This window comes from Diabrotica undecimpunctata, chromosome 2, assembly GCF_040954645.1.
Source record: "Diabrotica undecimpunctata isolate CICGRU chromosome 2, icDiaUnde3, whole genome shotgun sequence".
Lineage (NCBI taxonomy): Eukaryota > Metazoa > Arthropoda > Insecta > Coleoptera > Chrysomelidae > Diabrotica > Diabrotica undecimpunctata.
Genome location: NC_092804.1, coordinates 66038501 through 66105083, shown reverse-complemented (window position 1 = coordinate 66105083; position 66583 = coordinate 66038501). Strand labels below are relative to the sequence as shown.

Sequence of the window (66583 nt, the reverse complement as noted above, 5' to 3'; positions counted from 1 at the left end):
GATATATGCCTAATTGCAGAAACACATCTAACTAGATAATCACTTATTAGGCTGTAAGGTTATCAAATCTATCATGCCATAAATCCACAAAATTCATCCAGAGGTGGAGCTGCTGTGGCTGTTAAAAATATTGTTCTCCACTGGGTACCAAAAAAAAATTGAAACTGAAGAAATACAATGTGCTTCTATATAAGTGTTAAAACTAAGAAATACACATTTAACTAAGGAGGGAAATATGCAGCTGCATAACCTCAAAAGAGAAGACTATGCTTCTTTCGTCCTTTCGAAGACTTCTTATCAACATTGGGTGAAACATACATAGTTAGTGCAGACTTTAATGCAAAAAATAGGGCCTCCAGGCTCTTAACACCTTAAGGTAAAGAATTGCAGCATGTTGTGACTGGACACAAATGTAGATGGCACTCTACTGGCAAACCCACGTACTGGACAAGTGATGCAAACAGAATCCCAGACCTCCTAGATTTTTTCATATCCAGAGGTGTAGCAACAAGTTTTATAAAAATAAAGGATGTAGAGTAGCTTATATCTGACGACTCTCCAATTCTACTCTTCAATCATTAGTGATCAATTGTCATCAATTCGAAACCCGCGTTGACCAATAAGTTTACGGACTGGGTAAACTTCCAACCATAAATGAATGTGAAAATTGAGTTCAATGGATTTATTCAAACGATAGAACAATTGGAACGTGAAACTGAACAACACTCCCATACTGCAAAGAAAAACTGTGGGAAACAATTACCAAAGAAATTAGAGAGTTGATTAAGGATAAAAGAAAGGCTCGAAAGGTATGACAGAGGACTCGAATAAATGAAAATAAAAATAAGCTAGACAGGCTTACATAACAGCTGCAAAGAGAAATCGCTAAAATTAAAAACGAATCAATCAGTAAGTACCTAAGAGAACTAATGGATGATGAATGCATCGATTACTCCATCTGGAAGGCGACCAGAAAAATAAATAAGCCAGTTCAACATATAGCTCTTTTACGAAAAGAAAACAGCACATGGGCAAGAAATCCCAAAGAAAAAGTGGATGCGTTCGCTGATTATTTAGAAAATGTATTTCAACCAAACCCTGGGGAAACTCATGTAGACGATGGACGAGTCGATACTGATTCTGTTAACATAAATTGACTACTACAAAGGAAGTGCAAAAATGAATCAAGAACATCAATACAAAAAAAGACCTGGGTTTGACCTGATAAATGGTGTGATACTAAAAAAATTCCTAGAAAAGCCTGTAGTTAAGCTTACTAATCTAATAAATGCATCTTTTAGACTTAGATATGTTTCCATCCTTTGAAAAACTACAGAAGTCATAATGATACCCAAAGTAGAACAAGATAACCATGAATTAACATCATACAGGCCAATCTCCTTATTTTTCATAATCTTAAAGGTGTTTGAAAATTTGCTACTACGAAGAATGAACCATATAATTGAACAAAAAATATTCTGCTACACCAATTTCGATTTCGTGATAAACACTCTACAGTTGACTGTATAGTGACCTGAAATAGAGAAAGCATTGGAAGGTGACAAAATCTGTTCAGCAGTATTCCTGAATATCTCAAAAGCATTTCACAAATTATTACACTAAGGCCTGTTAATGAAGCTAAAGAAAATATTTCCTATGCAACTCGTTGAAGTATTGCAGTCATACCTAGTTAGCGTTCTTGGAACAGTACTATACCTTTTGTATACATCTGACATTCCGGAGAGAGAAAAACTAGCCACATTTGCTGATGATACAGCAGTCCTGACAATAGGAGTAACTATAGAAGAATCTACGGGTAATCTACAAAATGCAATTAGTGGCATAGAACGCTGGTCCAAAAAATGGCGTATAAAGTTTAATGAGCAGAAATCAGTTTATATTAACTTCACTAACAAGAAAATCAATTATATTCCAAAGATTTTATCTTCTTCAAAGATCAATTATCTTCTTTTTATTAGGAACAACAGCATTGTTTCTAATAAAAAACAGCGAAATACCTGGGTTTAAATCTGGACTTCAAATTTAAAAGGAAGGAAATGTGAAAAGGAAAATTGAACAGTTGAAGATAAAGTACAAAAATATGTATTGGCTGATAGGTAGGTACATTCAACTTTCCATACAGAACAAAGTACTTATTTACAAACAGATATTGAAATCGGCGTGGACCTATGGCCTACAATTATGGGGCTGTATCAAAGAAAGCAATTATAGAAATTTAGAAACGCTCCAGAACCGAATACTAAGAAATATTGTAGGTGCTCCTTGGTATATTCGGAATGACGATTTACGTAGAGACCATAAAGTCGAATCGATTCCAAATGAAATTAAGAAAGTCGCCAGAAGACATGAAGAGAGGCTCCATAAGCATCCCAACTATATAGTACTTCAGCTTCTTGTCAGCCAACCCCAGAAGCGAAGGCTCAAGAGGACTAAACCGTTCGAGCTTGTGTAATGTGTAAAGTTGTGTAAGGCTTAGTTAGTGTTGTGCATTGTAGCCACAACAAGGACGTGACCAGTTAGTGAAAAGCAGAGTCAGTGCTGTGCTGTGTAACCACAAGAAAGAAGAGGGCATTTCATATCAAAAAGTATGGACCAGGTGACATCTAGCTTACAAAAAATCTTAAGAAAATTAGGTTAAAGAAAAAATGCTGATTAATCTTGTAGATTGTTTAAAATAAAAAAAACTATCTCCAATATATTTTCTTCAAATAGATATAAAAGATTCTAACTTAGCCATGTTTTTAGTTTTCGAAGACAGCATACTTGTTTTTTCTAGAAGATATAAACGTCCCTTCATTTATAATTATTCGACCACTATCGTAATTGTAAAAAAACTTGAGAAGAAAGTTAGCCATCCAGAAGTTATAAACTCCTCTCAAAGAGAACAAATCCTGAACTGTCACTCTCTTGAGAGTAACCAACAGCAGAGGAAAGAAAATAATTATTTTATTATACCAAATCCAACAAAGAAAAAGCTTAAACTTAGCTACAATAGAAGCATTATTGTAATCTGCAAAAAAAGTCATAGAAGAAGCTGCACCGCGAAGATGTTAAGCTTTTTATGGGATGTCATTTGCTCTTCCAACCCTGTAGACATCTCAAGAAACTTTGACTTCCAAATTACTATTGTTACTTTAATCCAATAGAATTGATTTGTGTTCAAGTTTACGGAGAAATTGTCCAGAAAACTTTCAAAATAGGCGATGTTAAGTGCCGTTAGTCACGTGAATAAAGAGAATTGATGGAAATTTAAATTGACTACGTTGTCAAAAAAGTTAATATGTAGAAAATTCATAACTCTCATTCGCTTCACTGTCGAATGGTTCAGTAGATGTGGGTTCAAGCCCCGGCTAGGTGTACAGAAAAATAAAAAAGGCTAACGCAGCAGTTTAAAATTCTAAAACGAATCTGCGGCTTAGACTAGATTGATTAACCTAAAAACGATTATTCTGTTAGTGTGATTTAGACGGAAATGTGAAAACGACAATAGTCAACCGAAACAGATTAGTTTAATTTATTCGAATTAGATTTATTTGATTAATATGATTTTTCTTTTTGGTAAATATTTCTTTTGAATATTATGATACTCAAGTATACTTAGATGTATCTTTTTAAGTAAAGAATTCACTGGCGTTGAAATTCACTCATTCACGGATACAAGTTTAAAGATTGATGAAGGTTGTATCTACTTACGTATGACTTATAAATCAGAATCGGTATCTAATTCCTTCTATCATATAAGAATAAGAACTCCTGGATGCGTTATTTTGTAGTAAACTCATTGCAAAGATTGCTGACAATATTAAAGAAAAATTATCTCGATTATATATCCAATAGCACTAAAGGCCTTAGAGGCCCATGGCTTAAAAAGTTTGTTCTTTCTTCATTTTCGCTTTTCTTTATGTACTGAGATCTTCTCTGGCTCGATATGTGATTTTTCTCCATTCCTTCTTGTTATTCATTTTTCTTTTCTGGCCTTGTAGTCCAATTTCTTCCATATCTTTTTCTACCTCCTGATTCCATCTATTTTTTGGCCTTCCTTTTCTCTTTTTTAAAGTTATAGTGTAGTTCATTACCCTTTTTGAAGTCCTCGTGTTCGGCATCCTTTCTAGGTGACCTCGCCATCTTAGTCTCTGTGCCTTTATGACTCCTATTATGTTAGGTTGATTATATAATTTCTTTAACTCATCATTTGATCTTCTTATCCATAAACCGTCCCTTATTATTCCTCCATATATCTTCCTCAGGATTTTCCTTTCCCATATCTCCAGTAAATTTTGTTCATTTTTTGTCATTGTCCATGTCTCACTGCAGTACGTTACTATTGGTTGTATAGTTGTTTTGTATAACTGTATTTTTGCCTTTCTTGATAAAAACTTGCTTTTCAACATTCCACTAAGAGCATGTACACTTCTATTGCCTGCCATTATTCTAGCTTGTATTTCTTCTTTAATGTTAGGTTTGCGTGATATTATTGTACCTAGGTACGTAAATCTTTCTACCATTTCGAATTCGTATGATAATCTTTCTTCTACTTCTACTTTAAACTTTTGTCCATCCCTGAACTGATCATCTGTCCACTGCATACATTTTGTTTTAGTTTCATTTATGTAAAGTCCCATTTTCTTTGCTGCTTTTACTATTCTCTGTACTATCTCCTGTAGCTCTTTTTTTCCTCTTGCCAGCAACACTATATCATCCGCAAATGCCAAAACTTGGTGTCTTTTATGATATAGGAGTCCTTCTCTATTGATTTTCGCTTCTCGCATTATTTTTTCTAGGCATAAATTGAAGAGTAATGATGACAAAGGATCGCCCTGCCTTAATCCTTCGTTTACTATAAATTTGTCCGATACATGATTGTTTACTTTGACTCTGTTTTCTGTATTCTCTAAAGTAAGATGTATCATGTTACGCAACTTTCTGCTAACTCCCAGTTCCTCAAGGGTCTCTTTTAATTCCTTCCTTTTTATTCTATCGTATGCTTGCTGGAAGTCGATGAATAGCGCTATCGTTGGTAAGTTGTGTTCATAGCTTTCTGCTTGTAATTCTCTGATTATGAATACTTGGTCCGTTGTGCTTCTCCCTCGTCTAAATCCGCATTGGTATTCGCCTATTATATTTTCAACTTCTTTTTCTAGCTTATCTTTTATGGATTTTGATAGGATTTTATATACGGTATTTAGTAACGCTACTCCTCTGTAATTACTGCATTCTGTTTTGTCTCCTTTTTTGTGTAATGGGCAAATAATGGCTTCCTTCCAATCTTCGGGTATTCGTTCTTTTATCCATATCTCCTTTATGATCTTGTATATCCAATTATTTAGCAGTTTTCCACCATATTTCATCATCTCTGCTGTTATGTTATCGCTTCCAGGGGATTTGTTGTTTTTCAGATTTTTTATGATTTCCTCGATTTGTTCTTTGCTGGGTGAATTATCTTCTATGTCTTCTAAGTGTTCGATTCTTGCTTCTGTTTCCACGTATTCTCTTTGGTTTGACTTATTATTGCCATTTAGTAATTCATCAAAATACTCTTTCCATCTTTCGGCAATTTCTGTTTCCCCGCTTATATTATTTCCTGCTTTGTTTTTGACGAATATGGGTTTTTGTTGGAAACCTTTTTTTTCATTTCTAGCACCTTGATATAGGTTTTTTATTTTTTTATTTCTGTAATTCTCTTCTATTTCTTTTAGCTTATTTTCTATGTGTTTTCTCTTCTTTTCTCTCAGCACTCTCTTTACTTTTTGTCTTTGCTCCCTATATCTATTCTTTGTCTCTGTTGTTTCTTTCGTGATCATTTCAATCCTTAATGATTTTCTTATTTCTATTTCTTTTTGGCACTCTATGTCGAACCAGTCTTTCCTCTTTTTATTCTCTTGTTTGTTACATTCTTTTGCTGCTTTGTTCATTATTTGCTTTATGTTTTCCCATTTGTTCTCAGTTTGCTCTTCTATTTGTATCTTTTTTAGTTCTCTTTCCATTGTTTCCTCGTATATGTCTTGCTCTTTCTTTGTTGCTAATCGAATTGGGTTATGTATACATTTCTTTTTTTTTTATTTTGTTTTTGTTTTCTGGTATCAGTTGCTTAATTTTGATGCCCACCATGTAATGATCTGAGTCGGCGTCTGGTCCTCTGTATGTTCTTATCTTCTTTATACATTGCTGTTCTTCTTTTTCGATGAGCACGTGGTCTATTTGGTTTTTAGTCTTTCTATCTGGCGATATCCAAGTTTCCTTGTGTATTTCTTTTCGTTCGAAATATGTGCTCATTATGATCATATTTTTTTCTCTTGCGAAATCTATCAGGAATTGTCCGTTCTCATTAGTTTCATTGTGTTTACTATATTTTCCTATTGTCGGTCTAAATACTTCTTCCTTCCCTATTTTGGCATTTGCGTCGCCTAGAATAATTTTCATATCATATCTGGGTATATTTTCGATTGTTCTGTTTAATTCATTGTAGAAACATTCTTTGACATCATTATCTTTTTCTTCTGAAGGCGCGTGAATATTTATGAGGGTGATTTTTTGGTATTTTCCCTTGAACCTGATACTACATATGCGGTCTGATACTGGTTTAAACTCTACTAGTGCTTCTTTTAGCTCTTTTCTTATCATAAAACCTGTGCCTAACGTTCCATTCTTTCCACCGCTGTTAAAAAACATTGTATCTTCTATTTCTAATATATCATTTCCCAGTTGTTTCGTCTCCTGTAAAGCTACTATGTCAAAATGGAACTTTTCGATTTCTCTCGCTAAGTGTTTAAGTTTGCCTTCTCCATATGTGCCTCTTACATTCCATGTTCCCAAAAGTAAGTGTTCTTTTCGTAATGTTTTCTTGTGTTTTGGTCCCGTTATCATTTTTTTCCTCTTTTTTCCTTTTTTCGTATTATCGCTAACCTTGTTCTGTGCTTGTTTCGTCAACTTTATTCCAGTAGTACATTTAGTTGCTAGTTTTTTGATGTTTTTTTACATATTGCGCCTTCTTTGTCATTCCACTTCCATTCGCTGTTATTCACCCATATTTTTTTTACTCCAATCTTGACTTCATTTCCTTTATTTCTTTCTTCTTGAGCAATGTTTCTAATTGTTTTCTGTATTTCTCGTTCTTTTGTGGTTGCATCTTCGTTGATATATATTTTGTACTCTTTAATTTCTTTTAACTTGTGCTTTTTTTTCCATTATTTTTCTTTTTTCTTCCTGGTTTTCCAATTCAATTAGGCATGTTTTTTCGCCTAACTTGTGAGCATTCCTTATTTTAACCTCTACTCCTATATGTTGTTTGATGAAATTATTGATTGTTCCTTTTAACCTTGCTTGCTCATATGTGTCTATCTTTAGGCCGTACATAACTATGTTATTTATTCGTCGGTGTTTTTCCATAACTTCCATGTTTTTTGTTATTTCTCTGAGTTCCTCCTTGATCTCTATATTTTCTTGTTTTAGTTCTGAATTTTCTTTTCTCAGCTCTCTGTTTTCCATTATGAGCTTTTCTATCGTTTCCTTGCATTCTTGTTGATTTCTTTTTATTTCCTTAATATCATCGGTGAGGTGGCTCACCATTATTAGTAATTGATCAATTTTTGTTGCCTCATTTTTTTTCTCTGGAGTTTTTGTTGGTGTTCTCGAAAACTTCTTGCTCTTTCTGAAAATGTTATCTTCTTCCTCGCTGTCTTTATATCTGTCCTTCCTTTTTGCCCCTCCTTCTGAAAGTGTATCATCACTGTCTAAATTTTTCATATATTTTTCCATTTTCCGGCGCCAAACACTGTCTTCCACCTCAACAGTTCAGAGAAGACAGCGTTTACCGTATTTATTTTATGTTTATTAACCGTTGTTATTTTTCTGTGTCTACCCCGAAAGTCTACTCACAACGGCAACGTCGCAATTTCAAAGGTCAGAGTTTCGTTTCTATGCTTTGATGTTAATTAGGCTTATCAATTACAGCGATCTTACTTTTTATAGGGCCTTGGTGTTTTCGGATGTAATTTCACCGATTTTAAAGTTTTTTCTTAGCACTCTTCTTCACTTAATGTCTTATATTGTTCACTGGATATTTTCAATAATTTATTTCCCGTTACAACTCTCAGAAATTGAGTTTATTGCAGACGACAAATAAAATATTTGTTTACGTTTTGGTTACCGTGTTGCCAATCCGAAATTATCTCGATTAGACTCTTTAAATATATGGTCGTATTCCAAAATTGTTCTTGATTGGGTTCGTTCACATTCTTCTCGTTTGACCCAATTTGTAGAAAATATGGTTGTACAAATTTTAGATAATTCATCTAACGCTCACTGGAGGCACGTACGATCCAAAGAGAATCCTGCCTCCATACTCTCCCGAGGAATGCTATACTCTCAAATATTACAATCACCCTTATGATTTCATGGTCCTCCATTTATAAAACAATTTCGGTTGGGTTTATCGAAATACAACACAAAAGGTTATATCTCTAAACTGTCTGAAGATAGGAAAGTCATTCTTCACGTTCGAAATAATCAAATAGATTTTTTCACCTCACTTTCTGTAGGTTCTCTAGGTTCTCCAATTTTTCAAAGTTTGTAAGAACTTTAGCCTTTATGATTAGAATTTTTAATAATTATAGACCACTTTCTCGTAAGTTAACCGATACCCTTGAAGTCAGCGAACTTCAAAACGCTAAACTTAAGACTAGTAAGATGCTCCAGTATTCTCATTTGTCGATTGAGATTGCTGAGCTTAAGAAGGGTAAAACTATGTCTAATAAGTGTCTTTTACCCCTAAATCTCTTTTTAGATATGAAATACCCAGGGTGGGATGCCTCCTTAGAAACTCAGACATTACATTTAATCAAAGATACCCTCTTGTCCTTCCACCAAAAATCGTCTGGTCCGTCTCATTCTCCACAGAGAACATGTCAGACACTGTCATTCAGGTCCTCAAAATACTCCCAAATTCGTCTCAAATATCGGCCTTTGAATGGACTACATGAAGTCAAAAATATTATTCACCAATGTATGGTTTGTTGTAAGTTTCGTGCCAAACCCGCTACCCAGATTATGACAGATTTACCTAAAGAATGTTTAAACTCCTCTCGACGCTCTTCACTCATGTCGGATTAGATTTTGGCGGTCCCTTTTCGATAAAGGCTTCCAGCCTTCGCTTGGCTCCTTTGATAAAACCCTATACTGCTGTATTCGTTTCCCTATCGACTTAAGCTGCTCATATTGAAGTCGTTTCCGGCCTCTTTGCAGAGACGTTTCTTTTCGTTCTAAAACGCTTTATTAGCTGTAGAGGCCTCCCCCAGACAATATTCAGTGACAACGCGACGAATTTTCTTTGTGCTTGTAACTAGTTGTTTGAACTCAAGAACTAAAGAATTTTAGGCCTCATCACATATTCGCTGGAAAACTATAGTTCCTCGAGCTTCTCATCATGGTTATATCTGGAAAAGTGCTAAAGAGCACAAAGCATCATATGCGTAGGCACCTGGGCAATCTTAAGCTTACGTTTGAAGAATTCACCACAGTTCCCATTAAAATTGAAGCTGTGCTCAATTGCGGGCATCGTTTCTTCCTTTCAAATTATCCTATGATTCTACTTACCTTACTCCTAGACACTTTTTAATTAGAAATACTTTCACCTAATTCCCTAAAAAAGATGATCAAAATTCCCGAAAATAGCCTCAATTTATGGTAACCTCTGTCCTAACTCCACCAATGGTTTTGGAAAAAATGGTCAATCGACTACTTAAACAGACTTTAAAATCGTCCTAAATGGTTTCGTCCGCATAAGAACGTAGAACCCAACGATCTCGTCTTGTTGATTAAGGACAACACTCCTCCTCTTTATTGGGTACTAGCAGGAGTGATTGAGGTTTTTCGCGGAAAAGATGGTCGAGTGAGAATTGCCTCGATCAAAACTAAAGAAGGAGTCTTGAAACGTTCTATTACTAAATTTTGTCATCTACCCAATGACGATTTATATTAAGTTTGTATAAGATAATAGATATAGCGTATTTTCTCTTGCGCATGTTAAGTTCGCTGTCAGTAATATAAACTATTTATATTTGTCAACGGAGGCGAGTATGTTGTAAAAAAATAATGTAAATTAATTTTAGTTGATTTTTAGTTTTCTTAAATATTGGTTTGAATCTTATGGAACAGATTATTCCTCTTGTCTACAAAAATATTCGTCAAAGTACCTTACAAGTGTGTTGTTTTATAAACCCATTGACGCCATCATGCTGGACCCCTACGTAAAATCGTGCGTAAATTGTGTCAAGCCAAAAAATTAATCGCAGTTGGTATTAAGTCGCTAAGCCACGTAATGTCTGTAACGCCGTCTCTAAAATGAAGTGAACAGTGTTATTTTTGCTATTTCGCGCGATATTCAAAACCCAGTATAAATGAACAATTTTGTAAAACAACTCATTTATTTAGTAATAGTTGTTATGTAAAATGTTCTCTTGTTATTAAATGTGCTATATCAATTGATTACTGTTTATTCTCCTCTTAAGTACAACCTGATAAAACCAAACACATGCTGAATCATCGACTTCAGGTTTGCTAAGTTATATCAAAGGAATATCTTTCAACAGTTCCATGGTCCTCAAATATTTGGTACTGTACCCTCTGAGGAAAGGAATTCAATAAATGTTCCCCGAACAATTATTGGAGATTACAGGAAAGTATCCATCACCCATCAGTATTGTGCAGTAAGAGCTTGTACCTTATTTTATAAAAATAAAATTACTTTAAATACATAGGTTATGCACTACTTTCGAACTACCTGCACAGTGGAGAAACAAAATAGATATAATGAAAGATTTACTTCAAATTTCGTGGTACAGCTTAGACATATTTTGGATACTTATATTCTATTATTCTGCGTAATTTTTCTACAGACTATAGTGTGTGTTTCGGTCGTCGTATTATATTTTATTTTTTTATTATTTAAAATTAACGTGTTTATGATCATTGACATGGGTACAGTTTATAACATTAAACATTATTTTATATACAAGCATTTGATATGAACAATTTTTGTGGGGAAGTTGAACAAATCACTGTGAACTGTTTATATCAGCTGAATTAAACATGTTTCTTTTAACAATTTAAGAACATTGTCAAAACTGTTTGGAGCACTAAGAATGTCTTCCAGATTTCCTTTTACGTTGTGCTTGTTTCCAGAAGAATCATACTGACAGCAGTCCATTATTACGTGTTTGATGGAAAGGGGGGTATTACATACTAGAGGGTTTCTGATGAGGTAATCAGTAATAGTCATGAGGTAATCATGTGTGAGATGTGTTCGTAGATCTATTCGTAGTCGCCGAATATTTGTTTTTTCTTTCCTGTTCATAGAGGACATATTGACGCGAGATAAGGCTGGTTGAACGTCACGAGCTTTTGTTTTATCAATATCTTAAGATCCGTATGAGTTTGGACCTCTTTGAAGGCTGAGTCAGAAGAATATGCTGCTTTGGCGGCCTGGTCTGCTTTTTCGTTGTCCAATATACCAACATGAGATGGAGTCCAGATCATTATGACTGTTATATTAGCAGAATATAGTTGGTTACATATGGTGTGTATTTCCTGGACTAGTGGATTTTTGGAGAAGATGCATCTTATGGAGTGAACCGAGCAATGGCAATTGTTTTGCTTTCATTTGAAGTAAGATGGATTGAAGTCTTTAATGCTTGGAGTATTCCATATAATTCTCGGTGTAAATACTACAACTTCTAGGTAGTTGCACAAAGCTTATTGTCATCGTCATTGTGGACACAGCATAGCTACAACTGTCTTCATTCTTGGACGAATCGGTGTACAAAATTTCATCAAATTGTATTAAGTTGAGGATGTTTGGAAGGATTATCTGAGGATTGAGTTTGTGGTTTCTGTTTTATTGAATATGCATATACCAGTATTTAATATTGGAAGATTGTATATCCATGGAGCTATCTTGGGGGTATAAATAGGAATAGTATTGGAAATGTTTATGGAATCTAATAAAATAATATTTGTGGTAATGTGAGTGATTAGATGCGTTTGCTGGGGGAATTTCTATGAGATTGATTAGATTTATTACCGGGTTACTTGGATTTGCTTATATTCTTACAAAGTATGTAGTTTTTATTTAAAAGATCGTAAATATGTATCGTACAATAATAAATAATTTTGTTACAATATTTAGTAATAGCCTAGTGTATTAAACATTTTACTATTTGTAAATATAACCTTCCTAGAAGGTATTTAATATAGGATCCTAAGGTCTCTGGACTTTACAGTTAGTTACACTTCCATAATACTCAGAATAATAAAAATCGCAAACAGCAGCATTATTTTCGAAAGTCATCTCTGCTACTTTAAACTCTGGATTAACAGCAACCTTCATTTTGTATAATCCTGGTTTCAAGTCAGAAATGTCTACCCACTGACAGTCCACTGTGTACTTGTAAATATCAGAACAATTCACTGATATGCCCTGATCTCCATAGTTAGCACACGCATATTTCTGTTTTATTCCTGGTAAGCATTGATTATCTTCCAAACAAAATGATGCTTTGTGGCCTTCTGCTACTCTTTTTCCTTTACTGTCGTAGATATCGAATGTGGCGAAAACTTCCATACTGTGATAATGCCTAAAACATAGAAAGTTTTAAAAAGAATTTAAATGAAATTAAATACTCTATTGTGTAGATTTAATTGAGTATAAATGTGTCAGTATGGGTAGGTTTATGGAATACGGAGAATTCATGTTTGTTTTTAAATCTGATAATTTTTAAATCTAAAAAATTTTTGGACTGATTTTGTTCTGTTTCTATTATAAATTCAATATGACTATGGAGTGAATTAATATATATATATATATATATATATATATATATATATATATATATATATATATATATATATATCTATATATATATACAAACAACATATATATATATATATATATATATATATATATATATATATATCGGTTTTTGGGTGAATACGGTGATATACTCCATTCGCTTAGCTCGGGCATATTTTGACAGATCCATTGTCGGAAACCTACAACACAACAATTCCTACTTCTCAGTATTAATTGCTCAAATATCCTACTATTGCAGACTTCTTTCTTAAAAAAATGAAGAATTATTCTAAATAGTGGAAGTGTATACTAAACCCATCAAATTTTGTGTAGTATATATTTAAAAAATATATTTTAGTTGTTATAATTTAACATAACTATTTATTATATGGTGCAGATAAATAAATATTGATTGTCGGTATTAGTTATAGTTATAAGTTATATTTTATTTACTATTTAGTTTGTTTACTATTAATATTGGCTATGAGTACGTGTGCTTGGTTGTATAGTAATTTCCAGCCACTTTTAGTCTGTCAAAAATTAACTAATTTCGCAAAAAAATAATTACTAAATTCACTCGACAGTTCGGACTGGGAATAGCGAACCGAGTATATACGGTGAATTAATGTACGATAAAAATTGAGATAGAATTAAATATCTTTAAGTTAAGCAAATAGCAGTAAACAATGGGTACAACAAACAAACAAATAATAAAATTTTAAATCAAAAACTACATAAGAAAGCCCTTAAATTAGTATGTCCACCACCAAAGAAAAAACCCAGTACCTTCTGCTCGATTACATATTCAGGCAAGATATCAACAAAAATAGCCAAACACATAAAAAAGAAAGGAATACCACCAGCTTTAGAACAAACAACAACTTTTTATATATACAATATATTAAAAACAACAAGAGCCAATATAAAAAGCACTTACACAGTGGTGTATACAAACTTAAAGTGTAAACACATACCAAAAATAGATCACTTGAGAAAGGACTCTGCCGAGACAGCTATAGTGATAAGATATTATAATAAATTTTGTGGAAGTTTTAAAAACAAAGTTTTCTGCTCTTTATTTGTTTTTAAAAGTGTAAAAATTTGTCTATGGGTTAACATTTTACCTTGTGGTGAAAAAAAAATCCAATGGAAACTTGTAGTTTTTACGTCATGTTTAATATGTTGATTTATTGTATTCTAACCCAAAAATTGTAAGTAACGCAGAGAGTTTTACTTATATTCCGATATGGCCATCTCTCCCGGAGAAATAAGTAGAGATGGCCATACGCATTTAGGTAAAGTTTAAAAATGGAGAAATGACCATCTGCTCTGTATCTAAAATATATGGTATTCCACGTCAAACATTAGAACGAAGATAAAAAAATAACAATATTGTTGCGGCCATCTTCTATGCTTGGAAAACAAAATGAACAAAAACCTGCTACTTATATAAAAACTATGCAAAGTAAGGTTTCCTATTAACTATTGATAAGATCAGAACAATAATATTTCATTTTGCAGAGCCACTAAACATACCTCACAGATTCAACAAAACAATTTTGAAAAAGCTTTTTATAATTGGACGTAAATGTTTTTGAGAAGAAACTCTGATATTTCATTACGAAAGTCTGAAGGAGTTTTATTAGCTGGATCTCAAGCTTTGAAGAGAATAGAAGCTGACACTTATTTCATCTTATTGGAACAGTTTTTGATAGAGAATAATCTTATGAGAAAAGCCAACTCTAGTTTCAATATGGATGAATTAGGTCTGCAATTAAATAATCGCCCAGGGCACGTTTAAGCCGAAAAAGGATCATAAGATATATCTACGATAACTTCTACCGAGAAAGGAGAAATTATTTCTGTTATTAGATGTTGTAATGCCGAAGGAACTTTTTGTCACCTGCTTGCATTTTTAAAGGTAAAAATAAAAAAGCTGAATTAATACATGGAATGCCTCCAGGTTCCCAAATTTTCATGTCTGAAAAATCAGCTTACATTAGATCTGCACTATTTTTAGAACTGCTTAAAATCCACTTCGTACCAAGTTCTACTGCTATTAGGTGACCATTATAACCATTGTAATTCAGTAGAAATGTTAGAATAGACAGTTGATAACGATGTCATATTGTTATCTATTCCAAGTCACACGTCTTATATTATAAAGGTTTCATTATTTGCAACCTTTAAATAGATATATGTTCAAATCTTTGAAAAGTCAGTTTTACGAACAATGCAGACTTTGAATGTAACAAAATACTAATAGGCGAATATCACAAGACTATGTTTTGGAATGTTGCTAAGTAACGCTTGGATAAAAGCTGTCAATGTTGAAAAGGCTTTAAAGTTAGCATTCCTTTTTAACTTAACTGCAATACCGGAGTACGTTTTTCTTAGCAGCTTGGTAGACATAACGCCTAATCCAACTATATGTGAAAGCTTATTGACAGTCTCAAGTTCACCCATAAAATCACCTGTTTTGAATCCAATACCCTGTGACAACTATGAAACCTCTATATTCAAAGCAATACCGAGTACATCTAAAGTGCCATGTGCTGCACAGAAAATGATCTTCACTAACTAATTAATACTACCTGTTTCTTCCAAAGAATATACTCCTATCTGCCAAAGACTTGTGACAAGCTACAAATCAAATGAAACAACTTTTAGTGTTTCTAATAACAATGTTGTGGAAAAACTTGAAAAAGGATTTTCACCCTCTCGAATTCTGAAAGAAATTTCACCAATATCACATAAAACTGTTGAAGCTAGAAAACGGACAAAGCACGTGGGCATTCTTTATGTGCAAAGATTATGGTAAGCTATAAAGCGAAAGGCTGTTCTAAAGATTTTTGAAAGTAGTGAGGACAAACAAGAACCAATACTCTGCGATTCAGATATTGATACCAAAAAGACAAATATGCTGGATGTGGAGAACATTATTACGCTATCCAGGTTATTGAAGACTGGTTACAATGTGTCATTTGTTCAGTTTGGGGTTATGAAAACTGTACCGAATTTGACAACATGTGGCCTAAACCGAGCCAGAAAAAGAGAAGAGAAGAAAAGCAGAAAACTAAAAGTGGAGTAACTATTGGCCACAATCCCCTAACTACCGTGGCTATTTCTCTCGGACATCCTCGGATAGATTTGATGTCTGACAAAAACTACAGCCATCTGTCCCGGACTTACCTTATCGAGTTACTTATGCATTGTTTGCCAAAAAATCTATCAAGAAAAAACTATAAACAGCAAAATATATGCTCAGTTAAACATAGAAAATGCAGGTTTTGATCATGTGATGAGAAAGTTGATATGGAATTTGGGGATATCTGACTGCTTGCTTTAATATAAACGCCGGACTTAACGAACGTATTAGGTTTAAATATAATTACATATAATATACTTACATATGACACATATGCCATTCCCATAAGTGTTTTGGAATAGCAGGCCTAAAATCTGCATTACCGGCATTAAAAATCTTTGCGGTGAATTTTAATAATCTTCTACTATCCAGATGCCATGCAGGATTTTCTTTCTGAATTTCGTAAGCTGTGGATGCTACACAGTTCTCCTCCATCGCACATTGTAAGTAAAACATTTGTCGATCTTCTAGGTGAGCTGTTCTCATAAGCTCGTAGTGGTCAATTGAAAGATCAGCTGTATTGAACAAAAATTAAAAAAAATTAAAATTATTTAATATCAACATAAGTTTACAAAATTACACATGCATCGCTGAGGAACAAATAAAAATCATAATATAAATTTTAGTGGAAAATAAGAAATTACTTTTATAGGCACCTAAAATTGGAAAATTTCTGTAGTTGGTAGTTCTGTAGTCAGAGAAACTTCGTCTAAAGGCTAGCAACTCCAGTGGAGTCCTACGTTACCATGTAGCTAACTCCATTTATAACTTAAACATCCTAGTTTTTTAGCATCAAAAATGTAATTTAAAATTAATTCAACTATATTTAAAGGGTTTTTACCCACAAAGTGTTTGTATTTTGAGAACGATTTCCGAAGTGGAAATTGAAACCTCAATAAACTTACTTTAACCTTTAATTGTGGCTTATTCCCGTTTAAATAGTAATTACTTTAAAATGCCACAAGAAAATAGCTTCAGAATAATATTGGTTTTAAAAGATTTTTTATTACAAAAACGTTGTATTTTATTACGTTTTATTTTGTGGATAAATATTTTAATAATTAATAAGTTCTATGAGTATAATTTAACAGTTTATATTTGTGTTTGTGTTCTACTTATGTAATCTTAGGTTTAGCGTACTTTTACATTTACACTTATTTACTTTTCTTTTCTGTACTGACTAATTCTATACAAATTCTGTTTGTCAAAAAGGAAATAAAGTATTAAAGTATTATGTTAAGAGCCATATATGTACTCAAGCATATATCAATCCACTTATTGAATTCGATCAGTAATTCCAATATAAAAATTGTAATCGTGCTTGTGACAAACTACAAGTTTACAATTGGAAAAGAATTAGCGTTTCCGCCAATATTGAGAAGCATATCAGATTTGCATCGGCGACTCCACCAAACTTTAAAAAATTTAACACATTTTATGCTTTAATTTTTCATATAGGATGATTCTTAATTATTATTTGTAATATATTAAAGCGAAGAAAACAATAACTTAGGTTGGTGTAATTTGAGACTATTATTAATATACTGGATTGGTCACTCAATCCACCTGGATATTTGGCAATATTCTTTAGATTTTGTGAAAATGCTAAAACAGGGCGGTTTTTATTACAAATAAAATATCTTTTAACGATGTAGATATCTGTCATTTGTCAATCTTTTCCCGTCCAGTACCACAAACTTAATTTTAAATAGAGTATACCATGTGTGGTACATCATTAAAGAGGCATTTCTCTCGAGAATTTAGACATCCATATTTTTTTCGATATTAACTATATTCTTGTGAAAACGTATTAGTTTATTGAAAGTGTTATACCTCTTAAAAACTAAAAGTAAAGCCTATGTTTTGCTAGTGTCAAATTCCAAATTTTTCCCATTACATCAAAAACTATATTAAAACGAAATTTGCTCTAAAAGAAACTTTATTAAATGTACCGTAAATAAAATGAGGTGAAATGCTTTTGTCATTTCTACTAGAGAATAATCTTTATCAAATGAATAGCTTTTTCTACAAGAAGCTACACAAATTGGACATGGAGGAGCCCAGACGGAAATACCCGCAACGAAAGAGATTACTTTATTATAGATAAAAATACATATTTAAAGATGTGACCGTTTTTAATAGATTCTCGATAAACTCTGACCATAGGATGGTTAGAGCTACCATTAAGATATCTACTCACTTAGATAGAAGTCATATAAATTAGAAATACTCTCACTGGACACGCCCACAAGACGAAACAATATTTGGAGACTACATTAACAACACTCTTGATCACAGCATAATACCAAACGATGTCGGTGAGTTGAACAAACAAATAGTTGATACACTTAAACTGGCCCAAGCACGTTTTTGCCCAAAGACTAAACGAGATCAAAAGATCACTTTAAAAACACAACTCAAAATAACAGAAAAAGACAGTTACAAAGTGAAAGGGACATTGACCCACAAATCATTCGGGCACTCAATAAAGACATATCGAAAGCTGTGAGAAGAGATATTAGGAAATTTAAACATGAAAAAATCGTACAGACTATAGACCAAAACAGGAGTATGAAGGTAATGAGACGAAAAATGGCGACAAGTAGAAAAGAAATTTTCCAGCTTAGGAATAAAGAGTGTGAAGTACAACAGACAGACAAAAAATACTTGAAATAGTCGAAGAATTCTATACTATATTATACACAAACCAAATTAACAATAACGTAAATGAAGACGGTAGACAAAAGGTTCAAAACCAGGGATCTGAGGACATTCCAGAAATTAATCAAGATGAGATACAATATGCACTCAAAAAAATGAAAAACAACAAGGCGCCAGGAGATGATGGAATAGTTACAGAAGCTATAAAACTTGGCGGAACTTCTCTTCTGAAAAAAATACGAGACCTCTTCAATCTCGGCTTGTATAGTCAAAAAATTCCTATAGCTTGGAATAACTCCATTACAATTCTTCAGCATAAAAAGGGTGACAACATGAACCTAGAGAATTATAGGCCAATTTCTCTACTCAACCATTTATACAAACTGTACACCAAAATAATAACCAATCGATTGGAAACAAAATTTGAGCTATATCAGCCAAGAGAACAGGCTGGTTTTCGCCCCAACTACGGTACAAATGACCACCTACAGTGCACAAAAAGTCTTGATTGAAAAATCAATTGAATACAATAGACCTCTAGTTCTAACATTTATAGACTTCCATAAAGCGTTTGATACTATCGAACTACCCGCACTTCTAAAGGCATTGAAAGAGTGTCGAATTGATCATAGGTACACCAATATTATAGAAAATATATACAGAAATGCTACAACAACTATAAATCTGCACGGTCCTACCAATAATATACATATCAGGAGAGGTATTCGACAGGGAGATACTATGTCGCCTAAGTTGTTCATTACTGTACTTGAACATGCTTTGAAGTCATTGGAATGGGAAAGTAAAGGAATAAATATTGATGGCGAGATGCTTAGTCATCTACGATTCGCAAATGATATTGTTCTGATTTCAGATGACCTAAAGGCTGCCAGTGATATGTTGAATGAACTCAGCGATGCAGCACGTAAAGTAGGTCTAAATATTAACTACTAAAAGACAAAAATGATGACTAATTTAGTTCCGAGCCATCTTTTAATGGTAGAAGACGTCGAAATTGAAATTGTTGACAGCTACATATACCTTGGACATACGGTAAAAATTAGCAGAGATAATCAAACTGCTGATCTGCTAAGAAGAATAACACTGAGATGGGCAGTATATGGAAGACTGCGTGATATTTTTAAAGGTGATATACCTATCAGCTTAAAAAGAAGAGCCTTTAATCAGTGTGTCCTGCCTGTCCTTACATATGGCGCAGAGACACTTACCCTAACAAGGACATCTACACGAAAACTACAAGTGACGCAACGTAGAATGGAAAGATCATTGTTAGGCATAACGTTGCGAGATAGGGTAAGAAACGAAGAAATTCGTAGAAAAAGTGGTGTACAAGACATTATAAAACACATAGCCAAAATTAAATGGAGGTGGGCAGGACACGTCGCTAGAATGAAGGATAATAGGTGGACCAAAAAAATCTTGTAGTGGAGACCGAGAGCGGATAGACGAAACCCGGGAAGACCACCCACAAGATGGACTGACGACATAAAGAGGATTTGTACCAACTGGATTGCAGCAGCGCAAGATAGATCTGAATGGAGGTTTTTCGAGGAGGCCTATGTTCAGCAGTGGACGACTATGGGCTGATGATGATGATGAAATAAAATGAACTAAACTTTAAATTAATACATTTAGAATTAAAAAAAGTTTACTCATGAGCTATAATTATTTAATTAAATATTCAAAATTATATCCACCAACGACCATACAATTATAAAGCCGTTGTTCAAAATTACGAGGAATATTTTGAAGCATTTCAGATGTTACTAGACTGCATTTATGCACTATTCGAATGGTATTATAAATCTTGCATTTTAAGTAACCCCATGGGAAAAAGTCCAGGAGAGTTAAATCTGGGGAGCTTGCTGGTCATTCCATTAAAATTCCCCGTCATATTGGAAAAATAAATTATCTTCTGAGTACCTGTTTTCATTTTCGATTATATCTGTCAAAATGTGATCAACTTTATTATTCAATAATTATAGATATGCTTCTCCGTTAAAATTGTGTTGAAACAAGAATGGACCAACAATACGATCATCATAACTTCCTGTTCATACGTTTAGTTTCAATGGCTGTTGCTGTTGGATATGTGTTTCGTAGATTACTCTAAGATTTTCATCTGTCCAATTACGAAAATTGTTTAGATATATAGTACCATTTAGAAAAAAAAACACTCGTCATATTTTCTCATTCATAATCTCACAAAACTTTGGTAACTTGTCTTGATAATTTTCATTTATTTCCTGTAGTACCTGTAAGTTTATTTTGTAGGAATAATATTTGAAATATTTCGGTACTCTGCGAATAGTAGTGCCGCTTCAGTTCTAACACATTCACATTCCCTTTTTTTATAAACTACTCATTCGGTTTCATAAATTTTTAATAACTAGTTTTAATACGTATGAATAACGAAGTTGCTTATCTTAAAGATGTTGATTTAATAATTTCGCAGTTCTTCTTGCAAACTTTTTATTTTCAAAAAATATGGAAATAATTTCAATGCGTCCGATTCGAACATTTCGAACGAATTTAAAAAATATTTATATAATATCGCTGTTAAACCCATGGTACTGGAAGGAAGGAGATTGACAAAGAACCGACATCTATATCTATATAAAAAAAGGTTATAAATGTGACCCCTTTGGAATAAAAATCCGATGATTATTGCCAAATGTCAGGGTGTAGGTACTTTTATGAATGGCCAGCCCTGCATATAGAATAGAATAGAATAAACTACAAGGATAGAATAAATACAATAAATAACTTAAAGTACGTATTTCTATAGAGTAATTAGATAAATAAATATTTAAATTCAAAACAACAAACTTACAGACGGCTTAATAGTATATTACTTTATGAGGCGGAGAAGCATGACTTTTCTTGACGCGCTCGATATTACGCGCCGAACGAAGTGAGGCGCGTAATAGAGGCAAGTCAAGAAAAGTCGCTTCTTTGCCGAATATAGTATACTATTTTTTCTTCAAACGTAGCAATTTTCAACCATAAATAGTACAATTCATACGCTATTTTTACTCGAAATTAACTGTGACAACTATCAAAGTCGTCTAGATGTTAGAAATTAAAATAATTAAGTCGTCGGTGGGATTTGCGTCTCCCTAGTTACAGTTGTTTGACAGTTGTTTGCAATTATTAAAGACAGCTTATTGTTGTTGCAACTGCAAGCGCAAATTTAGTGCGAAAATAGAAAACCTAAACGAAATTGAGTCCGCGGCTAATGATGCAGTAGCACGTTTGGGGCCCTCCAAGTCCGGAATAAAGTATCGGTTAGTGTACAAGCACTTCCAAGAGTGGTGCGATACAAGAGGAGTACGGCAAGTTACCGAAGACGTTTTACTGGCATATTTTAATATAATGGAAAATGAAAATAAATGGAAATCTTCTACAATGTGGTCACGATACTCTATGATAAAATCCGAGTTAGTTATTAGAAAAAATGTGGATATAAGCAAATTTTTAAAGTTACGTGCCTTTCTGAAAAAAACAAGCGAAGGATATACTGCAAAGAAGTCTAAAGTTTTCACTAAAGACGAGTTTGATAAATTTTTGTTTGAAGCGCCAGATAAGTTGTATTTAGGATTAAAAGTAAAAAAAATTATATTGCAAAGCATGTAGTATACTCTACTAAATTATAAAAATATTTCAGATTGTTTTGTTAATTAGGGTTACCGGCGCCTGTCGATGCGACGAAATGGTAAAAATGAAGACTGTGGACATTGAGGATAAAGAAAATGTAATAATTATCAAAATCCCAGACAGTAAAACACGACAAATTAGATCTTTTACGATAATTGGTCAAAACTACATTAAACTGTTTAAAAAGTATGCATCACTGCGGCCTGAAAATTTCACAGAAAACCGATTTTTTATCAAGTACCAAAATGGAAAGTGTTACCGAAGTGTCATGGGAATACATTTGATCAGCGCAGTAGCCCAAAAAGTAGCTAGTTATTTAAATTTAAACGATGCAAGCGCATACACGTGTCACTCTTTACGACGAACTTCAGCAACACTTAATTGATGGAGGCGGAAATCTAGAATGCCTCAAACGACATGGTGGCTGGAAATCAAGCACGGTTGCCGAAGGATATATAGAGGATTCAATAAGAGATAAGAACGATAATGCTCAAAAAATTTTAAACCGTCATGATTCGCCAACATCGGGAATGATTGCTGAAAGTTGTTCTTGACCATCAGTATCATCAACAATTACCAATGCGTATCAAGAGTCGGGAACATTTTTGCACGGTTTCAATTTTGAAAATGCCTCATTTACTAATTGTACTTTTAATATTACTATAAATAAAAATGATGTTTAATTGTTGTTAATGACATTTGTATTGTTGCTTTGTGACATGTTTCATATTGTTGCCATGACAACATTTTTCCCTCCGCCGTAAAGAAATGGGAAAAAACCGGCGGAGACATCAAACTTTGACAGGATCAAGTTAGATAAGTAATGTCATCATTATTTGACGTTTGAAGAAAAAGTTATTTTTACTGTAGTTTTGCATATAAAAATTATTTCTTGACAGTTTCGTAACTATGAATTTCCATGACAAATGTACAGTTTTCTAATAAACGTTTTGGAGCTAGCTCATGTATTATTTTGAACATGAAAATAAGTGTGTTATATACAATTGGTTGATTCACACTTAGTAAATTAGCTTCTGCTAATATGCCTTTTATATTCGTGTATCCATTCTTATTTAATATAAATCATAAGGCTTTATTTTGTATTATTTGAATATTATAAATTTTTGATTGAACATTTTTTGAAGTTAACTTTTTTGCCATTTTTTTTGTAATATATGTAGCATGATTACTAAAAGTTAAGTACCTATCTTTGATTACCCACAAGTATTTAATTTCACCTACCTTTTCAATCACCATATTTCCAAATATAACGTTATTAATATTTTCTATAATTATAGAATTGTGTTTGTTTTTTATTGACATAGATTTGGTTTTTTCGATGTTAAGACACAGACTATTATTACCTAACCAGGTTTCAAAAAATTTTAATTCACTGTTTAGAGTTGGTTATCTTAATATATGTTCCAATAATATAAATCAAGTTGTCATCGACGAATAACTGAATTTTACATTTTGTGCATATTTTTACGATATCATTTTTTAAATAAATCACAAATAGGTTTGGCCCCAGTACACTAGCCTGGGGCATACCGAATACTATAGCTTTATGTCCAGAAACTTTACCATCAAATTTGGTTGATTGCATTATACCTATATATATATATATATATATATATATATATATATATATATATATATATATATATATATATATATATATATATATATATATATTATTGTGATATTTAAAGTCTTGGTGCGCCAAGCAATAATTAGCTAATTAATTTTTTTTGATTAATTAAAATTATTTAAATGATATGATTTATTACTCTATCACAATTTTCAATTCTTTTATCTCAGGGTTAAATTCGTGCTTCAATGTCTATGCTATTACATGTGAAAGGTAAGGTCCAGAGAATACCGGAATAATAAAAAACACATATGATCTAACACTATATATTGAAATAAAAATAATGAAATAATTCACACTCAAAAGTTTTCAATAAACAAATCTCATATAAGGATTCTCAAAATTTTGTTCTCCGTACGTGAACAATCAAAATTAATGGTACAAACAATATTAATTGAAATCTCAAAATCCCAAACTATTCTAACTCTCCTAATCAAAATATTTATATCCTTTCTAAATTACGTGTAAAATTGTGTTATCAATAAAAGAAAAAAAACTGCAGAAACAAAAATATCTCTCTCTGATGATGGGTGGTCCAAATCCTTGTTCCTTGTAGACTATATTATCTCCTCTCAACCGCTCCCTATGTAATCAGCAATCTTACACAGATTGTTGCAAGTATATCGTCCTTAATGATCTCCTTCAAAAGCACAAATCATTCAAATCATGATAGCCTTTCTCCTCTCGATAAACTGAATCTCTCGTTGGCCCGAGTGAAAAATGACTCTTGGAATATCTTCTCTTTACGATAAACTGAATCTCTCGTTGGCCTGAACAGTGACTCTTGGAATATAAGTAGAGAAATATGACTTACAATATTTTTCTGCTTCAGCTTGTGTCAGATACACTAACTCCACAAAACTCACTAACATTCAACACTACTGCTTGCTACATTTCAGGAACCGCCAGAGAACAATCACTGTTCGTCTTACAGACTTGGAAACCAACTGACTCTCCTTTCTCTCTCCTCAATCTCGCTAAACTTTTTCCTACATACTTATCCCACCTTTTTCAATCTCCGCCAATCAAAACTCGTCACAATTCCCCCATTTTTTCATTTCGATAACAAACAAATTTTTACCTATAATTATAAAATTTCCTAAAACTTATTTACAAATAATATTTTCTATAATTCTTAAAACTAACAAAAACCTCTTTCTAAAATCTCTTCTATTTGTCTCTAATCACTGCATTAATGTGGTTCAATTGTCTTTGGATTTCACTTAAAATTATGCGGGTCACTCAAGTATAACAAAGAAATAATTTATGCAAAGCTTACATTTTGTTTAGTACAGGTAATCCAAGAATTTAATAACTTTCCTTCTTAGAAATGTTTGTTGGATATTATCCTACTTATCTGAATTATTTTAATGTTTTTGAACTTTGAAATATTTTTAAACAAACCAATATTTTTCTCGATTTTACATATCATAACAAATCCCCGCCATTTGATCTGCCGAAAACTCTTTGTTAAATTTTAAAAATGACAAAAGTTTTCTAGGATCAAAATATTTCACTATGTTATTAAAATCTATTCATGATATTGATAGATGTCGTGAATGTTAAAAATACCCCGTATATTGCCTGTCTTTATACGGGATTGGATATATTTTCGTTTTAAATTTTTCCAAGTATTTTCCCTTAAAAGAAAGTTCATAATTTTTAGCCACTCGGTTTACTTCATTAACAAAATCTCCATGGTTTCCTAAAATCTTCTCTATTTTCTTTCCCATGTTTTCTCCACAATTTATTTTTCTTTCATCCTCCTTTTGTTCACATGTGTTCACTGTCCATAATACTTCTTCACAAAATTCTGGATTCTCGTCCATCAGTGCCATTTTTTCTTCTGTTTTCTTTTTATCCTCTAATTCCCTTTGGTATTCCGAGCACCATGTTTCTATTCCTTTCATTTCTCTGATGATACCTTTTTTTTCTTCCTGCTTCCATTCTGTTTTATCGTCGGTTGCCAACAATTCTTCTGTACCTTCTATTTCCTGTTTTTCTCTGGTCTCCATCTTATTTTCCTGCTTTCTTTTCGAACTCTTCTTCTTTTTCTTCCTTCTCTTTTTCTCTTCTGTTAGATCTTGTTCTTGTACTTTCGGTTTATCCTCTACAGTCATATCGATTTCTTTGCGTTTTTCCTGTGCATTGATCCTTCCAAAATTTGTTTTCCTATCTGTTTGCTTTTCTTCTCCTGTGTTGTCTGGTTCTGCTCTGATTTCCAGTTTATTTTCCGAAAAATTTATGGTGATATCTTTTTTCCTCAATTCATCAATTCCCGCTATCATATCATGATTTAAATCTTCAATCACCACACATTTCATAATATGGAATTTGTTTCCCACTCTTATCTGTACTCCCAAGCCTTCGTTTACTGTCGTCAAATTTTTATTGTTTGCACCCACTAAATCAACCCTAGGAATCTTATACACAAATCTGTCCAAATTTAATTCTTTTACTAGTTTTTTATTGATTAGCGATATCTCCGATCCAGAATCAATCACAATTTTAATCGCTTTATGTTTTATAAATGCATCTAAAAATATTAGATTAGAATTAGAAATTTGTCTTTCGTTTCCTATTGCTACATGATTCATCTCCCTTCTATTTTGTTGTTGGAAGCTCTGGTTATTTCTATCGTCCCTTTGTTCGTTAGTATTCCTATTCGGAGGATTTTGTGCATCTCTATTCCTGTTGTGATTTTCATATGTTCTATGTTGTGTGTCATTCCTGTTATCGTAATTTTGTTGTCTATTGTAATTATTGTAATTTCTCGGCCTATATTCGTTTGTTGATCTGGGATGTCGGTTTCTCTGGTCATAATTTGATGAATACCTTCTTTCCGGTCCATTATATTGGTCATGTTGTCTTCTATTTCTCATTTCTTTTCTTTTCGCTTCTTTTAATTGAAGGAATTGGCACAAACTATCAATATCTTGATAGTTTCTCAAAATCACGTGATCTTCCAACGTTTCCTCAAAATGTCTGCTGATCATTTCTACCAGCTGTTCGGTAGAATATTTGTATTCTAGATATTTTGAATTGTTATATATCTGCAAAGCATATCTTTCTTCAGATATTCCCATTTTTTCGTGATATTTTCCATTCTGTAGCTCTTGGTTGATTTCTCTCTGTTTATTTTTCCCCCAGAAATAGTTGAGAAATTTATTTTCAAAATCTGTCCAATTTTCAAACTCATCTTCCTTGCTTTCATACCATAACGCTGCTCCTTCTTTCAAATGGTTTCTAATTGTTTCTTTGCAATCGTCAAAATATCTAATATGTTGTAATTTGGTTTTCAAATTTTTAACAAACGGTACTGGGTGTGTTTTCCGAATATCCCCGCCAAACTGTATTTTGATGTCACCCGGACTTTGGATGAGTACTTCTCTCCTGTCTCCCATATCTCGTTGTTTTCTGATATCCTCAATTTGTTTTTCTCTTTCTTTCTTGTCTTCTTGTAAAGCCCTTTCAAATTTTGTTTCTAACTGTTCTAATTCCTTTTTCTGTACAGTCTTAATATCTTTCATCTTATTTTCTACTTTCTTTTCTTGTTCTCCCATTTTCTTTTTAATTTCATTAATCTCTTCTATTTGTTGTATCAGTTCTTTCTTTATCCCCTCAACACATCCTTTAATTTCCTGTTCATAGTTTTGCAAACGCTGCTCTATATTGCTCATTGTTTGTTTTGTTTCTTGTTGATTTCTATCCATTTTTAGTGATGTTTCTTGTTGGTTTCTATCAATTTTCTTTGATGTTTCAATTTGGTTTTTCTCTATTGTTTGTTTTGTTTCCCTTTGATTCTCTTGTATTTGTTGTGTCTGTAATTGCATTAGTTGTAATATTTTCTCTATTCCTGATAATTCTTTTTTCTCCTCAACTATTGTAACATTTCCTTCATTATCCGATCCTTCTTCAACAATTGTTTCCTCTTCTCTGTTATCCTCCTTCCTTTCTTGCATTTTGCTTTGACTCCTTGTGGTCGACATGTTGTTTCTTTTCGTTACTGTTTTTGTCCCCGCCAAATATGAAATTTTACAACACTCTATATGTTTCAGAACACGACAATATTTCTCCCCAAATGTATTAAATTTTCACGACAAATATCAAATATGCAATCAGTAAAATTCAAATAATTCAAAATAAATATCAAATGTACGATTGGTAAAGAAAATAAAATCAAATAATTCAATAGCAGTAAATATCCACTAACTACGATCAATCAATAAATCAAATTTATATTCCCTGGAAAAATTGTCAAAATACTTTCAAATTCAAATTCCCTCAATGTTATATGTTTTTATCTCTGGATCACCTGTACTTATTCCAGATCTCTTTCCCTTCCTTCAAATGTAAAGCTGCGATATTTTCAAGCCCCACGTTTTGGAAGCCAGTTATTGTGATATTTAAAGTCTTGGTGCGCCAAGCAATAATTAGCTAATTAATTTTTTTTGATTAATTAAAATTATTTAAATGATATGATTATTACTCTATCACAATTTTCAATTCTTTTATCTCAGGGTTAAATTCGTGCTTCAATATCTATGCTATTACATGTGAAAGGTAAGGTCCAGAGAATACCGGAATAATAAAAAACATATGATCTAACACTATATATTGAAATAAAAATAATGAAATAATTCACACTCAAAAGTTTTCAATAAACAAATCTCATATAAGGATTCTCAAAATTTTGTTCTCCGTACGTGAACAATCAAAATTAATGGTACAAACAATATTAATTGAAATCTCAAAAGCCCAAACTATTCTAACTCTCCTAATCAAAATATTTATATCCTTTCTAAATTACGTGTAAAATTGTGTTATCAATAAAAGAAAAAAAACTGCAGAAACAAAAATATCTCTCTCTGATGATGAGTGGTCCAAATCCTTGTTCCTTGTAGACTATATTATCTCCTCTCAACCGCTCCCTATGTAATCAGCAATCTTACACAGATTGTTGCAAGTATATTGTCCTTAATGATCTCCTTCAAAAGCACAAATCATTCAAATCATGATAGCCTTTCTCCTCTCGATAAACTGAATCTCTCGTTGGCCCGAGTGAAAAATGACTCTTGGAATATCTTCTCTTTACGATAAACTGAATCTCTCGTTGGCCTGAACAGTGACTCTTGGAATATAAGTAGAGAAATATGACTTACAATATTTTTCTGCTTCAGCTTGTGTCAGATACACTAACTCCACAAAACTAACTAACATTCAACACTACTGCTTGCTACATTTCAGGAACCGCCAGAGAACAATCACTGTTCGTCTTACAGACTTGGAAACCAACTGACTCTCCTTTCTCTCTCCTCAATCTCGCTAAACTTTTTCCTACATACTTATCCCACCTTTTTCAATCTCCGCCAATCAAAACTCGTCACAATTCCCCCATTTTTTCATTTCGATAACAAACAAATTTTTACCTATAATTATAAAATTTCCTAAAACTTATTTACAAATAATATTTTCTATAATTCTTAAAACTAACAAAAACCTCTTTCTAAAATCTCTTCTATTTGTCTCTAATCACTGCATTAATGTGGTTCAATTGTCTTTGGATTTCACTTAAAATTATGCGGGTCACTCAAGTATAACAAAGAAATAATTTATGCAAAGCTTACATTTTGTTTAGTACAGGTAATCCAAGAATTTAATAACTTTCCTTCTTAGAAATGTTTGTTGGATATTATCCTACTTATCTGAATTATTTTAATGTTTTTGAACTTTGAAATATTTTTAAACAAACCAATATTTTTCTCGATTTTACATATCATAACAATATATATATATATATATATATAGGTATAATGCAATATACCCTATTGCATTAACTGACACGGAGTTTTGCCGAAACCATACTTTTTTATGATGAAAGTCGAGATTTATATAGTTGTCATAATTCCACTTTTACAACATATCATTTGTCATTCTATCCATCAACAGTAGTTTTCCCCAAAAACTTACCTAGAAGGTTTTCTTGCTTTTCTTCTTATGTTCATAGAGGCAGTAAGTTAATATTTTGAAAGATTTTTCTTATTTTTATATATTTATGCATTTATTTATCATGTTTAACCAGGTTTTCAGAATATTTGTCTTTGTAAACTTACCTAGAATATTTGTACAAGAAACCGCGGCCACATCAGCGCTTTCGCATCGCCCTGTTACGAATTTATCATGCATACACTGTGAAATGGAAATTTCATTTCCGATACATTTAACACCGCCAATACTATTCTTTGTCAGGTTTCCTCCAAAAAAATCAGTTTGCATGGCATCACTAGCATATCCTATAACACAAAAAAAGATATAAAAATTTAAAAAAGTGAAAAAAAAAGTGATTGAAGAAAGCGTGAAAGTTTAAAGCAAATACATACCTAATCACGCTATTTCTATAAAACTAATTATTTACATAAACCAACCATATAGACCGATAAATTGAACACTGTAATGATTAATATATGGAATATAATTTTGTTTTCATCAGACGAAAAGAATTGGCTTCCGGATAGCAGCTGATAGATAAGCTGATTTACTTTGTTTGTCCTTGAAATCAACTAACATTTCGTAATATAACCCTCTCCTCAGCAATAGTGCACAGAATTAGTTCTTTTGACATTTTCTTATTGTCGTTAATATAATTATCATTGGGATGTAGTTTTAAAATAGAGAGTCGACTCACTAAATCTTTTTCGGCATTTAGTTCTATTATCGACAACGATCATCAGTTGGTTGCAGCAATTTTCCTAGCATTCTGATCCACACCATCCTTCCATCTAAGTTTTTGTCTACCTCTATGTCTACTTCTCCGTACTCTAAGATGAAGATTCATCTGTAAGGGTCGTTTTGTTGTAATTGTACTAGATATCCTGTGCATTTTAGTCTTCCAATTTTTAAGAAAGAGAGCAGGTCTTTTCCACATAAAATTTAGGAAAGAATTTAAGGTAGGTATACGCTTTCAAAGGTAGGAAATGAGAGAAACATATTTAAAATTACATAGAAATATTAGGTCCCCGAAATACCTTGTCAAAAATTGAATAGTGGAATGAATTGAAGAGAAGAGGTTCAACATCGTTGCCAAATTTATTGTTTTTATTTGAGCTGTCTTCTTTTTTAGCATTTGAAAAATGTGCTGAGACAATCTAATTTGGGCGAATTAATTTAAATGTCAGCTTACTATTTTTATTGGGAATAAGCCACAATTTTACTTTAAAATAAATTTACTTTAACGTTTTGATTTCCACTTCGGAAATCGTTTACAAAATAAAAACATTAATAAATAAAATGTATTAATGTTTTGTATTTTAAGAAAGATTTGCTAAGTGGAAATCAAAACGTCAAACTAAACTTATTTCAAAGTAAATTTGTGGCTTATTCCCTATAAAAATATTAAATTAATTACAGACAGATTCATTTTCTAATATTTGCTTAACACAAAAATTTGGGCAGTTGTTGATCGACCAGATCTAAAACTAGAATCTTATATCTAATAGCAGCCAAGAAGGTCCTCCGAATATTCACTTCGGTCATACAAGCATAATGGTCTTTAAAAGTATTTTGTATATTAAAGTAAAGTAAAGTAAATTTGAGACCTCTTGAGCATTTAGTTATTGTTTTGAGAAGACCGTAGATTCATTTCTGTTCCTTCCTTCTTTGTTGAAAACATCTATTTATTTTTGGCTAATATCTTTTTATCTTCTTTACCAGAGAGCCGAATATATGCAAAGTGCATATAGATGCAAATATTAAATAATTTTGCTCATTTCATATGATGACAAGTTACACCGTTTGTCCAGTAAGGTAACGACGCCACCTAGGAAAGAAATATGAACTACCAACATATGACATTTCAATCATACTTTGTTCTTAAAATGACACGGTTGATTTATTTCTAATTAATTCTACAAATTGATGATTCAAATAGTGTTAATCAGAAATTTGACTACTTATAACTAAAAATATAGGTTACTGTAACTGTAAGGTAAAATCAATGACGTATAATATATATTTATTATGTGTCATTGGGTAAAATAAACATACACTTACTATAACAATAAAATGAATTTAAAAAGCGTCAACGGTTTACCAAAATAAAATAAAATTAAAACTAAATAATATTAAATAAAGGTAAATAGAATTAAATGAAGTTACACAGAATTTAGAATTAAATAACAATTAAATAAAATTAAGTAAAATTAGATAAAATTAAGTAAAAGCTATACCTGTAAAATCGCTGCTATATGGTTTCTGCATTATTTCAAATGTAAAATCCCATAAGAAAATGCTAAGGTTAATTCTACTCATTTTTGAGCGTTTTGTGGTGGGGGTAGAATACTTCGTCAGATTGTGACGTATGATATATCATTGGAAAGGAGAGAGGGTAGCGAATATGTTGAGACAGAAAAACAAACATTGCGGCATTGCTAAGAGGGCATTACAGCATATCTCTTTTGTTATTGGTCCGATTGGAGCGTGTGATACGTTAAATGAAAGGGAAGGATATCAGGAATATACTACGATCGAAAAAACAAACAAACACTACACAGTGTCTTAATTATTAATAAACGTATAGTTACATACGAGATGTCATAGGGCACTATGGATAAAAATAGTTTAACTAAAAGTTAAGTTTTGATCTTTTCACTTAAAGAAGGCCTCTAGCTGAGTACAAAATAAACAACTGAACGAATATTAACATGCGGCATATCAAATGAAAGGGGCGGATATAACGAATATATTTGGATAGAAAAAACAAACAAGGCAACTATGAAAAGAGGCACTACACAATATCTTCATTATTAATGAACGTATAGCGACATATGTACTATACGTCTCACGTCGTTTGATTTGATGTGTCATATGCTAATATTAGGCTAGTTGTTTATTTTGTAATCAATAAGAGGTCAATAAAGCAAATTTACCTTATATTTACCTTACGCTTTATATATAAAGCAAATATGTCTTATCATCCATAGTGTCATGTGATATGTAGTATGTCGCTATACGTTCATTAATAGCGAAGGCGATGAGTAGTGCCCTTTTGGTAGTCTCTTTCTATGATATCTCGTATGTCGCTATACGTTTATTAATAATGAAAATACTGTGTAGTGCCCTTTTAGTAGTTGCCTTGTTTGTTTTTTCTATCTAAATATATTCGTTATATCGGCCCATTTCATTTGATACGTCGCAGGTTAGGATTCGATCTGTTGTTTATTTTCTATACAGACAGAGGCCTCCTTTAAGTCAATAAATCAAAATTTGTCTTATAGTAAATCTCTTCTTATCTATAGTGCCCTATGATATCTCGTATGTCGTTATATGTTAATTAATAATTAAGATATTGTGCATCGCCTTTTTGGTAGTCGCCTTGTTTGTTTCTTCTATCTGACTATATTCGTTATATCCTCCCATATCCTCCCCTTTCATTGGCTATGTCGCATGTTAGGATTCGATCAGTTGTTTATTTTGTATTCAGCAAAAGGGCTTCCTTTAAGTCAAGAAAATAAAAATTTGTCTTATAATAAATCTATTTGTATTCATAGTACCCTATGATATCTCGTACGTTGCTATCCATTCATTATTAATGAAGATACTGTGTAGTACCCTTTTGGTACTACACAGTATACGCCTTGTTTGTTTTTTCTTATTTAATATATTCGTTATTTCATCCCCTTTCATTTGCTATGTCGCGTGTTAGGATTCGTTCAGTTGTTTATTTTGTACTCAACCAGAGACCTTCTTTAAGTCAAAAAATCAAAATTTGTCTAGTTAAACTATTTTTATCCATAGTGCCCTATGACATCTCGTATGTAACTATACGTTTAGTAATAATGAAGAAGCTGCGTAGCGTTCTTTTGGTAGTCGTCTTGTTTGTTTTTTCTGTCGTAGTATATTCGTGATAATCTTCCCTTTCATTTAACGTATCACACGCTCCAATCGGACTAACAACAAAGGAGATATGATGTAATGCCCTCTTGGTAATGCCGCAATATGTGTTTTTTCTGTCTCAACATATTCTATGCTCTCTCTCCTTTACAATGATGTATCATACGTCACGATCCGACGAATTATTCTACCCTCACAACAAAACTCTTAAAAAATGAGCCGAATGAAGAATGAACCTTAGCATTTTTTATGGTATTTTACATGGGAAATGAAGCAGAAATGGTATAGCAGTGTTTTTGCAGGTATAGCTTTTACTTAATTTTATTTAATTTTTATTTAATTCTACGTAATTCTGTGTAACTTGGTTTAATTTTATTTAATTCTATTTACCTTTATTTAATTTTATTTAATCTTATTTAGTTTTCATTTTATATTATTTTCTTAAAGCGTTGACGTTTGTTAAACGTCATTTTATTTTTATAGTAGATGTATGTTTATCTTACCCAATGACATATAATAAATATATATTACATGTCACTGATCTTACCTTACAATTACAGTAACCTATATTTTTAGTAATTTTGCGAATAAATTACTGTGAAGTTGTGAAGTAGTAAAATTTTCGATTAACAATATTTAAATCATCAATTTGTAGAATAAATTAGCAATAAATCAACCATATCGTTTCAAGAACAAAATATGATTCAAATGTCAAATGTTTTATATAGATAGATATATACTCATGGCCTTTTATATAGATAGATATTTTGTTTTATTTTTAAGGTTTTTGAATGTGCATTTGCATATTTAGGCAAATTTAGAAAAAATAGCTGCATTTGTAATAAAAGTAATGCATATATATGCACATATTTTGGTAATTTTGTGTTGCATGTGTTTCAATCTCGATTAATTACATTTTTTTATTGATATTTGCATTTTTGCGATTTTAGTAATATTCATTTTTGTAAATGTCTTGACTTGTGAATTGGACAGTTGTTCGTTAGATATTCTCGTTCTTGGTTTTTTTAATACCTTGGTTTCGGTGTGTTTATCCGTTCGCCATTTTCCTTGCGTATTACTTTTTTTTAAATTTCGTTCCCAATTAGATATGAACCAGGATCTCCGCAACAATATATACAAAAAGAGACTCGAATTTTTTTTAATTTTATGATATTTTGTTATGATATTACCATCATAACAAACAGAATAGTCATATGTATGCTTAACACTAGATGTAACAACAAATACGAAAGTCCAAAAATACACCCCATGATAAGGATAAAAGAAAAGGTATCAGTTAACTTTACTTATTTCCTAAATAATAAACATCCAAAAGAATAAACTAACAATTAAAGAAAATTCTCACCCATATTTAATGTTTTACAGACCACCAAAGCCTCCAGTAAGGACCATCCATCTCCACAAATTACTTCCCAATCTCCATTTCCTATTTGAATTTCGACCCTGCCTTCGGTCCTAACTCTGCCATTTGCTAATCTTATCTTCATATCTCTTGGTAGACGAGACCTTAAAATAAAATATAAAATTATTAAATTCAATTATTACACAGAAATAGTAACCCCGTATTCCCGTAGCCTACGTACGTATTAAAGCCGAAAGCAAAAAAAATGTTTTATCGAACAATCAAAACAACAAATTATGGTGAAATTTTCCGTCAGATTTAAAATTAAAGACTGTACCCATAATTTATTAAAAAAAGTATTAACAAATGTTGCATAGTAATTTTAAAACGTAAATACAACAGATGTTTCCAAAATGGTGCATAAAAATCTCACTTTGAACAACATTGAAACAAATATTTGTAGAGTTTGAATGCTACCGAAAATGACTCCAATTTATTGTAAAGGATAATATTATGTAACGAATTGTCTTTGTTTACTTATGATTCTAAAGTGAAGCGCCAGTACATGCAATGGAAGTGCCCAACTCTGCGGAAAACCACAAACTCGAATATGCTAATTTAAATTGTTAATTTTATTCTGAAGCTATTTTCTTGTGGAATTTTAATATTATTTACTATTTTTATTTGGAATTAACCACAATTTCAGTTCAAAATACGTTTCTTTGACGTTTTGATTTCTACTTCAGAAACCCTTCTCAAAATACAAATTAAATTAAGTTTAATTCTTTAAAGTCTTCACAACAAATGACATCAGTGTTGTGAATTGTCTCCTTTCTACAACACAAGAAGCGGGTCAGACGTTGGAACTGGCTAAATAGTTGGACTTGGATTTAATAATGCTTCGTCGAAAACAATTTCTACGTCGAACTGGTAATAATAATGCTTTGTTATATTTAATGGCACTTTATTTTACGTTGCACTCTAGTTTACAAAGATTGTAGTTTACAAACGTTTTAACTAACACTTCTTCTTCTTTTTCTTCCATTTTTTATGTAGGCTTTAAAGCCTGTTTCCTCTTCAATATTAGCTTCCTAAATTGTTTAAATTATTGCACCATCTTTTTCTTGGTCTGCCAATACTTCTTCGTTCATTTGGTGACTTATCTCGTGCTATTCGTACTATCATATCCTCTGCCATTATACTAATCTGTTCGTTTCACTCCTATTTCCGTTTTGTGACCCATCCATTTATGTCTTCTAAATTGCATGCTCTTCTTATGTTTTCGCTTCTCTCCCTATCAAACAGACGTTTCCCTGATATTCGTCGAAGTATTTTCATCTCTGTTGTTTCTAGTAGTCGTCTCGTTTTAGATTTGTCAGGTCTTGTCTCCGCCGTGTGTGTTCATATAGGTCTAATTGCTGCTTTATAGATTCCTGTTTTTGTGTCTTGTCTTAGGTGTTTGTTCTTCTAGATTGTGTCATTAAGAGATTCCGCCGCTTTACTTGCTTTTAAGCTTTGTTGTCGTACTTCTTCAACATCTCCGTAACTAGTTATGTCTATTCCCAGATATCTAAACCTTGCTTCCTGCTTTATTATTTTTCAATAACTATTTATTTTTCTGATATGTATACCAAGAAAAGGTTTACGTAGAGCGCATGTAAAAACTATCCTATTTGAGGATCGAGTACGAAGTCTTAGAGTGAGAATACTGTCACGTTGGCACGGTGGCCGGGAACGAAGTATGAGAGAAGAGTCTGAAGTAATTACTGGCACTATGGCCGCAAAAGAAGTCTTAGAGTGTAAACTATTTGGCACTAGGGCCGAGCACGAAGTGTGAGAATATAACTACTCTTTGTCACGAGGGCCGAGAACGAAGTCTCTGAATGTTGCTTTGAATCAAGCTTTTATAGGTAAAAACAACCGCCAATCTTTCAACCGTTGTAACGAATTTTTAACGAACTTCACATGTCCCAGACGGTGGGATCTAAAATTCCACTTTTTTTATACATTATGAAGAAACTGCATAAAAACAAAAGAACTAAAGATTTATTGCCCCTTTACGAGTTTCCATAACGAACAAATATAGTTCGTTGGCAATTGTGGTCATAAAAATAATAATTTTTTATATTGAGCGTTGGCGGTAAAATAATCTCGAAGTTTGTAAAGAATCAACCTGTTTTTAGAGGAAGTTTGAACGAGACAAAAACTTGTTTTATTTAGGTGGAGATACATGGAAAATAATAGAATATATTTTCGTGTTTTCTTAATAATTGTAACAGAATAATGAGGGATTATTGGGAATATATTAAGACTTTAACAATCAGCTTTCAAAAATTTTCCGCCAAAAAAATTGTAAAAAATACCATGATGTAGACAATAAAATATCCTACGAATTAAAAAAAAGTAAGTTTTTACGATGATCAAAACCGAAGATACCGTCAAAAAACGAAAAAACAACGTTTTGATTTTTTCGGGGTTATGTTTGGGTCTAGGGGCCCAATAATTTTTTTGATTGGTATCTTTTTGATGTAGAATGACATGGTATTTTTATTTTTGAAATATCGCTGGGTGCACCCATCTTAACCTGCTAGGCGACTCTCTCAGGTCTCAGTGTGGAAAGTTCTACGAAGACAAACGACAGATTTGTTGAAATCTATAATCCATAATCGAGGGTATAAAATATACTCTATCCAACTTATTAATTTACAAAACATACTTACATCTCACTCGTATGTCTTGGAGTTTGCCTTTTCAAAACGGCTTCTGGTTTTTCACATATTACACCGGCTGCTTCAGATGAAGTACAGTCATGTTGTCCCCAACCGTCAAATCTACAGTTGGATATTTCAGTTTCACCCCCATTGCAATAAATATTGTCCATCCAAAATCTTCCTGAAAATAAGGATGTAATCATTTTGAATTCCAAATTTACATATCCTACAATTCATTTGTATTGTAGACAGTGAGAGGCAAAATTATGGAATACATTTATTTTTTACTGAACATGCTACTTTTTAGATTAATATGCGAAACAGATCAATTTTTATTTTAAATTATGATTTTTTTATTTCATACTAGTGACGTTATGCGTTGTCTTTTATTTTTGAAAAAAGTTCTCCCTTTTTTTTATTTTGATATTAGTAAATTGTTTAATAATTAAGTAGTAGAAGGGGTTAATTACTTTATTAATAGCAGTTTTTTATAATAAATTGGTTGTACTGCTCAGATATCAGCGGGACCGTCAAAAAGGTAAGAGTTAAATATCAATTTCTTAAGGAAATATTTTGGGTATCCATTATTTTCAAAGATGTTTAATAGCAAGTTTTAGTTTCTGTTCATCAACTTGTCATCATTAATATACCTTACCCTATTTCTCATTGAAATTAAACTTTTGATGAGTAGCTTTTGATACCAATCAATCATTATTTTATTTTGTTCAGTTCTTATTAATTTTGTGTCCAAAAACATACCGAATACTCACTTTCAATCTCTAAAGTAAATTGGATATGTTTATTTTAAAAGTATTGAAAATGATTAAGGTATTTTGACTTTGTGAAGTAGGAACAGAACAAATAATATCGTCTATTTTTTTTTAATTAAGGGCAGAGAGAAAGGTAATGGTGAAATGACGGTATCCAGTAAATAATCCAAAATAATGGTTGCTATTATGGGGCTGAGTGGCCTACCCATAGGTGCTCCAAATATTTTACTAAATATTTGGAGCACCTATATACAGGGTGGTCCTTAAGTAATTGTACAGACAGAAACCATAGATTCTGAACTTTAAAATATTACGATTTAAGCCAACTTGCTTAAATAGAATGTTGATATTAAGAAAGATACAGGGTGTTAAAGTAGAAATTTAAAATTTTATTTTTCGCTAAGTATCTTTTACGTTTGTAAATATTGTTGAAAAAAAATTTACAATTGGATGCTTTTGACTATGATAAATTATAATTTTATACATACTTTAATGTAACTGATAGAGGGCGCCACATATGCCACATGTGTGGCATAAATTTGCGCTAAACTTTTTTGCTCTTTAAGTTAGATCTATTTATGTTAAAAAATATTAAAGATACATTATTTTTACAAAGAAAAGATATACTTGTTAGTAACCTCAAAATTCAACCGTTTTCGAGATAATCGCATTTTATAAGTCAGCTGCGTAATAATTCTTAGTTGTGATATTTGTGCGGTAATGCATTGAATACCTGTAGATAAGCATAATTCATAATTTATTCTTATTAAAACAACATATTCCTTGGCAATGTGGTGAGATATTGATACAATTATTTAATTTATAAAAAATCCCAAAAGAATACTTACTATTCATTACGTAAATTGTTTACCCATTTTTAATAGGACAATTAGAAACTTAGAAGACAATTATAAATATAACCTTAAAAACTCATTTTTACGCATTTTTACAAAAACATCATCGTTGGCCTAATAACCGATATTGTTTTAAATATAGTAAACACGCAGGCAATTTAGTTCAGCATAATTTTAGTTCGTTAGTAAATCATAATAGTCCATTTGTTCGAGATGTAATTATAGTTACTCGTAAGCTGTAACGTAATCATATAAATAAGTAATGTCATCGATAGGTTATTCCGTGTGTATATAAGTAACCAATGAACGAGATACATCACATTTTAATACATTATTTAACCTCTACGACAAATAAGATATAAATAAGATATAGTTCCATAATATACCATAAGATTTGGATATGTATCCAAAAGAATATAAGCATCTAGTATACATTATAGCCGCCACGTAGCCCAGAATTTACTCAGCTTGATTTTGGTGTATGGGTCGCATTAAAACAACGTGTCTATAATAATCCCATAAACATTCGCAACCAACTATGGAAAGAAATAAATACTGCAGCAGTTTCTTTAGAACCAATGAGTCTATGAGACGATCTTTTATGGAATATATTGAAAAATGAATTAAAGAAAATGGTGGACATATCGAACACTTACTTTGACAAAATGTTATGTTATTTAGTTTAACTATTTTTTAATTTGGTTTGTAAACAAAATGCTTTAATTATGACTTTAATTTAACATAAAACGTAAAATGTTTAATGTAAAATCCCATTATTCTGTTATTTTGTCAAATCCTATTATTAATTACCCTGCTGATATCTTTATTTTATTTAATATTTCGTTAACTATTAACTTTAGTTAAATTAGAAGTATTAATGTTTTTGTCTATTTTTCATTCGTTGCTTGGAGTAATTGCCTTAAAACAGAATTATGAAGCTGATTTGTAAAATGCGATTATCTCGAAAACTGTTGAGTTTTGAAGTTATTACCAAGTATACCTTTTTTGTTAAAATAATGTATCTTTAATATTTTTTTGTCAGAAATACAAGTAACTTAAAGAGCAAAAAAGTTAAGTGTAAATTTATGCCACATATGTGGCATATGTGGCGCCCTCTATCAGCTACATCAAAGTGTGCATCAAATTATAATTTCTCGTATATTAAAGTACCCAGTTGTAAATTTTTATACATAAATATTTACAAACATGAAAGTTATAGCGAAAATTAAAATTTTAATTTTGCACTTTAACACCCTGTATCTTTCTTAATATCAACATTTTATTAAAGCAATTTGGCTTAAATCCTAATATTTTAAAGTGTAGAATCTACTGTTTCTTTTTGTATAATTACTTAGCGGACCACTCTATATGTCATTAAACTTATAACATCATTAAAGCTATTATGGGTGTTGTCAAAAATATTTTTTTGGAAGTAATAAAAAGCTAGCCTTAAAGATTGTTGTATAATTTTGAATTAAATTAAACCTTGATTGTATTATATTGATGACCAGACCTATTGGTATGTTAGTAAATATCGATATATGTAACATTTAATAAAATTAAAACATTTACATCATTAACAAATCAAAATGTATCCCTTGCATAATAGTTGTTCAGTTCGTCAAAAGCGTCTTTAAGAATGTTAGAAAGAATACTTCTGTAGATTATTTAAACAATTTACTAATATCAAAGATGTTACATATATTAGAAATCAGACAACTGTTTTCAAAAGTAAAAGACAAGACTCCAACTCTTTATAAAACCAATGTTATCTATAAGTTGTCTTGTTCTGAATGTCAGAGTTGTTATGTCGGTCAAACTTAACAATTGTTCAAACAAAGAATAACACAGCACAAAAGTGAACGTACAAAAAAGAAAAATATGTGTGCGGCAGTTGATCATCATTCAACTGGGCACCATTTTTGAGAATAAAATTGTTAGGGTTCTACAACAAGTAAGTAATTATTAAAAAAGATTGTTTTTGGAAATTTGTCAAATTAATAAATAAAAAGATGGAATAAATTACAAACCAGATACGGAACAGTTAAGCAATATCTACCGACGAGCACCAGTAGATCTACTGACTTAGCTACAAATTATTTTAATTTTATTTAATAAAGTCCCTTGTTGAATCTCCCTGACGGTAATTTATTAATTCCTATATAATTTATTGAGGTTCTACTTCTCAGAGATTCCTGTGGTTACCATGAGCAATAATTATTGTAATTTTAGCTATTACATAAAAGATAATAAAATATGTATATACTTACTTCTTGCTGGTCCAAAATATGAATTTGCTGTAGGCAAAGCATTTGCACCTGTGTAGCCGAGTTGTTTGCATATAATTTTCGCTTCGGTAACATCCCATTCGTCATCACATATCGCTCCCCAGGAACCATCATGGAGAATTTCCACATTTCCTTACAAATCAAATAAAAATTATAAAGCAAACAAACTATATTTTACTATATAGCTTTTAAAATAAAATACTATAAAAATAGTTCGGTATTCGATACACAGTTGACTTAAGAATTACCAGGTTGAAATGATCAAAGTTCTGTTGACATTTTATCCCATTAAAATATATTTACCTAACTAAAGTAATTTTACCAATAATTGCATTTGTTTTAAGCGTCTACACTAAAGGCTTTTGTATCTTTACGATGGAAATGACATGCAGTAACTAAAATATTTTCGAAGCACATCGGGCCTCGAACGGGCCTATATAGGCGTTCATAAAGCAGCTCTGAGTAAAACTAACCATTCGATTGTTTCAAGATTACGCGTGGATACATACTATATAATTATTTTCAGTTCATAAAATTAAGTTAAATTCTTAAGAAATGACAATGAGAGTGTGTGAATGCCGCATTTCAAAGGAAAATAGGGCAAGACTTGCCTTGAATTACGTAGTCATAATAGGTCTGAACGGTCGATTAATAAGGGCGTGTTTTTAGAACTAGTTGATCAAACTAAAAATATAGATTTCACACCACCTATTTAATTAAAACAAGCTAAAAGTTTTAAAAGTACTTCAAAAACTATATAAAATGGGCTCTTAGATTGTATATGAAATTTTAAATAAATTAAAATTCTTCATTTCTTGCCTTAGTTATAGAAGATACATGTTTCTACACAAACTCAGGCGGTATTAGTCCTTCATTATTTTTTTGACAAGAAAATACATGACTTTGTGGTAATTTAAATCCGCAAAGTTAAAATACTGCTAGGATATCAACCTGTATGTTGAAACATATTTATCCTATTTTAAAAGACTCGCTCGAGAAATTAATTGCACAGACTTACAATGGTGCTGCTTTAATGCAGCACCAATGAGTACAGTTGACGGGGATTAACGAGAAATGTACAAAAATTCACATTATAATTTATAATAAAATGTTACGCGAACCAATTTAACAAATTATTACACAATGCGATGCCAAGCACTCCTAATGTCCGTATATTTTTTGGTAACATGGGCGGCATATCCGTTTTTTGTTTTTAATTCTCTGGACAGAACAACCATCGCAAACACGATGGAATTCGGAGTGCTGAAATCCTAAATAGATCAGTTACTGAGGGTTTTTACCTCCGAATTCTTTATAACTGAATCGATTCATTTGAAATTTTGTGTGTTGGTAAATAATTACTCAAGGAACAAAAGTTATATATTGCCGATGTGCGCTTGTACCTTGGGGGTGTTTGCCACCCCTTTTCGAGGGTGGAAATTTTTTCACTCAAAATAACCACTCTATTCGATAGAAGGATAAATTTCAAACAAAAAATGTAGTAAACATTTTTTTCGCTAGATCAATACTTTTTGAGTTATTCGCTGTTGAAAAGTGTCATTAAGGGTTTTTAAAGCGTTTTAAGGGTTGAAAATTATGAATGATTAATTTTCATATTAGAGAACACATTACAATATTTACCTTATGCGAATAAACAAGATTTAAGTGCATAAAATAATTAAATCCGTGTTTTTCCCAGTTTCTTCAATAAGGGGTAGTTTTCACCCCTTAAAAACAAAAAGCGCAGCTAGAGCGTATATAACTTTTGAAGTGGAGGGTAAGATAAGCTTAATTTGAAATTTTCAAAAAAATCGATGCAGTTACAAAAAATTCGGAGGTATTGCCATATTTTAAGCCTCAGTAACTGGACTAAAAATATATAACACGGAGACAATGTATAATACAGTTTAAGCCCTCGGTCTCGTCAAATTTTTTAATGATCCTACAGTCCAAAAGTTTTTCTTTTACAAAATAATGACACAGGCTGACAAAATATTTAAAACCAATTGCATAAAATTGGAACGGACTCTGTGAAATTGCAATATACTATTGACAGTTTTGAAAAAATAATTGTTAACATCAAAAACAGCCTACCCTCTGTAACGAAACATTTGCAAGAGTCGGGGGACCGAAGATACGGGTACGAAATAAGGAGAATTTAAATTTATCTGCGAGAGAAACTTAAGGCGAGGCAATATTATCTATATTTCAAATTAAGAATCGTTTTGTTTTTAAAAATAATCTATCTGGTGCAAAGTTGTTCCAAAGAGAAAACTATGAACATGATAAGAAGAAACTACATTGATATCTTCTGCAATGCATTTCCTATGATTGAAAAATGTGCTTTGCAATTGGAATTGGCAATATTTTACTCCCAGACAGAAATAACACAAGCAAATAAAAATTTAATCGGTTGCTTGCGTACTTTAAATTTAATAATGTCACATGATTTGAATTCAACGTTTTGTGAAGTAAGTGAAGTTTTGATTATTTAAATAACGATATCAAAAACAAATGCAATAACTGAAAGATATTTCTCTACTTTGAAATTGATCAAGACGTTTCTAGATCAAGACAGCGCTTGCTATGTTATCCATCGAAAAAACTTTCATTGGAAAAATTTTTAACTTCAACGAAAAGGTGATGGAACTGTTCATCTCAGATTAAAAGGATTGAGTTACTATTAGTAATATAAGTACCTATTAATTTTTTTTGTATGTTTGAATCAGAGCCCCCTGAACAAAATTATCACCAGCCGTCACTGAGTATTAGTCTTAAACAAAAAATACAGTACTATCTCTTACCTTCGAATTCTCCTCTACCGCCAACCAGCTTAATACCACCGTCTACTTTTTTTAACCTCTTCAAATGCTTTCTTACAAGCAACGCTCTCTGGAGCTTAATTTCCTCAGGGGTCTCACATAAAACTGAAAATCCAAAAATCGCAATTACAACAAAACAAACTCCCACTCCGCTTAACTGCATTTTTCATGCTATACATCCGTAAAAGCGTTTTGATAACTATTAAGCGACAGAGTTTAGAGCTGTAATATATGTCATGAACTAGATAGCCAAACATGTGTGAATCTAATTTTTTTGTTTCTTAAATCATTTTACAAGATCATCACGATGACCTTTCATATGTAATATTTATAGGGTTTAGTAAACAATTAATAGTTTGTGTATTACGTAAAATTGGTTCATGTTTTAATTCAATAAACGAACTGTTTACTTATGTGATTTTATTTTTCAAGGATTTTAATTTTATTAATGCATCATTACGATTGCATGTGAAAATTTTAAACCCGCGTATTGTGACTAATTCTTTAATATGGTTTTATAATATAAAATGAATAAAATACAATTTCCGTTTACGTGAATAATATTATATTGTGCCCATTGTAATCGTCTAGACTGTTTTTTAGCTACAATAATATCAAGTAGGTATTGTGTGTTCCTATGGCGAATCTTTTCTTTCATCTGCTATATTTCTATTTTATTATTTTTAATGTTATTCCAATAATTTTCTCTTTTCGATTCAATGTTCCTAGTTTTACGTTCTTGTGTCTTGTGCGCATTTAGTTTTTGCTTTTTCATTTTTAAATTTTTCCAGGTTCCAGTTTCTTTTCCTATTTTTTACTTTTATCAGTTCCATTAAATGGTCTAAATCAGTATTTACTTTTCTATATAACCTGACATGTTGTATTATTTTTAACCATTTGTTTAATACAACGAGGCTTGTTCAATTGAAACACATCTTTGGCCCAGAAAAAAATTATTGGCAAATATATCTAGAAATAATATTACCACTACTATTAAATTATTGGGCACATATCCCATTATTTCACCAACCGATGTATACTCTGTTATAAGAATTCTTGTACCTGTTGCTCAAAGAATTCTTTTACGGTATTTTTACTTCTTCGTCCTACTGAAAATGATTACCTTTTAATGACGTTTTCAATAGCCCAAAGGTGCAAAAATTGCAAAACGATAAATCGGGCTATAGGGTGAATGCTCTCATATCATCCATTTCTTTTGTTGTAAATTTCCTTTTACTACTTAAGCAACATGAGGACGCGCCGATTGTCGTGCGGATTAATAACACCACGTAAGAGCTTTCCTGGACGTTTTTGTCTTATTGCCTGATGGAGTTTGTTTCCGGTTTTATTATACAGGTTTGCGTTAATATGCACTCTTCTCTAAACTCTATCAGTAAGGGTCCTTCATGGTTAAAAAAATGTTAGCATGACCTTGCCTGCAAAAGGTTGAACTTCTTCTTTGATGACGGAGAATTCGTGTGTTTCCATTGCATCGATGACAGCTTACTAATTTTTTTTACATCCTTTATTTATTGTAATCTCTTTATACAAATAAAAAACAATAATCAATAAATTTATCACGTAATTATCGGAGTGGAAATCAGTCCAGTGACAAAAATCCTTTGAGGTAAATTTCTAATACATATAACTATTTGAAATATAAACAACACTTTACAAAGACATATTATACTAACATTAAAAAAATAGCACAGATAAAATACACACACAGTTGGATATAAAATGATAGAATATACATTTATATATTTACAAATATAGAAGAGAGTCACGGCGTTTTAGTCTTTCGCTCCTCGGTCGCTTAGGTCTTGGGCAAGCATACAGCCTGCCAAAATTTACAAATTCATTCAAATGATCTAGAGAAATGGTTAAAGTTAAAGTAAATGACAGCAAATCAGCACATATAACATTTACTTTACACAGGGAGAGTGTATCATTTGTTCGTATAAACAATACTACAATACCCAAAGAAGTGATGTTAAATACTTGGAAGTACATTTTCACAACCGACTAAATTGAGTCTCATAATAAATTATTACTGTCTAAATGTATGCTAAAGCCAGTTTGGACTTACGTTCTACAGATATGAGGTACAGCATCTAGTTCTCATTTCAGTATTAGAATAATTTGTGACATTGAAACGGAAAATAGCCCAACTTTAGTATAGCATTAAATATGTATAACCAACCAAAATCCGTCTTCAGGTAAATTTTTGCAGTTTTTTTTTTTGATATTAAATCATACACTGGAGCTTTTTTAATATTGAGATTTTTAACTAAATCTTTAATTTTACTCATTTTGATATTTTCTATAGGAGGTGACATATGTTAGGGTGCATCTAAGTTCTCGTGAATAAATTAATTCTTCTTCTTCCATTGAGATAGTTCTGGGTGAAGTTAAAAAACTTGGCTGAGATGATTAGCGAATGCTTGTGCTTTATCATCATCAACCTTGGCCCAATCACTATCTTTCTTTCTAATTGAAAAATCATGCTTAATCTGATGTTTAAGTTTCTAAGAGAGTTTCCAAATAGTGTAATTTGTGTCATCCGTCCAGTCAGACTTTCAAGAAATTCGTTTATGCCTTGATCTTTATATTTGTGTAGTTTTCTTTGAAGCAAGCGAGTAGGCCTATTCAGCTGAGTTTTATCCTCAGGAGATCTGGAAGTTTTCTCTTTTCGTTAATTAAGATTTTTATATGATGTGGATATGGTGCACAGTTATTACTCTGATTTTGATCTGGAGTTGCTCTCCAAGTTGCCTAGTGAATGATGATGTAAGGTGATAAACTCCTTCTTCAATATTTTTATTTGTTTTAAAAAAAATATTTAAATTATGTAATTGCATTTTGAATATTAACTTCGAACAGACTCCAATTTGTTTTATGATTTGAAAATGTGGGGAATTTATTTATATTATATACATGTTCTATCACATCAATAAATATGGGAGAATGGTCAAAGGAAGGTTTAATATTTAAAAAGTTGTAATTCCTTTTACGATAGCAAAGTCGATAAGATCGGGTATTTTATTTCTATCTGTATGCCAGTAGGTTGGTTGTCCAATACAAATTGGAATCAAATTATTGTCATTTAAACTTTTAAGAAGTTCTACTCCGCGTGTTATTATCAATCGTGAACCCAATCTTGTATGTTTTGCAATAAAGTCATCTGCTGCAATGAAGTGATGACCAAGCCCATTGAAATAACTAGAGAAATGTTCCTCTTTAATTATTTTACCTGGGGTCAATACTCAACTGACATTGTTATGTATCCCTCACTGAGTTCTACAGATATCGATGTTGCCTGAATGTTGATTTCACACACTTTATTTATTTCTTAATATTTTATGTTACTTCTAATGATTAACGCAGTTCGACCATAACCTTTTCCCATTGTATGTGGCATGACATAGGTGCAGCAATCTTTCATACTAAAATGGTTCTTGTTTGTCCTATGAGCTTCAGAGACCATCATGATATCAAGGTTATTTAATTTTATATATGGCTTAATCTTCTCTCTGTGGTTTGTGAGGTTGTTTGCGTTCCAATAGCCAATTTTAATTTTAGGGTTGAAAATTAAATTTTGATAGCATCATTATGAGAAGGTAGACCATTTAACCATTCTGTCCATAAGTTTTGGGCCATTAATTCTAAATTGTTACTTGTTTCTGATGTATGCAGTTTTTACTGTGTAGTATTTGGAACAGATGCGGTAGTATAATTTTGTCTCTCCACAGCGTTTGCATATAGATTGTATTTTCTCCCTCAACTTTGGAAGTTGTTTCCTTTGGAGCTCTTTATAGACCAAACAGCCTCTCTAGTTGGCAGGAATGATTTTCTTGACTATTTGTGCATTTGACATCTTTAATTCATCTTAGAGGCATTTTGTTGCAGTATTTGTGTGTCTTCGAAATTTTGACACCTGTGGCATTGCGGAATTTCTCTTTTGGGATGTGGTGGTTTAAATTCAATTATTGAGTTAAGTAGTTTATTGGCTTTATAAATGTCTTTATTTTTTCATTAGTAACCAATTCTACGTGCAAAAGTGGTAGTTGCTTTTGATCCTCTTTTTGTTTTATGTTCGAGATATTTTTGATGGATCTTACTAGATGGTTTAAAATAATGACACCAAGCTTTTTCACCAGCAATTATTGACGAAAGAGGGTCATTATCGTTTGGCCTGTATTCCGTGAGATGTTGCAAAGATAAACCCATTCGAAAGTTTTTTGATTCTCTGACAAAAGGCAAGGAACCCATTGCGAACAAACTTTGCAGTTTGTGTTACGATTCTATAGACAGATTGTCTATAGATACATACATTTGTGTAACACATTCCTGTCTGTTGATGCAGTACTCAATGCACCTGGTCGCGGCTTATCATTGGTCTTCTTTCTGCCATTATTAAATTATTGACAGTAGTCCTTGACAGTTGTTGGATACGTAAAACATGCACGTACACTACTTGTATTCGCGTATGAATTTGTAAATATCGCAAACCTTCAGCACACAAATATTGAATCACCGCACTCTGATTACATTTGGATGGATTGTTAACAACAACCGTGAATTTTAAGTCACAATACTTAAAAGTTTAGTCAAATACAAATGACAAGAACTTCTCAGTATGACGTTTACTAACATTACAGAACGTCATTTGAGTGATTGCAGTAGATGTTTCCAAGGCCAAACTGAACGAATATGAGTTTCAATTGAATAAGCGTATAATAATGATCTACCTGGAAAATTCCATATTATTTTATGTATGTTGTTTTTATGTCGAAATTTTGTGAGTCTTACCTCGGAGCTTAAATGTTTATTATTATTGATAAGATTGGTTTCCTTGTACTTGATGTTGACATATGAAATTAAGTGATAGATATAAAATCAATAATTTTTTGTCTTAGTTGTCTGCAGATCATACCCTATGTTCCATTTTTTCCTTGTTTCTCTTCTCCTGTGTGAGGTTTGTCTTGTTATTTGTGCCTTGTCTTTCTACTTTTTTACTCACCTAACTGTTTCTTAGTTTCTCCACAACTAGCATGGTTTTTACATGGAGTAATCTGATTTATATTTTATCTTCCTTTTTTTAGTTTGTCCTTTTGACTCGGGTAGGTACATTAATTAACTTAATAAATTAAATTCATTTTTTCATTAACAATGTCTGTGATCTGCATTAATTTGTTTTTATTTGTTTTTCATTAGGCATTTGTAACTACAAAAGCATTTGTTACTATTAACGATATATTCTTGTATTTCTTGAGTATTTCTTGTATTTCTTGAGTGTAGTTGTTTCTGTCTGAATATCTAGGTAAATAGTGTACAACAACACGTGCAAATAAAAGTGTTTTATTAAAATGGTTGTTCTGTGCGGTAAGGTCCTGCGAGCCTCGTCCATTTTACAGACTATTCGGAGTTCGGAGTGTGGTGGATCAATGCCAGTCAACGCACAGAAAATTAAACTGACTGAGGAGCTGAAGGTAAACGACCATAGACAACGTGCTCTCTCGTGCAGTTAGAAACTAACACTAGTTTTCATCGAAAAATCATCTTCAGTGATGAGGTTTATTTTTTGATGAAAGGGAATGTCAACAAACAGAATTGTTGAAGTAAGGATTATACCAATCTGTATGAGATTTAATAAGTTCCGAAAAAGAAAATTGTTGGGTATGGATTTTGGGCTTGTGGCTCCATCGGTTCATATTTATTTGAAACGTCGTTAGCCGAGCCATCATTCCAGACTGAGTCGATGATTATGGACTGTGGAATGAACTATCTTCTTTTGGACTGGGACACACAGCTTATGGCTAATTCTGCTAATTCTGCACGAGCAATTTTAGAGCATGGTTATCTGACGGGCAATTAGTAGCAATTATTTCTCTAACTTCTCAAGTACCCTCAGTCATCTAAAAGTAGTTAGAAAAACCTCAATGAAGTTCAGCAAGGATCTAAAAAGGTACATCCGGGGAGCATGAGCGTACAACTAGGAAAAGGTTTAAGTATGTGTTTAAGTAATGCACGCTGCTATACAGAGCTCGAAGACCATGAAGGCAATTAAAATCCAGAAAAAACTTTCTTAGAACAGTTCAGGATGAACCGCTCGAACATTTTCTTCTTTCCCATGTTCAACGGATCCGCCAATCTCTGAACTTTAAACCGTGGAAAATTATCAATAGGATAAGAACAGGGGTCGCTCCAGTAAAATCAAATATGGGCAAAATGGGGAAAAATAGACCAAGATGATGTAAACTGTCACTGTAAGAAAATACAAAATATGGAACATCTTCTTACATGCAGAAACTGTCCCCATCGATGTATCCTCGAAGCACTTGTCAGACGTTGAATGTGCGTTGTCGCGGCCGCCCTAGTTCAGTTTGAGTCCTACATTTGTCGAAGATGGAAGTAGAAATAGTTTTAACGGTGATTTTATACCGAGAGCAGAAACGACTCGAGAGAAGACGGATATATTGTTTACATCCAATTTTTCCATGCAGGCTGATTGAAAGCTAATACATATTTTGTATCCTAAGCTAAGACAATTCGCAACCAAATTTTTTAACTACTTCGAAATGTTCATTTAATGACTTACTGGCTCAGATATACGATGAACTCATAACAGATGAACTTAGATATACATGTGATATTGTATTTCACCAGAAGAAAAACTGATAAAATTACATTGAGGTAAGTTTTTTATTAATCAACACAATATTGCACGATGTTTTTCAATTTCATCTATAAATAATTTTGTATTAAAAGCTTTCGTTTTCATTTCGGACGATATCTGGACGAATTGAGCAACCATAAATACGTCTATCTGCGTCAAAAGCGCGCGGTCACCTGAACGATAACATAGAAAACCAATCCACAAAGAAACTAAGTTCCTGTAGCTGGCTGTATACTATGTATCACAAAAAAAAATATTAAAATCCTTTATAAAAGGTATATAATTAAAAAACCCAATCGGGCTATATCAAAACAACAAAACGTTTTCGGAATCCATATTCCATCATCAGTGTCTAGAGACATGTATTGAGCCACTAAATATCTGGGTAAAAACCCTTTAAAAGTTATTGGTTTAAATTTATTTTACATTATTAAATCTTATATGTTAAGATGTTATAGTTACCAGTGGATTTGATAACATGGCAACGTAAGACTCTACATGAAGTTGCTGGTCCTGAGACAAAGTGAAAAGAAAACCAATGACTAAATCAACGATCTCACGCGTCAATAAGGACGCCCGCTGCCAACACTCTAGCATCAGCGTTCAACGCGCGCTTTATTAAAACACTATGTATGGCATGAATAAAATGTACATAGTTGTAAACGTGCGGTATCGAAACGCGCGTTAAACGCTTGTCATGTAAACCTGCCCTTGAGGCCAAGTACGGTTCGGTTACAATTTGGATCTTGGTTTCTCATTTAAAATAGATTTCTATATATTTATATGAGTTGTATAGAAGATTTGGAGAACCTGACGTTGTAAAATTCATTAAGGTAGCACGCCTCAGACGGATAGGTCATGTAATCAGACGAGAGGAAGATGCCATAGTCAGAAAAGTTTTTGACCGAAGAGGGCCGATCGGACAACGAAGAAGAGGAAGACCGAGACTTAGGTACCAAGACAACCTAGAAAATGATTTGAAGTCTATCGGAATTAGAGCATGGAGAAGAGTTGCCAGAGACAGGTGCGAATGGAGGATTGTTCTGAAGAAGGCTTTGGCTCATAAAGAGCTGTAACGCCACTGATGATGATGATATATTTATATGTAAAGAAAATATGATAAAAATGTTCTGATTACTTTAATTTCATTTACTTTTTTATTTCAACATAAATTTAATAAAATACATATAATTTTAATATGCCTTCATCCAAGGCTTTACTATATTTAATACATTTAAGAATTAATATTGGTCATGGTTGCTAAAAAACATTGACCGTATTAAAAATGATGGTTAATACATCGGAGGAAAATTTTCCAATCACGCCTCATTAAACTGATGGTTTAGTAATTACTGAATAATTCTCTATTCACTTTTTTGATGTTATGCAGTTATGCAATTTGATAAGAAGCTTCTACTAAAAATTTCATTATCGATTTTAAGACATATTAATCACTTTCTACTGTCAAAACATTAAATTAATATTAACAGAAAAATATGGACAAAGTACAGACACGATTTAAAATGATTTTCAAATAAGCAGGATATTCCGTATTGTCAAAACAGTTCACATTAAATTTAACTTCCTGTATCTAAATTATTTTAATTTAAAATCCTCAAATGTTTGTATTGTTATATTAATATGTATATGTACGTACATACGTACAGTACGGTGCAATTGAAAGGAATAAATTCGTTATTTCGTAAGCCGACGAGTTTAAGGAAAAATCCTGAAACCGGGCGATTTTTATTTTTAAACAGGCTATTCGTAAGGATACCGTATTACTTTTGGCGTCATCTATGTGAGCGTGTTGACGTCATTGCTCAAATTTTTAAATGGAAATGTGGGTGTTGTAATACATTATTTGAAAGTTCTTTTAAATACCTATTCAGCCGTATCAATATCTACAACAATAATTGATACTTATGCGTATTATCACAAATATTATTGACGAAATTTCTACAGATTTCTTAATAATATATATTAAGTTTTGGTATGATGTATTTACTGACACCAAAAATAAATTTCTTATCTTCTTACTTTTGTAACGATAATATTTTGCCTACCACATAGGGTATAATTATGGGGGTTGAAAGTTGGGGACAGAAACTATTGGGGGTAGAGATAGGGCAAGCAAAATAAACGAAACTGTACGAACGGCATTCAGGGTTTGTTTGGAGAGCTGGGTCGTGAATAAGTTGATGGTAAGGACATGATTGGGACAACTACAAAAAAAATGAAACAAATGGATACTTACATAAATCTCCTGGACAAAAGGCAAATAAAAACAACAAGAAAGACCTCTAGCTATTTGAAAAAGGACGCCGCTTCGAAGAATCCTAATCTTGCTGGATAAAGGAAATAAGGCTCTTCTTTCCTAAAATAAAGGGGTTTCCATAAACAGGGGTTAGGAGACTTTTCTAAAATAAACAAAATGGTTCAGAGAGATAAATTAAACATTTATTACTGTCTCAACACAAACACTTACAAATACAGATAATACATAAAAACTTTATTAATAGTCACAAAAGTAAATATAAAAATAACAAAGAAAAACTTACATGTGTCCTTTACAAGTGGGAATTGCTACATAACTTACAAATGTTACTGGGCTATAAACTGTGGCAAATAAAAAAATATGACAAGTAAAGAATTATCTTTTTAAATAAATCTATTCATAAAGATCAACCTTTTCTAAAAATAAAACAAGCTTAATGTCGCAAAAATATGAATGTAGCTGTCATATGTCAACATTGAATTTAACAGAGAAGAATTAAAATGACAGCATAGCCATACCGTAAGATTTACAATATTAATTATTAAAACCTTTATTTTATTATTTAAATTATGAAAGCAATTATTATTTTAATGTTTATTTATTTCTTTTGAAGGTTTAAAACAAAAAAAGTTTCCTTGGTTTCACAAAAAAAAAACAATGCACTGGCACTTCTGGGGTTAAACTGGCATCATACTAGATTTTCTGCTATGCACGACAAAACGGACTGCTTCAAATAGTCTGGAACGTTGATCAGCCAGGGACAAACAGGTGAGGTAGAAACAAATCAGCGGCACATTTTTACAAAACTGGAACCATTGCACGTAACGTAACACGTACTGAACAATTAACTGCAAAACTACTAATCTTCCATAAAAAATGAAGAAACGCAAGAACAATACAAATTTGACGAACAATTTGGACCCACACTGTAGGCCACTGCCTCTGACAGCGACCGAAACGAGAGTGATCTAATAATCTTTTAAATTCATTCGCTTAATTTATCATAAACAAAACATAATAAACTGGAATATTTATTTGAAACGCAGAATATCCTAAAAGCGGTTTCGATCAAAGAAAATATCAAAGAATTTGCGTCCGTGATATAAACAAACTTTAAAATGGTTTACATTAACTTCGGCGACGTAAAAAGAACGAAATACTATTTGGGTTTTAACTCGTAAGATAGGAACAGAGAAACATGGAAAACATTCTTCGTTATTTTAATACATATAAGTATGAGGGGATTTCAATTTAATACATATAAGAGTGGATTTCAAAATATATATCAAGGAAAATGCAAATGCTACACTTTTTACCTTTTTTTAAAAATCTAGTTACCGTATCAACATCAACATTGATACTTGAACATTCAACCTTAAATAACTTTCTGTCACTTTGTTAATACATAGTATTATTGTGGTAGACGTATTCAAAAGTCTTATATATCAACAGGAAGCGGACTGAAACGCAAAGAATAGAAATTCTAATAATCATTAGAATTCTTCTTCTTCTTTCAGTGCCTATTCGTTCCGAATATTGGCAATCATTCTGGCTATAATTATTTTATTGACTGATGCTTTAAATAGATTCGTTGTTGTTGTGGAGAACCATTTCCTCAGGTTCTTCAACCATGATATTCTCCTTCTCCCAATTCCTCGCTTTCCGAATACTTTACCCTGTAGGATTACCTTCAGTAATCTGTATTTAGTGCTGTTTCTCATTATATGTCCGAGATATTCCAACTTTCTCCTTTTAATGGTATACATCACCTCTCTTTCTTTGCCCACTCTTCGTAATACGGTCTCGTTGGTTATCTTGTCTGTCCATGATATCCTTAGAATTCGCCTGTACAGCCACATCTCGAAGGCTTCAAGTTTTTTCTCCATTGCTTCAGTTAGTGTCCAGGATTCAACTCCGTAATACAATATTGAGAAGATATAACATCGTAGGAGCCTTACTTTTATCTCCAGATTAAGATTGTGGCTTTTAAAGAGTTTGGCCATGTTATTGAATGCACTCCTAGCCTTCTCTATTCTACATCGGTCTTTACTCGGTCCACTGGTGTATTATTGATAAGTAGTTGAGCGTCTCTAACTTTATTTTTGCTGATGATCATAAATTTAGTTTTTGTTATATTTACTTGAAGTCCAAATCTTTCACTTACTTCATTTACTTTGTTTATTAGTTGCTGTAAACTGTTCAAACTGTCTGCAAAAATAACGGTGTCGTCTGCATAACGGATGTTGTTTAGGCGTTCTCCATTTAGAAGTATTCCATGTTCGCATTTTTCCAAGGCTTCACTAAATATTTCCTCTGAATATAGATTAAATAATATAGGTGAAAGTATACAACCTTGTCTAACGCCTCGTAGAATCTGGATCACTTTCGTTGGTTCACCTCCAAAATTCGTTCTTATTGTGGCTGATTGGTTCCAGTATAAATTTTGTATTATACGCCGATCTTTATCATCCATTTGGGCTTTTGTTAGAATATTCATCATTTTTTGGTGTTGAACTGTATCAAATGCTTTTTGGTAGTCCACAAAGCAGGTGTAAATATCGCAAGTCATATCTCTGCATCTTTGAAATAATACTTGTAGACTAAACAGTGCATCTCTTGTACCTACGCCTTTCATGAATCCAAACTGTGTGTCTTGTATTCTCTCTTCGCATAGCTTGTATATTCTACGATGTATAATTTTAAGAAAAAGTTTTAATGAATGGCTCATTAGACTTATTAGCCTATATTCTCCGCACTTTTTTGCTCCCTGTTTCTTTGGTAAGGTAATAAATTCTGAAAGTAGCCAATCTTTTGGGATATTGCCTGTGTCATAGATATTATTGAAGATTTTACATAGTACTCTTAAAGATTCATCATCATTATGTAATTTTTCCAGGTATCATTGATACTCTCTTTGTCCACGATTATCTCTCCATTGTCATTAACAAGTTTACTTATTCTTCTGTTTTTACATTTACCTGTAATTTCTCTTACCTTCTTATGCACGTTGAAGTCGTCGTATTTACTTTGGAGAATTTCGATTTCTTGGCATTTTCTCTCCAGTTCTTTCTGTTTGGCTTCTCTGATCTTTCTCTGTATCTCTCGCTGTAATGTTTTATACATGGAGTTATCGTTCTTGTTTTTCCTTCTTTCTTCCATTAGTTGCAGAATCTCTGTCGTCATCCATGTCTTATTCTTACCTTCTTCGTTCTTCATAAAATTGTCTTTAATGTCGTCTATTGTTTTCTTAAGGGATTCTATCTTATCTTCTGTGCTTTCCGTTGTATTATCGATTTCTTTAAATTTTCTATTTAATGTTTTGCTGACTATTTCTTTTACTTCGCTACATTTCAGTTTTCTCATGTCATATTTTTTTACAGTTTTTCCGCGTATTTTCTTTAACTTAGTTCTATACACGCCCACTAAAGGATTGTGGTCAGATTGAATATCAGCGCCTGGGTAGGTTTTAATACTGTTGAAACTATTTCGATATCTTTTGTTAACAAGCATATAGTCTATTTGATTTCTAATAATAACGTCTTCTCCGTTGTCTCTAGGTGATTTCCATGTATACAGGCGTCTAGGCGGTAGTTTGTAAAATGTGTTTAGCACGATTAAGTCATGCTCAGCTGCAAAGATACTCATTGTTTCTCCGCGTTGATTTCTCTCTCCTAATCCATGTGGACCAATATGTTGCCCTTCTTTTCCGTTACCTATTTTTGCATTAAATTCTCCCATGATTATAAGGAGTTCGTGTCTCGGTATATCTCTTATAAGGTTGCTTATTTGTTTGTAGAATTCTGATATTTCTTCATCACTATGGTCTGCTGTGGGTGCATAGACTTGTATGATGTTTGTGTTCACCGGTGACGTATTTATTTGTAACAGGAGGATTCTATCGTTCACTGGTATGAAGTTGTTGACTTGTTTGGCTATACTTTTATGCGTGATAATTCCAACCCCATTCTCATATTTACCATTTTCTGATCCTGAATAGTATACTCTGTAGTCTTCTATATCACAATAACTTGAGTCAGGCCACCTCATTTCACTTATGCCCATTATTTCTATTTTCATGCGTTCCATTTCTTTAATTGCGCATTAGATTTTTCCTGATTGAGCCATCGTCCTAACGTTCCAAGTGGATATCCTCTTCAGACAATTCGTGTGGACTTTTCTTAAAGGTGTTTTATTGGGTATTTCACAGGGATTTTGCATATTAACGACCTGAGAGGCCCTGTGGTCATGGGAATGACCTCTCTTGCCGGATCTTGGTCTCCGATGTCCATGATCAGTATGCGACTTTTTATTGAGTTGTACAGCCATTATAATTGTACTAGAGATATCCATAGGGATCTTTAATATAATGGTTTCTCGTTGCCTTCTATATTCTTATGCCGTTGACCAAACCATTGATTCTTCCGCCTTTGGGGCCGGTTTCTCAGCCCCAGGACAAAAGAGTGCCCTACCACCTACCAACTCGTCCGCCCGGAGCCGTTGGTCGGTAAGTGGGGGACTGCTTATACCGGCAATCACTCGGTCCCTATCATAGAATAATCATTAGAATAAGTAAGCAATACTCTAAGCAAATTTGAGAAGAAAGTCAGAGAAACAGGTCATGTCAAAGACCCCCCTAAAAGTAGTAGAAAACTAATATACGAAAACAAACAACCAGAGGTTATGTTAGCCTTTCAAAATAATCCCTATACCAGTTCAGGAAAAGGAGCATTAGATAATGACATGGACCATTCAACAGTTGTCAGAAAGCTGAAAAAGGAAAAGTGGCATCCTTACAAATTAAGTTTAGTACAAGAACTTATGGAAGATGATTTTGATAGACGAACTGAATTTTGTGAAATTATAATGAATCAAAATAACATAATATTATTCTGAAGCTATTTTCTTGTGGCATTTTAAAGTATTTACTATTTAAATGGGAATAAGCCACAATTAAAGGTTAAAGTACGTTTATTGACGTTTCAATTTCCACTTCGGAAATCCGATTTGGCTTTTAATTGTGGCTTATTCCCATTTAAATAGTAATTAAAATCACATAAGATGCGATGTTTTTAAAAAGGTTCTTTTCTCTGATGAAGCTACATCTCTACTAAACGGTCATGTCAATTGTCAAACTTATCGGTACTGGGCTACGGAAAATCCACACTGGATGCAAAAGTATCGTACTCAATACCCAAAGAAAGTTAATATTTGGGCGGTAATAATAGATAAGAGCATTATTCGACCATACTTTTTCGAAAAAACAAATTCTCGATATTTAGAATATCTTCAAAACTTCTTGCTCCTCGAATTGAACCGGTTGTTTCCAAACAGAAATAATTTATGGCTGCAGCAAGATGGTGCGCTTCTACACTATGCTCTCTTGGTGCGCAACTACTTGCGCAACGACTTGATAGGTCGAAGAGGAACAATAGATTGGCCGCCTAAGTCACCTTAGGCGGCCAACAAGGGTTCACGGCACGTCTTTCTCATTGTATTAGCTGAAGGTAAACAATTTGAGCACTTCATTTAGGTTTCGTTGTATTTAATGAATAATACATAATAAATATTTGTTGTAATAATAAAGCTTTATTATTTCTTTAACAAATACAAACTTCAATTACTCAGACATATTGATATGGTTGAATAGGTATTTAGAAGACTTTTCAATTAATGTATTACAACACCCACATTTCCATTTAAAAATTTTACCAATGACGTCATCACGCTCACATAGATGACTTAAAAAATAAAAAGGTATTCTTACGAATATCCTGTTTAGAAATAAAAAGGGGTTTTAAGATTTTTCCTTAAAGTCGCCGTTTTACGAAATAACGAATTTATTACTTTCATTTGCACCATACATATGCACAAAATTTAAATGACAGAGAAAAGGAAGAATGACAAAAATTGTTATTTCTACATGTAAAAAAATTATATCAAGATTTGTGTTGTGAAATGAAATGGACCTATTTTAAACGTATGGTAAATTGTGAAATTTAAAATATTAGGTAGAATTAAATATTGTATGCCTAGAAAGTGTTTTGTTTCAAAATACAGAGAAAACCCGTTTGAGACTGTTTTTTAACTATGGGGATTATTAAACAGCTATTAACCGTACCCATTAAGTTATTTTCTTGTTAAATCGAGGAAGTTTGAGAAAGTAATTTATGAAGAATCTATTGTTGGGTGTGTCTCGCAAACAAGAAAAATATAAATTTGATGGCTTTTTCTACGTGTCATAGATCTTACGGAACTTTCGTAACACTGCTCCTTTAATTATAATTATTCGCCTCCAATAACTGGACTATTAGGGATCGATTGAAGCCAACAGGGTGGACCAGTTCCATGGTATGAAGCTAGTCTCTCGATATGAACTACAATGGGTTTACTTCTAGCTCAAACTGGATGCGGTAGATTCGATCGTTTATTTTCTGCAGGACGTTGTACGGGTTTTCCCAGTTTCGTTGAAGTTTCGGACAAAGTCCTTTCTTACGTGTGGGATTGTCTAACCACACTTGGTCAACTTGAAATTAGTACCAGTAGCATGCATTTCGAGCCTAGCCTTGGCTTTATCCCTTTGAAGCTTCAAACTTTTACGAGCAAATTCGTAGACTTTTTACAACTTTTCTTTCAAATTTTCTATGTGCGTCAGAGATGAAAGTTCTTCGCAGGGAGGCAATCTTCCGAAAATCTTGAGTAGAATATAGCTTCATTTCTTTGCCAGTGATCATCATTGATTGAGAATAACCAGTTGATTCATATTCGAAACTTATATAGGCTTACAGGAATATAGGAATTAAAGTATCCCAATCTTTTAGATTATCAGCGACAAACATTGAAAGTTATTGACAAATAATTCTATTATGTCTTTCGACCATTCCATCTGATTGTAGATAGAGAGGCGTAGTGTGAGTTTTCTTAATACCCAAGATTTTCATTAATTCTTGCCATAATTCTGATTCAAAATTTCGTCCTTGATCAGAATGGAACTCTAAAGGACTCTATGTTGTGTGTTGTTGACTATATGACGTGTGTTACAAATGTTTCTGCTACTATAGTCTCTTTTTGATTAGAAAGGAGTACAATTTCAGTGCATTTTGAAAAATAATCCATTAAGTACTAATTCCCCCTCTCTGTCATCGGAAGTGGACCGAGAATATCCACTGCAAGTCGTTCAAAAGGCTCTCCGGAAAGATATTGTGCCATTTTACCACGACTTCTTGTTCTAGGACGTTTTTTACCATTGCATAAATCGCATTTCTTACACCAATCTTCTACATCTCGCGGCAGTTGATCCAGTAAAATCTGTCTCGAACTCTGGCAAGTGTTCTTTTAACTCCGAAATGTCCTCCCGAAAGGTTGCTATGAAGTTCTTGTAACACAATTTTATTGTGTGATTTTTGGAGGTACCACTTGTTGCACTGTACGTACTCCATCAGGACTCTCCTACTTCCGATACAATAAACCATTGAATAAACCATTGGAAAGATACAGAGATTCCCACTGAGTCCAGTAAGCCTTTATAGTTCCACTGTATTTGGTTATTTTCTGCCAAATAGGTCGTACTCCGTTTTTAAGCCATTATCGTATGACATTTAAGTCATTATCTTTTTTTTGACTATTTTTAAGGGTTTTCAGTGAAGTCTGATTATTATCTTGTTCCTGTATAACTGTGATTACCTGGAGACTTACTACTTCGGTTATGTTTTCTTTATCTTTAAGTCTTTTACAGTACCTACTGTCATTGTCGTTTCAAACATGGTCGCCTACAAAGAATATCGGCATTGTTATGGAGACGCTCTTTTCGATGTACTACGTCGAAGTTATATTTTTTTTATTCAATGCTGTTTGTGCGCTTACTTCTAATTTATGAAATAAATTAAATAAAACCTTTGTTTTTAGTACATTCTGCATTTTTCTTTTAATAATTGTTATGTACTTAAAAAACAAAAAAAAACAACAGTAAAAAATCCATGTTTTAAATTATTTTTAATTAAAAATTTGCAGTTTCGTAGGTGAGGCGATACTTTTTTGAAAGAGTGTATTAAAAGATTTGTTAGCCTAAGGACCCGCTATACGGGCGCTAATAACGACGCGTTACCGTCGGCCCAACCGAACAATGGCACTACCATGGAGTAAATTATACGAACAGCAATGTTCGTATAATTTACTCCATGGTAGTGCCACTGTCCGGTTGGGCCGACGCTAATGCGGCGCTGCAAACGCGACGTTATTAACGCTTGTATAACAGAGTCCTTATGTGCTATTTAAATTTTGACCGTCTTCCTAATTAATTATTACGTAGGAGGGGGTAGGGTTTAAGGTTAAATAAAATCAAGAGTACCTAATTTAATATCATGTATTGCTATAAGGTAAAATATCAACTAAAGATACATTGTACACTCTATCACATTTAATTTTGCCCTTTTTAAGGTATCCACGTACCTAATGATTATAAATACTTTATATTAAAACAAAGCAAGTAGGTATTTATTTCATTTTATATGCCTTAAAGGGGAACTAAATAATCACATATTCTTAAAAAATGTCAAAACGTTTTTGAAAATTTAGAAAATTATTAGTTAACGTTAGTAATCAATTTCTGCGAAATAAAATATCGTAACACAAACGTTGTAATGATTTAAACGGAAACATCCTTGGATTCCATTGAAAAAAACTAAGGTCAATTTACTAATTATCGTGATTAGAACGAATTAACAAAAAAAAATGTAAAAGAAACGGAAGTACTAAATAGTTTAGATGTTCCACGAGATTTAAAATTCGAGAAGCATTGTTTGGGTTGGATTGGCTACTAGAAAATGTAGTAATGCTTTTGTTATATATTTACAATATAGGTACACTTAAAAAAGCTTAAAAATATAAAAGAAAGAAACAGAGTTTATACAGGATTGCGCACTCAAAAGAATTCACCCTGATATTTAGTAATATTCACTGGATTTTGTGAAAACGCTGAAGCAGGTCGATTTTTAGTCCACAGGGAACAACTTTTACCGATATAGATAACTGTTATTTGTCAATATCCTCCATTCCAGCACCACAAACCCTTAGAGCGTAGGGGCAAAATTTCGGGCCAATGCTTTTTAAATGCATTCATTTTTTTCGAATCCCAAAAAAACTAATAAGTATTTTTGAAAAATTTAAACGCAGAATGAAAGAATACATTATTACTGAGGGCCGAAAGTCACTGAAAACTTCTATAATGTTTATTTTAATAAGTTACAGGGGTGAAAAAAAAGAGAAAATTTAATGTGATTTATAATTTCAAATATCTCATTAAAAAAAAATTTTTGTTTATTCTAAGGGACTTTCGGCCCTCGGTAATAATGTAATCTTTCATTCTGCATTTAAATTTTTCAAAAATATTTGTTAGTTTTCTCAGGATTCGAAAAAAATGATTGCATTTAAAAAGCATTGGCCCGAAATTTTGCTCCTACGCTCTTAATTTTAAATAGGAAGTAGACCATGTACGGCACATGATTTTTCCTTTCATATTAACTCTGTTCTTGTGAAAAAGTATCAATTAATTAAAAGTGTTACATCTCTTAACAACTAAACGTAATGACTGCTATGTTTTTTGTTACTGATTTAACTGCAACTAACTGTTTACAACTGACTAAGCGTACACACCGAGCATGTCACCAACAATAATATTTCCAACACTGCTATTTATTTTGATGTTGACCGACTAAAACGGAAACACTGTTCTCGACATTTATTTACATCTTTTGCAGGTAAATAATAGTAATTTAGAAACTTTTGTCACCAACGTGCGTTGACAACACAAAAGTTGGCAATTTTTCTTGTTGGCAAGTTGATACCTTAATGAAAGGTTTCCTATTCAATGGATTGAACGAAAAGGTTCTATTGAATTATCAGTAAGATCCCCATGGATTTAACTAACCTGGAGTTGATGACCTGATGACCCTGTCATGCTCATTTTAGACAACCACACCTCACATTCTACTCTTAAATACTATAATTACTGTCGTGAAAATGGAATCATATTGGTTTCTGTTCCCTCTCACACAACTCATAAGGTTCAGCCCTTGGATGTGACTTTTTTCTCCCTGGCTTGAAATCTGAATATAATCACGAATGTGACCAGTTTATGAAAGCACATCAATATGAAACAATTGCTGTTAGATATTTCAGAATCATTTGTTAAAGCATACAACCGCGTAACGACGAGATAGGAATGTATTTAAAGAGATTTTACTCCAATAACTGACTCACCTACTGCTATGGAGGATAATTTGGAGATACCAGCTGCGATGATCGATGCAAACACTTTACCTTTGACAAACTGAAGTCCAGTTGCTGGCCCAAGTGGTTTGACTTCCATCGGAAAGTGTACAAAAACAATTCCCGATTCAACAAAGCTAGTGAAGCAAAAAAATTCTAAATACTCTTCTTCGGACACTGACGAATCATTCTGCAAGTTACAAAAAGTGTATGATAATAAAGCTACAGATAATGAGGACAAAGCAGTCGAGATTAAGAATAGGACATTCGAAGAATTACATCCGACACCTAAACCTAAACCTAAACATAGACAAAGTAAAAGCAAGAAACAGAAATCCAAAATTTTGACCTCGACACCGATGAAAAAAGAGTTGGAAGAAAAAGAAGATTAAAGTAATAGAGGAAGAAACACCATCAACATGCTATGTTGGCGGTGAATTCCGGGCAGATAATTAAGAATGGTGGCGATGCGATCATGTGGTATATGGTTTCATGTTGATTGTACTACTGTAGATAATGCAGAAGACATCATGTAATTATTGCGAATAAAGTTTTAGTTTTTCATTCATTCATTCATTCATTCATTTTTTTAAATTCATTCATGAAGAAAGAAATTAAGAGAATTTTTGTCTAATAATTTCGATGTCATCAATATTTTATTAGCATAGTATGTACGATTTCCACTGGAAATACGTGCATTAATTTCGCGACTTACGGAATTCTTCTGATTGATTACTGTGCCCAGATATGTGAAGGCATCCACACGTTCAATAGTATAGTTATCTATTGCTATATTATTTTCATTCTCAGGTGTTTTTTTGATGGTTATGTACTTGGTTTTTGTTTCGTTTATTTTAAGCCCTCTTTTTTGTGCTTCAGGATCGATTTCCTTGAACGTTTCCATTAGTCGTGTCTTGCTTCTACTAATAATGGCGACATCGTCTGCATATGCAGTAATTTGTACTGTTTTGCTGTTTATATGGCCGGCTACATTGGTTTTTCTGATGACTGCTTCAAGAACTAGTTTGAACAGCATGGTTCAGAGTGCGTCTCCCTGTCTCACCCCCATGTTGATGTCAAACAGGGGAGACAGTTCTCCATCTACTCTAACTGCGGCTTTTGAACCCTGCAGCGTCATTTTATGAGGCTGATATATTTTTTTGGTATACCTAGATTTCGGAGGTCTTCCAGCATTTTGTCTCTTTTCACACTATTAAAAGCTTGTTTAAAGTCTATATATGTACATATTATATAGTTCTATGTCGTATTCATAAGCTTTCTCTTGTATTGTTCTAAGTATGAATATGTTGTCTGTAATCGCTCTATTTGGTCTGAATCCATTTTGATAATCACCAATTATATTTTCGGAGTATTCTGACAATCTAATGTAGATAATGCCAGAAAGGATTTTGTATATTACATTTAGCAATGTAATTGGTCTGTAATTCTGACATTCCCTCTTATCTCCTTTTTTATATATTGGCTGTATTAGACCAACTGCCCATTCTTCCTGCATTTGCTCCTTGGTCCATACCAACTTTATCAGGTAATGAATTCTTCCCCAGAGTTCGGATCCTCCATATTTCAACAATTCTGCCGAAACTCCGTCCGTTCCTGGCGCTTTACTGTTTTTTAGTTTCTTTATTATTTGAACTACTTCTTGATAACTCGGATTTTCAATGTGCTGCTCCATCGTAAAATATATTGTCTTATTTTGATCATTTCCATTGTCTGCCTTTAGATTTTTCTCAAAGTATTATCCATCTCATTATATTTTTTTGTTTCCCTGTTAGTAGTTCTCCGTCCTTGTCTTTGCATATTGCCAATTTTCGTCTAAATGACTGGGTGCTTTATTTTATTCTTTTATAGAATTTTCTGCTCTCGTGTCTGTTGTTATGTTCTAGGATTTCTTGTACTTGTTTTTTCAAAGTCTCTCTTTTTTTTCTTCTGGGCATTCTAGTTGCTTGTATTCTCTTTTCGTTATAAATTTCTCTGCTATTTCCTGTGTTTCTTTAAAGTTGGTTAAGCCTAGATTCCTCTTTTTTCCTCTACTGCAGTTCTGCATTCATCATCATATCATACCATTCCGCATTTCTTTGCCTTTTGGCTTTTCCGACAGTTTCCTCTGTAGATTCCATTATTATCGTTTTTAATTGTCTCCATTCTTCTTCTGCAGTATCTTCCTCTCTGATTCTGTTGAATTTAATTTGGAGAGTATTTTGATATTCTTGTGTCTTTGTTGGACTTTTGAATCCTTCAACATTCCATTTTTTAATTTGGCTATTTTTCCCTTTTGCCACTGTCGCAATTTTGCCCCCACAAGATAGTGATCTGAGTCAGAGGTCGCCCCGCGATACGTTCTGACATTAGTTTTGTCTGTTTTTTGTACACAGTGTTTTCACAGTGAGACACTTTTCGTAATATTTAATCGAATTGACTGCTGAAATGCCATAAATGGCATTTTTCTTTAATTGTGAATATATTTCTGTCGCCTCTTCCATTCTGAGAGACCTAATGCTGATGCCATCAGCATAGGTGGCAGTCTTTATCGATTTATTTGTAAGGAGGTTAGCTCTGCATATATTCAACTGTCTTATCACATATTCGAGAGACAGATTGAATAGTGTCGGTGCCAGCCAGTCTACTTGCTTTAATCCTTTGACA

The 66583-nt window shown here is 32.5% G+C and overlaps 1 protein-coding gene across 1 annotated transcript; it reads right to left on the bottom strand.

Moving 5' to 3' along the window:
• Positions 1-12110: 12110 nt before the first annotated feature.
• On the bottom strand, positions 12111-44972 carry LOC140434641 (lysyl oxidase homolog 3-like). Its single transcript, XM_072523055.1, has 7 exons — positions 44682-44972; positions 41860-42009; positions 37975-38146; positions 35258-35418; positions 30117-30296; positions 16276-16528; positions 12111-12650 (listed from the first exon to the last, which is right to left on the bottom strand). The coding sequence occupies exons 1-7, from the start codon at positions 44860-44862 to the stop codon at positions 12275-12277; spliced, it is 1473 nt and encodes a 490-aa protein (XP_072379156.1). The 5' UTR covers positions 44863-44972; the 3' UTR covers positions 12111-12274.
• Positions 44973-66583: the final 21611 nt, after the last annotated feature.

Bases quoted from the DNA above. Each gene is read 5' to 3' on its own strand.
- LOC140434641 (XM_072523055.1), bottom strand. From the start codon at position 44,862: ATGCAGTTAAGCGGAGTGGGAGTTTGTTTTGTTGTAATTGCGATTTTT. The intron at 35,419-37,974 runs GTAAGTATGTTT...TTTTATTTTAAG, and splicing joins CCAAGACATACGAGTGAGAT to GTCTCGTCTACCAAGAGATA. The intron at 12,651-16,275 runs GTAAGTATATTA...TCTATGTTTTAG, and splicing joins GAATGGCATATGTGTCATAT to GCATTATCACAGTATGGAAG.